This window comes from Populus euphratica, unplaced genomic scaffold, assembly GCF_000495115.2.
Source record: "Populus euphratica unplaced genomic scaffold, PopEup_1.0 scaffold22.1, whole genome shotgun sequence".
In the NCBI taxonomy this organism is placed as follows: Eukaryota; Viridiplantae; Streptophyta; class Magnoliopsida; order Malpighiales; family Salicaceae; genus Populus; species Populus euphratica.
Genome location: NW_011499863.1, coordinates 347,733 through 416,568, shown reverse-complemented (window position 1 = coordinate 416,568; position 68,836 = coordinate 347,733). Strand labels below are relative to the sequence as shown.

General features: G+C 33.2%; 9 protein-coding genes, 3 long non-coding RNA genes, 1 other non-coding gene and 1 pseudogene across 23 annotated transcripts in view; 5 read left to right on the top strand and 9 right to left on the bottom strand.

Moving 5' to 3' along the window:
• The window catches only part of LOC105125307 (uncharacterized), a 3,601-nt gene extending 834 nt beyond the window's left edge, over nt 1-2,767 (top strand). For 2 of the 5 annotated variants that reach the window (XR_842218.1, XR_842217.1), the window contains 5 exons: nt 91-218; nt 325-393; nt 1,227-1,281; nt 1,442-1,596; nt 1,942-2,593. This is a non-coding gene — a long non-coding RNA (uncharacterized LOC105125307). Of the gene's footprint in view, nt 1-90; nt 219-324; nt 394-1,226; nt 1,282-1,441; nt 1,604-1,941; nt 2,594-2,656 lie in introns of those variants that run through there. The other 3 variants (XR_842220.1, XR_842221.1, XR_842219.1) reach the window with 3 other exon arrangements.
• An 819-nt stretch (nt 2,768-3,586) lies between these two features.
• LOC105125574 (glucuronoxylan 4-O-methyltransferase-like protein (DUF579)) lies at nt 3,587-4,561 on the bottom strand. Its single transcript, XM_011026092.1, has one exon. The coding sequence runs from the start codon at nt 4,559-4,561 to the stop codon at nt 3,587-3,589; it is 975 nt and encodes a 324-aa protein (XP_011024394.1).
• A 5,951-nt stretch (nt 4,562-10,512) lies between these two features.
• LOC105125306 (uncharacterized) lies at nt 10,513-12,474 on the top strand. 2 transcript variants are annotated; one of them, XR_842216.1, is made up of 4 exons: nt 10,513-11,033; nt 11,118-11,210; nt 11,315-12,294; nt 12,331-12,474. XR_842216.1 is itself a non-coding variant. In XM_011025694.1 (3 exons), the coding sequence occupies exons 1-3, from the start codon at nt 10,986-10,988 to the stop codon at nt 12,239-12,241; spliced, it is 1,068 nt and encodes a 355-aa protein (XP_011023996.1). In that variant the 5' UTR covers nt 10,514-10,985; the 3' UTR covers nt 12,242-12,474. The 2 variants fall into 2 exon arrangements, 1 of the variants encoding a protein (XP_011023996.1); XM_011025694.1 differs by having other exon boundaries at nt 10,514-11,033; nt 11,315-12,474.
• Nucleotides 12,447-15,058, bottom strand: LOC105125573 (acetolactate synthase 1, chloroplastic-like; annotated as a pseudogene).
• Nucleotides 15,059-15,901: 843 nt separating this feature from the next.
• LOC105125305 (acetolactate synthase 1, chloroplastic-like) lies at nt 15,902-18,274 on the bottom strand. The gene has a single exon (XM_011025692.1). The coding sequence runs from the start codon at nt 18,188-18,190 to the stop codon at nt 16,247-16,249; it is 1,944 nt and encodes a 647-aa protein (XP_011023994.1). The 5' UTR covers nt 18,191-18,274; the 3' UTR covers nt 15,902-16,246.
• Nucleotides 18,275-29,623: 11,349 nt separating this feature from the next.
• Nucleotides 29,624-30,146, top strand: LOC105125303 (uncharacterized). The gene is made up of 2 exons (XR_842214.1): nt 29,624-29,727; nt 29,777-30,146. It is a non-coding gene; the product is annotated as an uncharacterized LOC105125303 (long non-coding RNA).
• Nucleotides 29,982-31,375, bottom strand: LOC105125304 (uncharacterized). Its single transcript, XR_842215.1, has 3 exons — nt 31,140-31,375; nt 30,941-31,056; nt 29,982-30,144 (listed from the first exon to the last, which is right to left on the bottom strand). It is a non-coding gene; the product is annotated as an uncharacterized LOC105125304 (long non-coding RNA).
• A 1,812-nt stretch (nt 31,376-33,187) lies between these two features.
• LOC105125302 (nuclear transcription factor Y subunit C-1-like) lies at nt 33,188-38,247 on the bottom strand. Its single transcript, XM_011025691.1, has 2 exons — nt 37,386-38,247; nt 33,188-33,479 (listed from the first exon to the last, which is right to left on the bottom strand). Exons 1-2 carry the CDS (start codon nt 38,096-38,098, stop codon nt 33,476-33,478), a joined length of 717 nt encoding a protein of 238 aa, XP_011023993.1. The 5' UTR covers nt 38,099-38,247; the 3' UTR covers nt 33,188-33,475.
• Nucleotides 38,248-41,528: 3,281 nt separating this feature from the next.
• On the bottom strand, nt 41,529-45,438 carry LOC105125300 (uncharacterized). The gene is made up of 3 exons (XM_011025690.1): nt 45,366-45,438; nt 44,543-44,578; nt 41,529-44,418 (listed from the first exon to the last, which is right to left on the bottom strand). The coding sequence occupies exons 2-3, from the start codon at nt 44,549-44,551 to the stop codon at nt 42,022-42,024; spliced, it is 2,406 nt and encodes an 801-aa protein (XP_011023992.1). The 5' UTR covers nt 44,552-44,578; nt 45,366-45,438; the 3' UTR covers nt 41,529-42,021.
• Nucleotides 45,439-49,016: 3,578 nt separating this feature from the next.
• On the bottom strand, nt 49,017-50,362 carry LOC105125299 (thylakoid lumenal 17.9 kDa protein, chloroplast). Its single transcript, XM_011025689.1, has 4 exons — nt 50,068-50,362; nt 49,810-49,924; nt 49,659-49,728; nt 49,017-49,395 (listed from the first exon to the last, which is right to left on the bottom strand). The coding sequence occupies exons 1-4, from the start codon at nt 50,346-50,348 to the stop codon at nt 49,175-49,177; spliced, it is 687 nt and encodes a 228-aa protein (XP_011023991.1). The 5' UTR covers nt 50,349-50,362; the 3' UTR covers nt 49,017-49,174.
• An 80-nt stretch (nt 50,363-50,442) lies between these two features.
• TRNAS-UGA (transfer RNA serine (anticodon UGA)) lies at nt 50,443-50,524 on the top strand. The gene has a single exon. It is a non-coding gene; the product is annotated as a tRNA-Ser (tRNA).
• A 5-nt stretch (nt 50,525-50,529) lies between these two features.
• LOC105125298 (mediator of RNA polymerase II transcription subunit 30-like) lies at nt 50,530-53,496 on the top strand. 4 transcript variants are annotated; one of them, XR_842213.1, is made up of 6 exons: nt 50,531-51,116; nt 51,740-51,820; nt 52,086-52,249; nt 52,713-52,783; nt 52,872-52,946; nt 53,029-53,496. XR_842213.1 is itself a non-coding variant. In XM_011025688.1 (4 exons), exons 1-3 carry the CDS (start codon nt 50,709-50,711, stop codon nt 52,182-52,184), a joined length of 588 nt encoding a protein of 195 aa, XP_011023990.1. In that variant the 5' UTR covers nt 50,530-50,708; the 3' UTR covers nt 52,185-52,212; nt 53,009-53,496. The 4 variants fall into 4 exon arrangements, 1 of the variants encoding a protein (XP_011023990.1); XR_842211.1 differs by having other exon boundaries at nt 52,086-52,783; nt 53,029-53,359; XR_842212.1 differs by having other exon boundaries at nt 52,086-52,783; nt 53,017-53,359.
• A 268-nt stretch (nt 53,497-53,764) lies between these two features.
• Nucleotides 53,765-56,135, bottom strand: LOC105125297 (non-specific phospholipase C6-like). Of its 2 annotated transcripts, none has more exons than XM_011025686.1 (3): nt 54,763-56,135; nt 54,417-54,593; nt 53,765-54,193 (listed from the first exon to the last, which is right to left on the bottom strand). In XM_011025686.1, exons 1-3 carry the CDS (start codon nt 55,838-55,840, stop codon nt 53,895-53,897), a joined length of 1,554 nt encoding a protein of 517 aa, XP_011023988.1. In that variant the 5' UTR covers nt 55,841-56,135; the 3' UTR covers nt 53,765-53,894. The 2 variants fall into 2 exon arrangements, with proteins under 2 accessions (XP_011023988.1, XP_011023989.1); XM_011025687.1 differs by lacking the exon at nt 53,765-54,193 and adding an exon at nt 54,293-54,317 and having other exon boundaries at nt 54,392-54,593.
• Nucleotides 56,136-59,931: 3,796 nt separating this feature from the next.
• LOC105125296 (CBS domain-containing protein CBSCBSPB5-like) lies at nt 59,932-67,367 on the bottom strand. Of its 2 annotated transcripts, none has more exons than XM_011025684.1 (14): nt 66,946-67,367; nt 65,976-66,144; nt 65,730-65,862; nt 65,472-65,642; nt 65,245-65,323; nt 65,004-65,117; nt 64,795-64,861; nt 64,359-64,464; nt 64,210-64,277; nt 62,430-62,539; nt 62,213-62,346; nt 61,832-61,917; nt 61,648-61,737; nt 59,932-60,345 (listed from the first exon to the last, which is right to left on the bottom strand). In XM_011025684.1, the coding sequence occupies exons 1-14, from the start codon at nt 67,074-67,076 to the stop codon at nt 60,169-60,171; spliced, it is 1,635 nt and encodes a 544-aa protein (XP_011023986.1). In that variant the 5' UTR covers nt 67,077-67,367; the 3' UTR covers nt 59,932-60,168. The 2 variants fall into 2 exon arrangements, with proteins under 2 accessions (XP_011023986.1, XP_011023987.1); XM_011025685.1 differs by having other exon boundaries at nt 64,219-64,277.
• Nucleotides 67,368-68,836: the final 1,469 nt, after the last annotated feature.

Genomic DNA, 68,836 nt, shown 5'->3' with positions numbered 1-68,836 from the left:
CCATGAACATATAATTAACTTTGAAAATAATAGTTTGGGTAATGTTAATTTGAATATTTCAAATGGTGTTATGCCTTTACAGTATTATACAATGGAGTATCAGATATGCAATTCAGGATTTTCTGCAGTTGCGAATGTTGGACCATCCATGTATTGTGTGGTCTCTACTTTGCCTGTGCATGCACATTCTGGTACATGCAATCCTAATGATTTAACCGGTAAGAGTAACCTGCTTATTTGATATCCATTCCTCCAATGAAGTCGTTCTGAATGGAGATATACTGATACTAGTTCTGTTGTTTGTCTCGTGTTTGAAATTTGCAGCTAACTGGAATAGCCAGCATTCTTTCCCATAACAGTATAAACTGTGCACCCAATGTCGGTAATGGACAGGTGAGTTTGGTCCTCTACACTCTTTCTCTATGAAGCTCATTTCATTTTCTCCAAAACATGGAGATTATTTTCTTCTTTTGTAACTTCTTTACCGTGTCTAATCTTTTGTAGTGATTTTTATATTATGCAACTCGGTAGTTTAATAGCAGGTGAGTTTCTCATGATTAGTTTGTAGAATATATGGTACATGGCTGGCAGTGCTTTTGAATCTATATGTTGCTGTGTCGATATTTATCTTTAAGTGCTGCATTTATTATTTTTACTTGATAGGCTAAGCATCTCTCGAGGTTGTATCATAAGGGCGTGCAGCATTTTGTCAGACATCTTTGGCTAGGTGACTGTTCTAGTCATGGTGTGAAAAGTGACTGGTTATGAAACTAGTTGTGGTTTTCCATCCCTTTCCATTGTTTAGGGGTGGCTTTGATAATTACAAAGCTATATTAAGTGGAATTTTTTCCCTCCACTTGTGAATACTATTTTCTGATCATTCCAATGAGGGTAAGATGGATACGTCAAGTGCATAAATCTATGTAGATGTGCTGTCCTTCATGTATTTAGACACTCTCCACCGGGATGATGATTTCAAAAACATTTTGTAGGAGTTATCCATTTAGTTTTAGGATGTGAAAGTTGCCGTACTGTTTTGTGTATCATCTCCTTCTTCCTTCTTTAATTGCACGCCTTTAGTAAGTACCCTTTGACTTCTAAATGCTGTCAAGGTTTGTTTTTTGCTTGATGCTCAGTGATGTCAAAGGCTCTCAGCAAGGCTTTCTTTTCTGAGTATACTTGTTTTGGAGTAAAAATATGTGTAAACTTATATTTGTTTGCTATAGCTGTGCCAGGTTTATCAGGGTGAAAGATCCGTACATGGAGTGAGCAGTTTACGGGGTATTGATTTTTTTCAACATCTCATTTCTGTTATTCTCTTATTCTAATTTAAAGCTAGTCATCTGGAAGTACATGCATAATTTGAGTAGCTTGGTGGATGGGTCCTGTTACCATGGTGTTCCATACAATGTCAATCCTCATATTGTAATTGTCCTGTCAGGTTCCCACAATATACCTCAAGTTCCTGCTATGGCTCTACAATTGGCTGGAGTCACTCTAGCACCTGCCTTGACTCCACAAATGGCTGGAGGAAATGTGCATACAGGAGCTTCTCCTTGGTTTGAAGCAACTGAAGAAAATCAGCTAAACATTCAAGTGAAATGTACATGCATAATTTCTTCTAGATCTGTTTTGTTTGCAAATAAGTCTGGGAAATCACACAAACTGAACCAAAAAAGGGTAGGGGCTGTAAGAGAGTAATAGAAAACTATTTTTAGGACCTTGCCTAATAGTTTAAGCTATTGAGTTGAATGAGTTCTTTGACATGATATTAGAGTTTTGATTACCAAACAGTCATGAGTTCAAATTTCATCACACCTATTCTAATTAATTAAAAAAAATAGGTACAAGTTAGTGTAGGGGCCTTAACTTGAGATGGGTGTTAGAGAGTAGTATAAAACTATCCTTGGGACCTCACCTAATTGAATAGTTTTATATCAGGGACTGCTTGGGCAGAAGGGAGAAAGATGGAGATGACAGGTTGTCAAGAGCGATTGTGATGCTAACTGGCTCCCCAATTTTGGCAGCATGACGGCCAAAAGGAATCTAGAAAAGAATTTGAGAATGAGAAACAAAAATTACCCAGTGTGGAGAGTCATACTGAGATGCCAGTTAGGATATAGCCTTATATCAGCAAACAAATGGTAATCTCTAAGCTCAATGTCCTTGTGTATCCTGCAGTTCTTGTTATGTCCCATCTTTTCCATTTTCAGGCTTGGCTCTTTTTGTGAGGTGATTGAAATATACATTTTATGTTTTAAACATCATTACAATACATTGTTTTCTTCTTACTTGATTGTCCATGTTAGTAGATAGTGACGCCTCATCACATATAAATTTGACTAAAGTACTTGTGAATTCTTAGATGCATTCTATTATGAATTGCTGTAAAAGGACACCAGTCTACTTCAGCGTAATGTGGTAAAAGAAAGTTGGAACTAAGCATTTGCAGGTGATCATAGCACAGTTCACCTTTATAGGTAGAAGTCTTGGCTAGTTTTAGGTGATATGCTGTGTAAAAAACTCTTTGCTTCTTAGGCTGATGACATTGTATTCAAGTCTGGCATATATTTCATTGATTTGTGGAACTTTATGTGATGATGGGCTTATGCAAAATTAGTTTCCTTGACCTAATGAATTTTTATCTTGTCCCCAGCACAGAGGAGGGGTGCACTTGAATGATGGCTGCTGTGGTGATCATGACAAGAGCTAACAATGCTTCCGGTGACAAACATCATGGGAGGTTACTTTTGTATTCTTCTGCCACCTCACAAACATCATGGGAGGTTACTTTTGTATTATTCTGCCACCTCCTTCTTAAATTTCAGATTTTAGTTCTGAATGTATATATTTTTGTCAAAGGCAACAAGGGATCATTAAAAAACTTGAGCCCAGAAATGGCAGATCACTTGTTGGGTCCGTCATGTAATCATTATACTGTTAGATGCCCTTTTCGTATACCTGAAATTACATATCGCGGATCTTATGTTAAAGATCAGATTCTTTTTCTGTAAAGTCAGATTTTACCGTTCACCAAAAGCTTTAGTCTAATTATTGTCGTCTGTCTGGTGCGGGCAACCTTGCCACCACTACTTTGTGTTCGAATATTAGAATAATAAGCTATGGAACCAAAAACATGGAAATGATTTTTTTAAGAACACGGTTAAAAGATTACATCATCTGCTAACAAGAGAGCCCTTTCTTTAATCATATAGAAACAGCTGTGGGACAATGAGTGTCGAGCAAGCCAGAAATTTTCTACAACGCTGGTTTCATTTGGCAAAAACTGTGGCGGTATTCGATTCTTGGGGCTCCTACCTTGAACTTGAATCAACTTTAAAATAATGGAACTGCCTATGGATGACCGGAAATGCTTTTCAAGTGTGTTGGATGTAAAGCTGCCTATATTCACTCTCTGTACCTTGAATCTGCCTCTGCGAGAAGACAGTGACCTTGATTGGCATGCTCTTGACTTGTACATGGATAAAAACATGTCATGACATCTGAAACAATCTTCAAGATGTGCCCGGAAAGAATGATCGTGAACTGTACAGACTAGCTCCTTTTACTGTGTGCAACAAAGCCATCACTCAATCGCAACCATGTGGTCTGAGCAAAAATCTGAAGAATTTGATTTACCTGAGATCCTAAAATTCCAGAGTTTCCCCTTTGAAGCAACCAAGTTCTCATCACACAGAAACTCCCAGGAAAACCACTTCTCAATTGTCCGATCAACATCATGTACCAGTACATCTGTTGTGTTCCCAGCTCTTGCTATCATACTAGCTGTGTAGATTGCCCCCATTCTGCCTGTTGCCTCTGGTGAGTGACCACTTGGTCCATCCACCACCACCACATTCCATTGAAGCTCATATATTACACGTGGCAGGTTTTTCAATGCAAGTTTGCAAGATGAATTCTGAAGCATTTCTGGGTTTGGTGCACAAGCTGGACTTTTCCTTGCATGCTCAAGCAGCTTGTAAGCCTTCTTTGCAGGTGTATGGTATTCAATCTTGTGGATTTGAGTGTTGTTGGTTTTTGCTCTAGCAGCGCTTATTTTGTCAGGATCATCCTCTAGAAAGATTGTGGTGCCACCTGAGTTGATGGAGGACAATCTCAGGTACTGGGGCTCTGCTCCAAAAACAAGGAGGTTGCAGGGGGCTTTGCGTTTAATGAGATCAGATAGAAGTTTAAATTCCTTTTTTGTGAGACTACGTTCATCGGCAGCGATTTTCTGTTGTCTTGTTTGGTTGCTAGTTGTATGAAATGGAGCCTTCTCACAGGCCGGAGAAGGAGTAGAACATGTGTGTTGTAGAGTAGGAGGCAAAGGGGCGGAAGGTGAGGTGGTGATAGCAATTCTAAGAAGTCGGAGGATGGAGATGCATACCAAGATGAAGACAACAGAAGGTATAAGTTTTCTTCCTGGAATTGCCATACTCTTACTTCCTTTGAAATATTTGCGGCCAACGGGTATATTGAATTGTGATTCAGGTGAGATCGGAGGTGAGGACTTCACAAGAGGAGTGGCAAGAGAACGGTAATGCGGTACTTCTGGGGGCATTTTTTCCCTCGCCTACCCCTTTCCACAGAATCCCCGCTATAATCACGTCTCCTCTTAGCAAGGCATTGAACTGCTGGTGGCGTTTTTTTCGTTTATCAAGTATGCTATTGAATACTCCTTAATTTTGCTTGAGTGTGGCAGAAGAAAATGATCTTTTGCTTCTGTTTCAAGATTTATATTATCTCCACCTAATTGCTGTGGTTAAGCGTTGCAATTCGCTAATCAAAGTTGCCCAAGTGTATATCTTTGTCAATCATCTCCATCTGGGCTCGTTTGGTGCTTTATTCGAGTGAAGTTGAAGGAGGCTAAGGTGTAATTGCTGGTTTGTTGGAGGGCTGCTTTCAATCAATTTTGACTTCATGGTACGCACCAATCATTTTATATATAGCAGGTTGCTGGTTCTTGATGTACATGGGATGTTGACTTTTTGTATGCCAAATCCCAACCAGTCAACTCAGTACTTAAGGTTGCTAACTGATCCATAACCGAGTCATTGCCCCTAATTGATTCTGCTGGCGTAGGGCTTACAACAAGGAGAAAAGGGTAGGGTTTTATTTTTGCAGGGACGAAGTCCCTTATGATCCTTACTGGTTAGCCACAGACCAGAACCCTGTTTTTTTATGGAGAGCCATCAATTTTTGGTCCAGAAAGCAGCCTAAAGGTTGCCATTCTTCAATGTTGTTTTGAAGAGACGACACCATCTAGTTGCAGACACATGGTCCCTTTTTAAGGGTGGTACAAAAAGAGAGACTGAAGTGATATCCTAGCCCAACCTTGCCCTAGGATAGCAAATTTAGGTGTATAGAAGCATCTGTGCCACTGTAATTTGATTGCCATGCCTGCCTAACCGATAGATCATCTACTACTACGCGTCTGATTAATTCCAAGTTGATTTTGATCTAGGAAAAAGAATAGGTGACACAAATGAGGTGTTTGAATGTGTTTTAGTCTTTTGAAGTATTTTTTTATTAAAATATATTAAAATAATATTTTTTATTTTTTAAAAATTATTTTTAACATCAATAAATTAAATAATTTAAAAATAAAAAAATTATTTTTTTAAAACTCTGTTTGAAACACAATTCCAACCTACCTAACTCTATAATTCATTTTTGAAAAATATTAAAAAAATAATAAATCTCTAAAGAAATTTAATAAGTCTGATAGATAAAACTATAATAACAAGATGGCCAAATCCAAATATTATGAATTAAAAACCTTTTCGGCAAAAAAAAAGAGGAAAAAACTCAAAATCTATAGTTAAAGAAACTAAAGAAATAAAGAAAACTTTTAAGGGCTACAATAGAGAGGATATAATAGAAAACTTATATTGTACAATTACAAGGAAACGCTTATATTGTTATTCAAGTAATTTAAATGAATGTATGTGGTAATGTTTTCATATTTGAAAATGAATTTTTCAAGTAATAACACTGAGAAATAACACTTTTATGGTATTATCTTCGATACATAGAAAATATCCATCTATACTGCTTAATTATAATATCTTCGGCCCTCTAGTTTCAGAAACTATAAATTAGTCTCTTGATTATTTTTTATTTTTTTAAGAACTCCATTATTCTTTTAGAAAAGGGCCAACTATCTCTAGCTTTTTATTTTTAAATTAATATATATATAGTCAAAAGAAAAATAATTGAATTGATGGTAGTTGAACACTTATTTTTTATTCAAGGACAAACGAATATCTAGATTGATTATAATAAGAACTCTAACATGATTTGTTTAGAAGGTCAAAACTAATGGAATAAAGTTAGATAAAATATGAGTGAAGCTATTATCATTTATTTGTTTTTATGTTTTAAAAGTTTTTTTAATTTTTTATTTATTTTAAATTAATATATTTTTAATATTTTCAAGTTATTTTAATGTGCTGATATCAAAAATAATTTTTTTTAAGAAATATTATTAATATATATTTTTGATGTAAAAAACTATTTGAAAAGCAACCATAACTATATTACCTTGAGTTTATTGTTTTTATTTTAGAATGTTTTTTAAAGATATTTTTAATTTGAAAAAAAATATAGAATTAATATTTTTAATGATTTTAATATGATGATATAAAAAATATAAAAAAAATATTTTACTATATTTTTAGATAATAATTTATTTTAAAAAATATCCTATATTATAATTCCAAATAATTTTAGATAAAAATTTATTTTAAAAAATATCCTATATTATAATTCCAAATAGACATTAAACCAGGTTATCACGACTCATGTGAATACAAAACTTTGTAAACTAAACGTTAGTATTTTTTATTTTGTGTTAAAAACTATTTTATAATAATTTATACATATTCTAATTTTTATCAGTGGTACATCCTTCGTTAGTTGATGTTATTAACGCTGTTAAAAAGTGACATATGACATGTGCCCTTAACATCTATAAAAGTTTTTGCTAATATATATTTTGTTCTCTATTTAAAAAATATTGTGGTCCCTATATTTTATTTTTGTTGCAAATAAGTCCTTAATTACAAGCTTTTTAGGCCTCATATTTTACTATAAATACAATTTACTTCCTCAAATGATGAAAATAAAATCTCGTAATACTTTGAATACACAGACACTCTTAATCTTTTTTATATTTTTTGGGTATAATGTACCAGAAAAATAAATTTAAAAATTAAAATAAAATAGTGAAAATAAATATATGATATCATAGGAAAAAATATATTTTAAAAGGGTATATATATTTAAATCTTGCATTTTCCATCAATCCATTTAAATAATTTGATTAATTTTCATCAAGTTTATGATTTTACATATAAATATTTAATAAAAGAAATCATTAGGTAGGGATAAAATACCAATACCAAGATATAATAAGTTGAGTGACACCTATTTAGGTTATTTCAAACTATTTATCAAAATCAATATCATCCAAGCTCATTAAAATCATAGTTAATATTTATCAATTCTTACAAACCTCTTTTATCTAGTAGAAAAATGTAGGACCCATGATTTGGCTCCTCGTACCCAAATCAAAGTCTAGCTAAAATCCAAAAACCCAATTTTAATTTATGTATCTAAAGAGAACTTTTGTCAAAGAATTTGTTTTTCCCTTCTTCTATTCTCCCTCCCCTACCCTTACATTTCTCCTGTTGATATCAAAGACTCAGCTATATCTAAACTTTAGCTTTTGGATTTTAAAAAGGGTTAAAGAAGTAAGCATTGCATTACCTTTTTTATTGCTTTAATTAGGGATTTGATAGTTAATAAATTTAAATAAGTGTTTAGGGTTGATTAGATAATTTAAGAGAATCAATTGATGTTTTAGGGTATTAATTAGCTTAAAACAAACTGATTAGATGACTACTGAAATTATAAGTCTTAAAGATAAGATCAATTATTTTTGAGATTTGTAAATTCAAATATTGACAAATTAGGATTTCAACTAGTCAATTAGTTAGTTTAAACTACCCAACCAATTGGCTTGAAGTGGAGGTTGAATGGTTGGTTATTTTGGTTGATCGGTTGACCTAATAATAAGGGTTAATCAGGTTTGTTAGATCCAATAAGTTTGGGGTATGTTCGGAATCAATTGAGTGAATCGGTTCGACTTTGTAATTACATTTTGATATCTATACTTGGAGTTTAAATCTCTTATGTTATTTGCTTTAAGTTATTGTTTAATCTTTTCTGTATTTGTTATAGGTTCTAGTGACATTTCTATTAGCGATTTTTGATAGTCTCCGTTTCTACATTTGCTTTATTTTTCGAGTAAGTCTGATAATCTTTAATATATATATATATATATATATATATATATATATATTTTGCACTCATATTCTATTGAATTAAATTATATTCGATATCATATTTATTTGTTTTAATATTCATGTGAGTATCTTTTATATCTTGATATTGATATACTTGCCAGTAACTTCATGCTAATGAAGAATAAGTAGTTTATGTGTACATGATATTTTGTATACCTAATCATGTGAGTATCTTTTATATCTTGATATTCATATACTTGCCAGTAACTTCATTCTAATGAAGAATAAGTAGTTTATGTGTATATGATATTTTGTATATCTAGCTGATGAGAGAAAAAACCAGTCTATGGTGATTGATCCTTTTACTGTGAACGAGGCCATAAATCTTGTCTGTTATCTAAGGTAACAACTTTATCTGATCTCTGACATATATTTTATTATTATATGTTATTATGCTTAATGTGTGTGTATATCTATTTTAGTTCTTATATTTATAAATAGCTAAAATATATATTAAATATTATTTTTTTTATTAATAAGTTGGTTGAACTCACCCTTTCATTTTAATAAGATATTAGATTCTTAGTTTCTATTAGAAGGTTGACATTTGATTAAGAATTACTACTATTTTATTTATTGGTATGTTTTATTTACTTTCACGAAACCATTTTTATTTTTTATGATTCAATATTTTATATGCTTTATTATTATGTTATTTTTATTCAACTTAAGATTTTTGTTTTGAAAATTAAATTTTATTTAATATAACAAGTATTTCTAATTATAAACTATTTTCTTAGTTCTAAAAAGATTTAAAAGATTATAAAATATTGCGTGAATTTTATAATATGCATGTTATAAGGTTTGGTGTAAGTTTAGTGGAGGTGAGGTCTTATGGCTCCTACGTTGCCGTACTGGGATTGGATAGTGACAAAATAATTATTTCAATTTCAAGGTGGAAAAGAAAAACAATGGATAGAAAATCAGGAGGAGAGAGTGTTGATTAAGTTTTGCAGTCCTTGTCAAGCTGAGCTTCGAGGAAAGTGGTATTCTGATTACTTTAATATCTGGGAAGAGTTGTTTAATGATTCTTTTCAATTAATGTTGGAGTATGAAATGGAGCAATGAGATTATTGTAATATTTATTGTTTCTTCAACAAAGTAGGTGGCTCACCAGAGATGGTGGGACTGCGTCTACGGCAGCACATCGCAAGCTAGCCTGGAAGCACAACATTTTCCACTAATTTCATATATAATCATGTAATTAGAGGAAATGCATCTGTATATATTATCTTAAGGTCCATTTGCATATTATTTTAAGTTTCTCTTTACTTGAGGACTTTGTCTCTATGGAGCTACTCCTTTCAGGCATCTAAGGGCGGCATTTTCTACCTCTAAACACATTGAATATACCGGATTGTAAAGCATCAAAGTACTTTTGTTGGTTTCTTCAGCTCTCCAAAACCCTACAATTTTCTAGAGCAATTGTTCATCTAATCCATGGGATGCGGCTCTGGCTAGCTGAAGGCTACTGACAACACTAACTTGGCTGATATCGATAATTGGATATGCCCATATTGCTGGTTTATGTTTAATACTGATTTAAGATCTTTTTCAACACCCACAGGGTAGTTTCCTGCCATTAAAAAACAGTACCAAGTTCTAATGAAGGTCATCAGAAACTTCTATAGAATTCAGTCACTGTCCTTTAAATGGCTTGCAAACTGCAACAGGCTTGATTTCAAGCCAAGTTTCTACGTTTAGGGTTTGGATTCACACCAAAGGACTTGTATAATTCAACACAACTCAGTCATTCTTCTCGTTAACTAAATGTTCCTAAATGGTCACTTTCCACTAAAGATTAAAGAATTTAGCGGCTGATGTTTCATCCCAATTGAATATATTATTTTTTGCAGTTTGTTACCACTCTACCATCATTTGAGAATTCATTTTTTTTTCCCTTCTGCTTGTTTATCCTTGAGTTGGATTGATAGGGGCGAAGAAGTTGAGCAAAATTAATGGTATAATCAAGGTTTATTCCAAATACTTATACTCACTAATGATCATATGACATGTATTAATCTTGCATAAGATCATACAATTACAACCATTATTAAAATACCAATTGGGAACAACTGTTGATGATGGTTTCCAGTTTTAGAACATTGCTCTTGTCATTGTCAGCATGCCCTTCATTACTCTTTTTTTTTCCTTTAATTTATTACATTAAGATCCAAGTTGGCAACAAGAAATGTTTTAGTCAGTTTGGCTTCGTCTTCTCTTCGCACCTACCTCTAATTTCTTACACCAAATCCCCTACTTGTTCTCCTATTCCTATAGTGATCGCTTTGGTTTCTTCAATACTCCTACACAGATCCTTTCTTTTCCTCTCAGAGGTTTTGACCACTTTGGTTTCTGATTCTCAGTCTCCCTTGGTCCTTTCTTTCCATGGTTTTACCTTTGTTTCGTAATTTTTCCATATTGACACATACTTTAACAGCCTTTGCAGCAATAAGTTTTTGTCGTGGCGTTTTTGAAAGACTTCTATACATATACTTCCATTTGTCTCTCAATTTATCCCCCGTCTTTCTCAGAAATTCAAGTTTTGGTGACTGGTCCTGAAACAAATCCTTTCCATGTTTAAGATAGAAATTGGTTTACATAATTGGTACTGTTATGGGTAGGAACACTGAAGGAGAGGTTCTTTACAGTGCAGGATCGAAGGTAAGTAACTTTTACTCTGTGCCAAGTTGTTTGATCATACAAAAGTTTTAGGGAATTCTGATTTGGATATTGAAAAAAAACCAGGCCATGATGGAAGGTCAACCTAAAAAATCTCTTTTTGCATCTATAACGAAACATGAAGTCGAAAATAGCAGGTCAAGCAGTATGATTGTGAAGGTATTTTCAATCTCTAAACCATCTCAAACATGTTTTTATAAGTTCTTAATACATGGCTATCTAACTAGTTTTGGTTTTTTTGATTAAATCTGGGATGAAAACAGAAAGCACATACTGTAGTTCCTGCACATATCTTGGCAGAAGCAATATCGACAATCCGTGGTCTTGACCTCAGATGGTCAGGTCCAATAACAACAACAGAAATGCAATATGTTGAGCAGTATGTCTTGGCGAAATACCCCCAATATGCTGGCTTTATCGGAGAGAAGGTAGATCTCTCTACTCTTTGTATCAACGAAGAGATCTCAGAGCCTTCACCCGACGACAAGAACAAGTCACCTAGGACTGGTCTTAGAGAGGTCTCCACACCATCCTTCGGAAGCAATCACCCTGACTTGGATAGAACCCAGTTAGAGCCATCTAGACTGCTTGATATTCTTACAGAGAAAGCCTCATTTCCAGGGAGTTTTGTATCAATACCTGAAATCCAAGCTCAGCACAAGGTTCTGACGCACTGTGGATTGCCTGATGATGAGTATCTTGTCCTGTTCACTCAAAACTACAAAGATGCAATGATGTTAGTAGGAGAGAGCTACCCTTTCTTCCGAGGGAACTTCTACATGACTGCTATCGGGGAAGAAATGGATTACGTCAAGGAATTCGCCAGTTACAAGGAATCAAAAGTGATCCCGACACCAGAGAATTGGTTGAATTTGAGGATCAAGGGATCACAGCTTAGCCAGTATTTTAGAAGGAAGTGTAAGCACAGTCCTAAGGGGTTATTTTCATACCCAGCTGATGTGAATGGAACTCGCTATTCGATGCATTGGGTATCCGAAGCCCATCGGAACTCATGGCATGTTCTGCTGGATGCAACCGCCCTGGTCGTCGGAAAGGATAGGTTGAATCTTTCACTTCACAGGCCTGACTTTGTGCTGTGCAGTCCTGACAATACCCCTGCTAATCCTTCTACAATCACATGCCTTCTTGTTAGGAAGAAATCTTTTGATACTACAACAGCTTCATCTTAGCTCAAAGATTAAGAAGAGGTGTTCGTTTGTGAATATTGAACATGTTTAGACTGGTTAATTAAGGAACATCAACACATGTCTCCGCCTTGGTATCAGAAATTAGTAGTTTGATTTGGTTAATTATAACCTGTCATCATTGAATAATCTTCCAGTCTATGAATAATCCTAGGCATCCAATAGAAACAGATAGGTGTATTATGGAAAATAAAGAAACTCGATTTTTCATTGATTTATTTCAGAGAGCACAACTCAATTTAATTCCATTCACATGATTCAAACTTATTCCAAATATGTGGTTCTCTTTGGGCAGAATTCTACTAATAAAACTTAATTCAATTCCAAACAAGCTATTAGAAGATGAATACTATTTTCTTCCATTTATATGCCAGTGTGTTTCATCAAAATACAGTTCGCTGGGAGAAGGATGAAAGATCAATACTCTGTCATTCCATATCACCCTCAGTTAATATACCATCAAAAACCCCACCACTAGGCATCATGGGGAACGCGGGCTCTTGATGAGGCACCATCACATCCAACAAGCAAGGTCCAGGAGTGTCTAGCATTTTCTGAATTGCTGCTCTAACACCATCCTTTCTTGTTACATGGGAAGCAGGAATTCCACATGCTTCTGCAAATTTCCACATATCAGACAAAATCTCAGACTCCTTCAATGGATCACCTAAAGATGGGTACGCCCTGTGAGCCTTATAAAACAGATCCTCTCATTGTGCCACCATGCCCAAATATTGATCGTTCAACATCATTATCTTGACAGTGATATTCTCAACGAAGTCACCAACTCCTGAACATTCATTAGAAGACTTCATCACTATCCATATCCACAGCAATAACATCAGAATTTGCAATAGCAGCCCCCATAGCTCCCAATTTCCCCTGATGTCAACCACTGGCATGGTTTCTTACACCTGTAAAACTGAGCAGCCCACATTTTATGCTGCCCCTGTGCTTACAACTGTAGTAACACTATGTAATTCAAGAACCTGAATTGCATACTGCAGAAGAATTTCTTCTCCAGAGGTGTTAAAAGTTAATGGATACTTCACTTTCTGCTCGTTCAACTCTTCTCTCCATGCCTTAAAAATCCGTTCCACTTTTAGTTTCCCTACTCACCAAAATCATGTTGATCCCTTGCAAGGCCAACTTTATATCTGCTCCATGCCTTAAAAATCCGTTCCACTTTTTATCTGCCAAGAACTGATAGACGAGCTGCATGTTATTCCCAATCTCAGCCGAATCCATATCAATGCGAACAATCAATTATCAGACTCACAAACGCCTTCAGCTTTCCAGTCACAATCATCAAACCTCAGTCCAAAAAAAATTATGCAGTGAAAATTCGTGATGAAATTCCCTACTCGCGAAGCTCAATCTCTATTTTCATTATTTGTTTACCTTTGCATTAGTAGCTGGTTGCATAATTGGTTCGTACCTATTGCTATCAGCCCTTGCTTGTACATCCTTTTCTGCAGTTATCGACGTGCATAATTTGAATCTTAACTATTTTTTACGTAAATATAGACCATTTCAACTCTAGATCATTAATTAATATAAATGCAACCTATTGATGTCATATCTCGTGGTTACTAATTGCATCAAGAAATCAAAATGTTGATCATAAATCTAACACCTAATCAATGACTGGATGAAATGTCAGAATCAATCTCCCAACCTGTGAGATTCTTCTTGCCGTGTCCTTTTCGCAGTCAAACTCTCTCCTAGTAAATTTTAAGCCCCAGGATGTTTGGAGGATATTCTTACCAGAGTGAGGACAGATACAAATGGTAATAAACTAACAAATAAGAATTTGAAATTCATACATGATCCTCCCTTACCTCACTCCCCCTCTCCCCCTATATTGTTGATCACGTTTTCTAAAATTCATAATCTTGCAACAAAGCAAATGTTTCGTTATTTTTCTCCTAAAAATAAACTCAAAGAAATCAAATGCAAACAGAAAGAGACTGCATTCATACCAATCTTGGTGCTGGAATGCCCTTCTACAATTTCCAACATGGACCCTTGATAATCCCGTTTTCAGGAAATATGATTTTTTAAAATGGAAAATAGTTTAGATTTTCTTGAAGAAAATTGTTCCTCTTTGAGCGTTAAGAATTATCATGGCCTATTCAGATGCAAATACGAGCATTTCACACTCACATGATCTTGCAAGTGAGCTGCATCTTTCCCTTCCAGGATTGAATTTATGTCAGGTATTTTGTTAAAAGTGTAACTCTGCCATCCTTCCTTCAGGTTCTCTCCTTTCAATCCTAGCTGAAAAATGAGCCTTCTGCCAATCAACTTCTTCAACTAGGAATGTCATAGATGTTACCATTCAATCTGCTTAAAAAACTCATATCTGTCAGCTCAATCACCATCCCAGCCTCTCTATCCAACATTATGAGTAGTGCAGAGTGCAGAACCATTCGCATCGCTTATTTGACTTCTATCTTGAACTTTCGATCACAATTGTGTCTGTCCTGCAACCCTCCATGAAAAATAGCGTCAACCAAAGAAATTTTCAGAAGGACCGAGGGTCAGTTTGGCTATCTTCCGTGTTCATTTGAGCCCTCTGAAACACAGAAGATCATCAAACTCCGTATCCATTTGGAAAACCCAATTAATCATCAAACAATAGCCCAAAGAAATACCATCTTGAGAATCAAACCGACCTGTCTTGCCAATAGCATCATCAAATGCTGCTAAAGAACTAACCCCACTCCCAAGCTCAGAAATCAGTGCAGACATATATGGACTGCTATGCAACGGGACACTCAGAAACAGTCCTTGTGCCATCACGGCCACTCCTGCCTTTCCTGGTAACAATTGTCCGATAAATCAGCCAGTGCAGAGCCACCACACCAGCACTCCACCCCTGGTACTTTTTCCCTATTTCTAACATTGCAGTTGGCAGGTTATCTAAACTCATCAAAGTTGTAGCACATTAAAATTCAAGCCCGTCATCTTGCTAAGCGTGGATTTTGTTGGCTTATTTCCATCATCAATTTTTTTTTTCTATCAAATTGAGTTAGACAGTTCAATTGACATGAATGCCTTTAATAAGAATTATAGAATTTAGCCAGCATAAAAAGCATACTCACTCTGATATAACAAAATACTGGAGTTCAAATATCTGGACCCTTTCAAAGAATATTATTGACCCGCATGAACACACATGAAACATAGAAGTCCCGATATAAGCAGAGCATAGAAGGTCAAAGCAAGTACACCCCTGCCTCGGAAAACAAATCCTATTTTCTGTCAGCTCCCTGTCCATTTTTACTATCGAGAGTTAAACAAAAAAACATTATGTTAAGCTTCTCTAGCCATTTTTTCTTTCTATTGTATAGATAATATATTCTATAAAGCTTGTATCAAATACCCTGAAAAGGTAGAATCCGTTTTTTCTCTGGCTCACAACCTTCAACACAGGGTTTATACACTTGATAAGATGGAAAGCCTGGTCAAATGACATAAAAGCCCTGCCACCTTTGCTTGATGAACTTGCTAGTGATGACAGTTACAGTGAAGCAAAATAAATTAGTTTTAACTTGACAAGAATCATCTCACTCGATTCAGGAAATCGATCACTGCATAAGAGTTTCATCCAGCGATCACCAAACCTACGTAAGCGCAACCTGACTGAAAAGTGCCACTTTATTGAAGAACAAAATTTTCAATACAGAAAGTTTCAAAGTCGAAACTCATTCTCAGTGTCATTATCTAAAAGCATATGCAAGATTCAAATAGAACAAAAACAAAAGATTTAATGACATTGGCAATACTAATACAAAACAGTAGATGAGTACATTTTAGTCCCCACACATCAAACAACACTACATCAGCACGCCACTAGAACCAACTCCTGGACAGTAAAAATGAAAAACCCTGCCACAACTTGAACATAGAAGTCCACATAACATACACATAGCATGGAATACCACAGAACATACATACAACTACTACATCTTCTGCAGAGGAAGATCAGTATTTTCTTCTTCCATCACCCTCAGTTATCACATCTTTAAAAGCCCCTCCACTTGGGATCATAGGCAAGACATGTTCTTGGTGGGGCACAATCACATCCAATAAGTATGGCCCCGGAGTGTTCAACATTTTTTGAATTGCTGCTCTAAGATCATCCTTTCTCGTGATGCGGGCAGCAGGTATTCCACAAGCTTCTGCAAACTTCAACATATTGGGGAAAATCTCAGACTCGTTTGATGGATCCCCCAAATATGTGTGAGCCCGGTTAGCCTTGTAGAATCGATCCTCCCACTGTACCACCATGCCTAAATGCTGATTGTTCAGAAGCATTATCTTGATAGGGAGATTCTCCACACGAATAGTTGCTAACTCCTGGACGTTCATGATGAAGCTTCCATCACCATCAATATCCACAACAATTGCATCAGGATTTGCAACAGCAGCTCCAATAGCAGCAGGCAATCCAAAACCCATCGCCCCCAAACCCCCTGATGTCAACCACTGCCTTGGTCTTTTATACTTGTAAAACTGAGCAGCCCACATTTGATGCTGTCCAACCCCAGTACTCACAATGGCATTCCCGTCAGTCAACTCATCAAGAACCTGAATAGCATACTGAGGAGGAATTGCTTCTCCAAAAGTCTTAAAACTCAGCGGATTATTCATTTTCTGTTCATTCAACTCTTCTCTCCATGCCCTAAAGTCCATTTTCCCTTTAGCACCTCTGCTCTCCAAAATCTTGTTAATCCCTTGTAATGCCACCTTGACATCCCCACAGACGGACACATGAGGCTGCTTATTCTTCCCAATCTCAGCTGAATCAATATCAATATGCACAATCTTTGCTCTGCTCGCAAAAGCCTCGAGCTTTCCCGTAACACGATCATCAAACCTCACACCAAAAGCAAGCAACAAATCACTCTTATCCACAGCATAATTCGCATAAACCGTCCCATGCATACCAAGCATTTGCAAAGACAGCTCATCCCCTACAGGGAATGCACCGAGACCCATCAAAGTACTCGCGACAGGAATCCCCGTCAACTCAACAAACCTCCTCAACTCTTCACTTGAATTCAAACACCCTCCACCCACATACAAAACTGGTTTCTTACTCTCCGAAATCAATCTCACAATCTGCTCTAAATGCAACTCGTTCGGATTCTTAGGCAATCTCGACAAATAACCAGGCAATTTCATAGGCACATCCCAATTAGGAACAGCCAGCTGCTGCTGTATATCCTTGGGAATATCAATCAAAACAGGTCCAGGCCGCCCAGAAGTAGCCAAAAAGAAAGCTTCTCTAACAATCCTAGGAATATCATCAACATCAAGAACCAAATAATTATGCTTCGTAATAGACCTTGTTACCTCAACAATCGGTGTTTCTTGAAACGCATCAGTACCAATCATTCGCCGCGGAACCTGACCTGTAATGGCCACTATTGGGACGCTATCTAGCAGCGCGTCTGCCAATCCACTCACAAGATTTGTGGCGCCAGGACCTGACGTTGCAATACAAACGCCAGGCAAGCCTGACGCACGGGCGTAGCCTTCAGCAGCAAAGACACCACCTTGCTCGTGGCGCGGTAAGACATTTCGGATGATGTTAGAGCGCGTGAGTGCTTGATGAATCTCCATTGAAGCGCCGCCAGGATAAGCGAAAACATCTTTCACACCTTCACGTTCGAGTGCTTCTACAAGGATGTCGGCGCCTTTTCGGGGTTGATCGGGGGCAAATCTTGAAAACAAGAATTTCTCAGTTGTGGCAGGGGACGCTGTGGTGGTGGAGGCGGGTTTGGAGAGGGAGTTGGAGATGTGGAGAGAGCAGGGTTTCTTGGGGTTAAAGGAAAAGGGAAGGGTAAATTTGGAAATGGGTAATGGGGATATGGAGGAGGGTTTGCGAATGGGTGTGGTGGAGGCCCCCCCCCCCGCCGCCATATTGAACGTGCAAGGAGAGAGAGAGAAGTAGGAGAGAGTTTGTGGCAGGAGTTGAAAGACCGTTTTTGGACGACTGATTTAAAGGAGTTTCAAGTTTGAAGCGGGTGTGGACTTGGATGTGGAATTTACCCACGTGGCAGATTTCAATATAAAATTAAAAATCTTTTTATTCAATAATAATAATAATAAATTAGTGTGGCGATAGACTCAATACCTATTTATTGTGATAAGAATCATAAGATGTCCGCGGCGCCAAAAAAAAAAAAAAAAAAACTTTTGATTTCTTTTGTTACCGGATTAGTTTGGTTTTCTACACGGTGTATTAATTATTATTGATGTATTTAAAATATTTTATTGATTTTTTTATGCATGTAAAATAATAAAAATATTTCTAGAATTAAAAAACAAAATATTGATGGAGAATGATGTTTTAGAATTTTTTAATTATACAGTACAATTACATATATGTGCTTAGTGTCATAAAAATTAAAATATTTAAATGAGTTATTGACATTTTTTTCTTAAGATTTTTTTTATGACCAGGTTGATCAATAATTATAACTTAATTTAATATTTAATAAATATTTTTTAATTGAAAACGTTATTGACATGTGTAAGGTGTCGCTAACTTTGAGTGATATGTGTAGCGCCTTCAAGTGACGAAAAATATCTATTTATTATTTTATTTTATTTTTTATTGTATTCTTTTTCTTTATGGATGGTGCATGTTATTTAATAATGATCAGTTTATCACTAATATTTTTTTTTTTGTTTTCCCTTTTATTTTTCTATCATACATGGAGAAATGCACTCATGTATTTATTTGTATTGTTTTTATTATTCAGTCTTTTTAGTTTTGAATTTTTAGTTTTGTTCTTTTTTCTTTTATTAAGGTTTTATTTTTTTATTTTTTTATTTAATCCTTTAATTTTAATTTGTATATATAATATAATTTTTATTTGGTCCTTCTGCTTTTGATTTTCTGATTTTGTTTGTATTCCTTTTCATCAAAGTTTTTATGACTTTCTATTTTATCCTTCAAGTCAATTAAATGATTTTTTTCAATAATAATAATAATTTCAATTTGATCTTTTTTCTTTTGATTTCTTTGTCAATAATAATAATAATTTCAATTTGATCTCTTTTTTTTATTTCTTTTTGTTTTTTACTTGGTTTTTTTATCAAAGTTTTTATGGTTTTTAATTTTATTTTTCAAATTAAATTTATGATTTTTGTTTTTTTAATAATAATGGTGGTGGTGGTGGTGGTAGTAGTAATAAATAAATAATAATAATAGTATAGTATAGTATAGTATAGTAATATTATTAATAATAATAATGATACTTAGTAATAATGCTACTAATAATGATAATAATAATAGTAATAATAATAGTTTTTTCTACTGTAATAGTGCTAATGATAATAATACTTGTTATAGTAATATTAATAATTATGTTAAAAAAATAATAGTAATGATAATAGTAATAATGATGATGATAGAAATAATAGTAACAATAATATTAATAATTTTATTTTTCAAATCATAAACATCAAGTTTATGATTTTTGTTATGGCAGTAGTAATAATGTTCATGATAATACTATTACTATTAATAATAGTAGTAATAATAATAGTAGTAATAGTTTATTATGATAATACTAATAATGATGATTATAATTTTACTAATAATGATAACAATAATGATAATGATGATGATTATTATATTACTTATTACTATTAGTAATAATGATAACGGTGATAATGAAAATAGTAATAATAATGATAATTTATTATTCATTACTTTATTTATTAGGGATTGAGTTTCATCATTTTTCATGTATGATATTTTCAATTTAATAACCTAGATTACATGTTTGAAAAGTTAATATAAACCGAAATCCTCTCTTATTTGTTTTCTTATTATTTTTTTTCCTAATTACATTGTTCAACATTCATTTTATAACATAAAAAAGACTTTATGGTTTTTTTAAATTTCTTTTTTATTAGGTTAATCCGATCTCATAACCCGGGGCACATGTTTTGCGGGTTAACGCAAGTTGACTCTCGTTTTATTACCCTACTTACTTCTAATGTTTTTTTTCCAAGTTAGCATGGGTTTTTTTATCTATTTTTTATCCAATTATATACTTTCAATTTTTTTTTCAAGTTATCATGTTTTTTAATTTAATTTTATTTATTTACTATTGTTGTCATTTTTTTATATTATTTTATTAAAATAAAACCAAGAGCTATAATTCAAGTAACTTATTTTTCTTATTGATTTAAAACACGCTTGTTGTTTCTAGACATTATTTTTTTCACAGAGAAAAATACAAACTGAAAGTGTAGTTTGGGCCTATATCTAATCAATAATTATTCCTATTCATGCCTTCACAAAAGTATATAAATTTGGAAGTTGTTTGATCAAATTTTGTTACTTTTTTTCTTTTTTTTTTAAGAAAATTTGATTTGATTGATTTTAGAAAACATGATATATCATAAATTAAAATTAAAGAATAAAATTAAAAACAAACAAAATATTTATAAAGACAGAACAAATATTAAAAATCTAAAAATTAAAAACAAAATCTAAAATATCAATAATTAAAGAACAACTAAAAAATCTTGAATGCTCAACATGTTTTTCGAGGAAAGAAGAAGAGAAAAGATGAAAAAAAAGAAAACCCCACCAAAAACAATTTATCTTGTCATCATTGTTTGTCTAAGACAAAAACATCACAATAATTCCAACGACCTGAAGAAATAATTTTTTTTTAACCACTAGAAAACATCATAGGCATTGTTGAAAGGTTACGAGAACCTCGCACACTTTATTATGCACGCTAGCAAGTTTTTTAATTTTAATAATATGTTATGTTTGTTAAATAACTAAATTATCCTTGATGAACTTAAAAATATGTTATGTTTGTTAAATAACTAAATTACCTTTGATACTTAAAAATAAGAAAAAGAATTAAATAAAAAATAAAAAAATCCCTTGAATACAACTATTAAAAATCTTGATATGGAAGGAAGTTGAGTCATTTTACATCCTTTTTTTTTGTTTTTTTTTTTTTTTATGGAAGGAAGTTGAGTCATTTTATTATGTAAATGAGTGAAAAGACTAATTGTTTCTAGATGCTAGAATTAAAAATTTTGTTTTAAAGGGTAAATTAATAATTTTATTGTGTATTTAAAAATTAAAAAAACTATCATATCCTTTATCAATCTGACGATGACTAAGGCCATTTTTTTTTTTAAATAGGAAAATCAATAATTATATTGTACCAATGAATCTATTCTATATGTATAGTAAAACTTTTATTTTAACGTTTTGTTATAGTCATATGTATTAAGAAAATAAATAAGATTTCTTTTAGTTTTAAAGTATAACTCTGTTATAAGTAGAGATTGGATAGTTAAATTTATTTTATAAATTTTATAATATATTTATATACATTAGCAAAATAAGATAAAAAAACCAATAAAAATATTGAATATGAGTGGTGAGGTGGATGGACCATTCATCATTTCCTTGCCCCTGTACACATCATGATAAAACTAGATTAGACCTTAACCCAATCTTGTTTATCTATAATTATTTTTTATAAAAATCTAACCCAATTATAATGAGTGATTACAAAACATATTTAAAATGCATGAAGATTTAATTGTACACCTAAACACATATTATTATTTATTGTAATAGTATAATTATTATTTTTCCATTTCAAAAAAATCAATATCCTCGGTGTTAGGGGTATAATAGTTTTTCTCAAGGGTCAATTAGTCATTAGAAGATTAATCGAGAAAAATTCAATATTTTTATCTTTAAAATACACAATATAATAACCATGTTGCATTAAAAAGAATTAAAAAAATATTAAACAAGGGAAATTTGATCTTTTTATGTTATAAAAGCAAGATGTAAAGACTATAAAAATTATTTTGTTTTATTGTATGTTATAAAAGCAAGATGTAAAGACTATATTACCTTTAAAATAAAAAAATATTAAACTTATATTAAGTGACTTTTTATCTTTTCATATTACTTTTTTGTTTTTGTAATAAATAAGTTGACAAAGGAGCAATTTGATCTTTTGATTAATATAAATATTATTAAAAAAAAGTTATTAACTTATGTGAGGCTTGTGCCAACAAGCAGTCGGCATATGCAACGTTATCCCACCTCTAATTAAAGACCATATCCCAAGGTGACATTTCAAGTGCCTACCTGTCTTCTTTCTCTTAGTGTTAGGCGTGTGTATTATGATGGAGTAGTTGGCATCTGATGAATTTTTTTTCTTCTTTATCCTCTTTACTCTTTCTTCCCCTTGTAAAAATAAAAAAGATGTTATTTATTTATTTCTTAATTTTTAATTTAGTTCTTATTTTTTTTATTATTTATTTATATATATATATATATTGATTGATTTTTTTGTTTAGTTTTGTCCCTCGTCATTTGGTTTTTTTTAATACTTTTCTGGATTAATTTTTTTTGCAATTACATTCTCAAAATTTGATTTCAAATTATTTTTATATCAAATTTCATGTCTATTCTTTTAATTATTATTTCTTTTGTTCTAGATTCTTTTTCATTGTATTTGTTTTTCAATTTCATCCTTTGATATTTTAATGATTTGGGATTTTGCTTTGTTATTTTGTAGGGTTTGTCTTCTATGGGGTTAGTCTCGGGCTCATGATCAGAGTTATAGATTTTAAAGACTAATACAAGTTGGCTTTGATCCTTTTTTAAAAGTTGATTTTTTTTTTAATATTATCCTTCAACATTTGATTTATTAGAAACCAGTCTTTGTGCTTCTTCTTCTTCTTCTTCTTTTCATTTTATTTTTAGAGAGTTATCTCAATCATGTGCCCATGGTTGCGGGGTTAGCGGGTTAACTTGAGTTGACGCGATTATTTTTAATGAGTTTTTTGCATTGCTTTTTTTGATGAATTTTTTTTATAATTCCACCCTTTAACATTGTGTTGTTTGATAAATTGAGTTTCATAGTTTTATTCAGTTTGTTTTTAACAGGGTTACCTTGTTATCATAATCAATTTATAAATTTTGCATGCTAGCCATGAATGGGCTCAAGTTATTTTATTATTATTATTGATTTTTTTATCAATTTATTTATTCTCATTGCATTTTTTTATCATTTTATTTAAAGAAATCAAGCTTATTAAATATAATCAAGTAAATAACTTCTTTTTTTTTTAACATTTACGTCTTCTTAGTTTTTTTTTTCCAACGAAAAATATTTGGTGGGATACCCGAATCTATTTGATATGTAGGTTAACGGTGTCATCTCTAAGTGTGTGTTTAGTATTGCGGTTGCTGTTGTGGTTGTTATTTGAAAAAAGTTATTTTATAAAAAGTACTTTTAGTTGAGGTTAGTTTGAAAAAATATATATTTGGTTAAAACTGTGATTAAAATTAAGGTTGAACAAAAAGTAGTTTAATGTGTGTGGTTAAAAAAATGTTTTTCACATTGAGGTTATAAAATAATGATACAATATTATATTAATATTAATAATTTTTAATTTAAATATTATAGTTTTAACTACTATTATTACATCATGAAATAAATAATATTGATATCAAATATTTTTTATTATTCCATTAAACTATATGCAATGTCATTACATACAAAATCTATCCAACAATTAAATACTAGTTTTTGGAGTAAAATATAATTTTTTTAAAAAATTTACAATTTCATTACGCACAAAAGTCATTCGACAAGAACTACAGTTTTCATGATTTTTTGAGCATGCAATAAAATTAGATAAAATATTATCAGGAATAGAACTAAGATTATGGTACGAGTAAATATAATTCACCTTAAAATAATTTTAAAGAAAACAAAAAAAAATATTGTTCATGATTAACTACACTGGTTTTTCGGAGGGAAAAAACTAAACTTTTCTCACTGGTTTTTCAGAAAAAAAAACTGAACAGTACGACAGTGAAGCATGGTTCCACTATTCCTTAAAACTACCCACGAGAAGCAGCAAAATGCTACCTCTCCAATCCTACGGTTGGGCAACAAAAATTAACGTGTCCTACCAAACAAAATTAGTTTTGCTTGCTTTACTAAACACAAATATGTGTGGCTGCGGGTGAACCTCACCCACAACCACATTATCAAACAGCATCTAAGTCTAGCTCTTACAACCATACGTTCCCGACCTAGCTAGACACAATGATTAATAGTGATATTAGCAATACTATAAAAGACATGAGGAAAGTACTAAAACTTTCCCAATGCTTTTTATTTTCGTTGTATTAATTTTTTTTTGTTTTTTTACATGTTTGTTTTTTTTTCAATGATGTACTTTTTCTTTAAAAAAAATTATATGATTTTGTCAAAATTATTTATGTTTTTTTCTAATATTAAACTGGTTGAGAATTTAACTTTGTCATTTAAAAAAACATTATGAATAGTTACAATATTTTTCTATATAATTTTTTTTCTTTCTTTTTATGATTTTCTTTCCAAAATGGTCCTTTTCAGTTTCTTTTTTCATATTAAGCTGCTTAATAATTTAGTTTTGTAGTTTCTTTTATAAAAAACATCATAGATTACTATAGTATTTCCCATACATGGTTTTTATTTTGCTCCAATATTTCTTCAAACTCTCTTTGTTGAATTTTTTATTTTATAATATTGAGTTGATTGAGAATTTAGCTTTAACTTTCTCCACATGTTTTTTTTCTTATTTTTTATTTTCTTTTTTCTTTTTTTCCAAAATTATCTTTTTTTTTGTTATTTTTTTTTAATACTGAGCTAGTTAAAATTTTAGTTTTATAGTTTTTTTATTTAAAACACTGTTGATTGCTACAATGTTTTTCTATTTTTTTGGTCTTTTTGGTGAATTTTCTTTGTTAATTTTAGTTTTTTTCATATTGAGCTGATTGATAATTTAGCTTTATAGTTTTTTTATTTAAAACACTGTTGATTGCTACAATGTTTTTCTATTTTTTTGGTCTTTTTGGTGAATTTTCTTTGTTAATTTTAGTTTTTTTCATATTGAGCTGATTGATAATTTAGCTTTATAGTTTTTTTAAAAAAACATTATGGATTGCCACAATATTTTCCCACGATTTTTTCTTGTTACATTGTTTCCCTACATGTTTTTTTATTAATTTTTTAAAATTATCTTTATCAAATTTGTTTTTTTCATATTGAGCTGGTTGAAAATTTAGCTTTATAGATTTTTTCTTTAAAACACCGTTGATTGCTAGTGTTTCCCCACATGATTTTTTTTGCTATAATTTTTTTCAAAATTATCTTTATTAATTTTATTATTTTTAATATTAAGCTGGTTAAAAATTACTAGTGTAAATTTTCTCATGAAACACTATAGATTGCTATAGTGTTTTCTTGCATAGTTTTTTTCCTTTCATTTTTATATGATTTTTTTTAAAATTATCTTTATTAATTTTATTTTTTTAATATTAATTTTATTAAAAATTATAATTTTATATTTTCTCACAAAATATTATAGATTGTTGCAGTGTTTATTTATATGATTGTTTTCTCTTATTTTTTTTTGTTTTTTTAAATTATCTTTGTATATTTTATTTTTTTAATATTAATCTGGTTAAGAATTTAGTTTTATAATTTAATTTTTTAAAAACATATTATGAATTACAATAATATTTTTCTATATAATTTTAAAAATTTCTTTTATAAATACATGACAACGCATAAACAGGCCACGAGGGCATGGCAGCTAGTTTTTAGTTAAAGTCCGTACTACCTGTACTAAACCATAACAGAGCATAAAGCTGAGTTAGTAGTGATATTTTCGGATTTGGTTCCTTTTAAGTTAGAGTAAAATGATCTATGTGTAACTATAAATTTTGAAATCAATGATTTTGATTTCATAACTACTAATTTAAGACTATTATAACCGCTACTGTCTTGGTGGAAGTGAATCTAATTGATGAAATTCACTAGCATGATAGATCATGCTTCTTCTATTTTTATTTTGCGAGGAACTAACCCAATCCGATATTCTTATATTTATTTTTTTATTTCAAATTTACATATCATTTGGGATTTATTTCGGCATTTGTATTATATGGCACTATGTATTCTTGCACTTATATCATTACAAGAGACGTAAAAGATTTGTTGAATTCATTGCAGCTTCCTCACATAACAATGTTCTCTTCTTTTTCTTTTTTTTGTGGCCCTCTGATTATTTTTTTAGTTTTTAGCTTTTTATTTCTGAATTTGATCCTTTAAGATTATATATATATATATATATATATATATATATGATCTTTGTAATTTATTCTTACACGAAAAAATCTTCACAAAATATCCTGTTATTGGGTTGCTTCTTGATTTTACAAAAAAATATTTTGTTTTATTAATTGAGATTGAAAGTTAAGGGGCTAAGATTAAATGGGTAGAAAAAATGAAGCCCTCTTGTGAAAACACTTTTGGTCCCTTCGCTCTTTTGATAAATTTTGCCTAAAAGTTTTGTCAAGGTTCCTTTTTGGTCCTTTAAGTTTGGAAATGAAATATTTTAGTTTAAGACTTTATTTTCTTTTTATTTTGGTCCTTGATCTGAGAAATAAGAAAGAAAGTTACTAGGAAATAATGGAGAAAAAAAATTATCAGTTAACTATTATCCTATCCATAAAAAAAGTTGTTTTTATTGTCAATAAGTTCTTTTTTACTGGAGGAGCTCTGTTGAGGTGTTCATTGGTCCCCATCTTATGTAAAAAAATAGATTAGCTCTCGGAAAGTTTTTTAAATTTACTTGATTTTGCATTTAGAGATAGATTTTTTCCAAATTTAGTAACACAAATGAGTTTTTTAAGGCTTTTTGGAGTGTTTTTAGTTTATTTTAATAAAAAAAAATGGCTAGAAAATGGTTTTTTAGGATCTAAAAGGTATAACTTGAATCTCTAGCTATCATAAGTGGTGGTTAGAATTTTGGTTCTTTGAATTAAATGTTATATGACCTTTTACAATACGTTATTCATTATTTACCTTTCACCAAAAAAAAAAAAAAAACTCAGCACGCTAGTCGGGTGCCTAGGTTTTAAAGCCTAAACGTGTCTGGGCTTTGGTTTCTTGCGTACAAGCCAGGCAAAACATGTCTAGCAACACTTGGCTTCTGTTCTTTTTTCTTCTTTTTTTAAAATTTTTATTCAAACCCTCCTTTTTAAATGGATTTTTGGTTTGTTTTAAATTGTTTTATTTAAATTTTGATTAAGACCCTTCATTTTATTTTAATCGTTTAGTTAAATAAAAAAAAGGTTATTAAAGATAAAAATTGTGGTGTGAGAAATAAGTTTTAAAGCATTCTTTTTTATAAAAAAAAGATAAACAAGTACATTGAGAAAAGAAAAAACACTTGAAATGCATCATCAAGAAAGCTAAATGATAATACACTTGAAGTTGTTTCGTTACATGTATATTTATTGTTGATAGCGAAAGAAAAAAAAAAAAGGAAATCATGTTTGGCAGGAATGATGTTTTAATGAAACAATATCTTTCTTATCTAGCACTTGCATATTCTAATGTTATTTTATGTAATGAAATGAAAATTATAGGGATGGAGTCTCTCCCTTTTGCTGGATAAAGGGTGACTTGGGAACTAAGAAATATGAGAGAGGTAAAGGCAAAGCATCTACGCACGGAATAGAACGTGTGCTTGTATGCATGGTTTGAAAGAGATAATCATGTTTTTAGGTTCAGGGCATCAAATTATTGTAGACTGTTACTGAAAGTTTGGTCACTCATGAGACTGGTTTTTGTAGATGCATATTTTTAATCTAAATAACTAAGGTATTTGATTTTAAGGCAAATACTTTGTTTTTCTTGCCTTCCTATCCTAGTGAGCTTGTTCATTTCTTGGTTCCCAGAAAGTGAAAGCACGTTATTTGATTGCAACATGTCAATTCCGATGCCTTGTTCTTGCTTTAGGTGCTGTTTTGGGCAGGAGATGAGCTTTGTTATGAATAACAAGCAAGCATTGGCATGATGAGGTTTAGTGGCATGAAAGATGACTACATATCCTCTTCCAATCCTTAAGCAGTCCTGTTCTGCGTAGTAACTCGTTTGCAAGTATACAAAAACCTGCAAGAAAGTCCTGAAGTAATGGAGTTGAATTGAACAGAATTCTTCTTGGCCAAATTCTAATGTTTATTGACATTTTGCTGATGGGTTGGAATTCTATGCTCAAGGAAATTGAAAAATGGCAGATTGCGATTAGTATATTGAAAAACTTATTTCCACATATAGACTCTTTGCCTCTCTTTGCCCCTCATCTCTATATATTTGCAGCTTCTTCCTTTTCTTTTCATCTTTCTCTGAATTAGAAATCGAAAGTGACAAAAATGAGCAGCTGCTGCAAAGGAGGAGTCACAGCATCAGGAGGTCTGCTGCTCTCTATCAAGAACTGTAATTTTTTATTTTTTTTACTTCTGTGGCCCTGATGAATAATATACTGTGGAAGCAAAGTGGATGCTCGTAAATCATCGACTTTCTTTGTAAGACTAAAAAAAGTGAATTCTCCAATCCAAATATTTTCTTCGCGATCTTTTTTTTCGTATCAATAATATCTTCTCATATTTTTACGAGTTCAATTGTCAAATGATATTCTTTCAGCATTCTATGTTGTCACCTATATTCATTTGGCTTCAGCGCAAAAGAGAGTGCAAATTATTAGTTTTTTTTTCTTCAATGTTACTTCTGATTCTGGTAAAATTTTCCATCAAGTTTCCAATCTGAAACATGATTAAACACATAAAAGCGTGATAAAACACAAGGCTAGTATTGGATTCTCAATGTTCAATCCAGACTTTTAGAGCTGTAAGCCTGGGATTCTGGAGAATATACTTGTTTTGATTTGCATAGGTTTGGTCTGTATCAATTTCTCAAAAAAGAAAGCGAACACCACGTGTGTTCGTGATGTGGCTCATGGTTCTTGACCATCATGAACATTTTTCATTTCCTAACAGTTTGATCAGCAAATGGAACATTCTTGTGGCCCTTTTGGGCTTTATTAGGAACCTCAGGGCCTGAATTTCTTTCTTTTCTTTTGCCGAAGCCCAAACTGATCGATTCCATCTAATGTAGAGCGGTGCTTAGCCAAGGAAATCCCAGATCATCTTCAGTATATTTTGGTGTCAAGAATAAAAGCATTCTTTACACTACGATGTAACTTCTATATGGTGAGTAATTTGGCAACCATAACAAGCAAGGCGCGACTGTGTATAGCTGCTCTCTTTTGATCATAAATTGGTTTAAGTCCAGAATCATTAGCCAGTCTTGTGAATTTCCCGAAGATCCTTGCTCATTTGCACCTGAACCTCTTATGAATTTCTCTAGGATCCTTGCTCATTTACACTCAAACCTTTCCATCAAGACTTTTAACTCCCAAGATTTTAACAAATCCCCCCATTAAAACACGGAATACCAGTCCCATCTACTTGGTTAGAACTTTTTGGCTCCGCATTTGCTAGTCCCACACTGTAAGTTTCAAGTGATATCGATAAACAAGGCATTAAAGTACAAAGATGACGACAAGAGCATGATGCTGCTCTCCAGACACACTAAAGTACAAAGATGACGACAATAATAGGAAAAAAAAAATGACCATGATTGTGCTGTAATTCTTTCCTAACTACTTAAACAAGAGCATGATGCTGCTCTCCAGACACAGGAAAAGAAGATAGCCAACCAACCCATCAAGTAGTACATCAACAAGGAAAAGCATAAGATCACACAATAGGTCGAACATTAAATAGAGACCAAGGTTAACAAAAATTATAAAGTTTTTTATATTGTGATTACCTGGTCTATGGAGTATTGCAAACATATCAAAAAGGAAATTAAGCAAGTTAAAAGCTAAGCTTCTCATTAAAAACAAATTTCCAAGCAGACTGCCTTCATATTCTAATTGTTGATGATCCATACAGCCTGCAACTGCAGAGGGAAAATATAATCAGCCTCGATCAATTTCATTCCAAAAACAATTCAGAAACAGTTTAAACAAAAGCTTAATAGGACCACATGACCATTTTCAATAACCAGAAGGTAAAACAAACATGGAAAATCAAGGGAATGTTAAGTTTTTACACATCTAGGCATGACGCATGTCACAAATTCTGCAGAGACAAAAGGACCAAAACATCTTGCATCATCTTTGGTGTACTATAATAAATTAATCATAACTAGTATGGTTCTAATTATGTTGTCTGGGTGCCATTTTTACACATAATAGAACATGATGGAGATGGCAAACCTAACACTAGAAAAGTAGATGGACTGGTAACTACATTGGTAAAATGCTAAAATAATCCAAACCATTATCAAATCATGAGAATAATTAAAGGAAATGCACTAGTACATCCAAATCATAGCAAATCCAATTTGTGTGCGCAAACAATGCATACATAACTTATAGTAATTTTCAAACCAATATTGTCAAATGACTTTCATACAGAAACCGATGTGTATAACACAAACAGGTATAAAACTAAATTCAATTCTTAATTATCAAACAAGCCACAACTTATCAATCCAACCACTTCCTAATCACCACCATTAAATGATTAATCCGTGTATCAACTTCATATTTACCCCAATAGCATTCCTAATTGAGAAAATAAAAACAATCGATCCTCCATGTATCACACATTAACAAATCTCTTAACCAAATAATCAATTATCATCAATAAAAAACAAAAACTTGATACTGAAATCAACACATTACCTAAGAAGCCCCAACAATGATATTATTAATTGGGATAAAAATCAACTTCACGAAGAATCCAACAAATCCCATAACCACGAATCCAATTGCAGTACGAGACGCCACCTTTGTGAATTCTACAAAAAAAAAATCAAGCTTTTAAAAATCCCTGATTTTTTTACTATAATATTCCAATCAAAAAATTGAAAAGAAAAAAAACCTTTTTGATCGGGTTTGTGGCAGCGTTTGACGAGTCGGACGCTGTCTTTAGCGAATTCTCTGAGAGGATCGACGACGGAATCTATGGCGTCCATTTTTGTTGAGGATTGAATGGGAGATCGAGAAACCCTAGGTCGATTGAATTAGGATTTTTTTCTTTCTTTTTTTTGACACACAGCGTTTATTACAAGAGTAGCTGACGGTTAAGACACGTTTTTATGACAAGTGTAACGGAAAAAAGGAGACTTTTCCTAGGTCAAAGTTGGAAAGTAAATTTTATTTTTATTTTTATTCATTTATTTTATTGGACTGAAGCAAACCTTGAATAATGGGACAATATCATTCTTTTTTCTAGGGTTGCTTGTGGAGTATCAGAAAGAATTTAGTTTTATCTAATTATATTTTTGACAAAAATATTGATGGGACAATATCATTCTTTTTTTCTAGGGTTGCTTGTGGAGTATAGAAAGAATTTAGTTTTATCTAATTATATAAGTTGACACTCAATTATATAATTATTTATTATTATTATTATATCATCAAATAAAAAATAATTTTAAAAAATAAAATTATTAAATTCATTAGATTTTATAATTCATGTCATGAATTTAAAAAATTAAGATGTTAAGTTCAAATTAATCTAATATATTATTATCTTAATATTAAAAAAATATTATTTATAAAATTATTATAAATATTTTTTAACTCATTAAAATTAAATCAACTAGATTATATCATGACAACTTTTTTAATTTAATTTTAAAATAGAGCTAAGAAAAAAGATAGGTTAGGAACATTCAAGATTAACTCTTAAATCAAGTTTTATTAGATGTAGAGAATTCAAGTTTGATCCCCTTTAAGCCTAAATATTTTATTTTTTTTAAGTTCATACTTTTTTATTTATTTATTAACCCATAACATAGAGCAAGAAAAAAACTACTAAAACAAAAAATTAATACTTAATACTATATATATTGAATAGAAAACCCAAATAATATCGAATAAAAAATAAAATTGAAAAACCTAATAATATTAATTAGAAAAAAAATTTCTTAAATGAAGAAGAAAAATAATTGTATTTTCTTATTAAAAAAACTTATTCATTAATCTTCTCAAATTAAAAAGAACTCATCCTCAAATACAAGTTATTCTTACATCAATCTTTTAGATGTTTAGTTAAAACTCTCCATCTGTTTTTTGTTTTTTTTTTTTTTTTTGCTTAAAGTATATAACAATTAGAAATATTAGTTTCAATACCTTCATGTTAATTTTTGTATAAAAACATTAATTATCAAATTATTTCTCTTTTATTGTCTTGATGAATTGCAAACATCAAACTTGCTTCATCAACACATGTGCAATCATCAACACATGTTATATATGTATAACTATTAAATAGATTTATATTTATAATAATAGTAAACTTGTAAACAAAAGCATATCAAGGCGTAAATCAATATTATTATTTTTTTGGAGCTCCATTCAAGTTCTTTTTTTGGCCCTTAAATTCTAGCTAGTCATGAAATTTTATCATTATTATTATTACTATCATTTTTACACCATAATTAATCATCTTCATGAAGTCGATTGATGAATTCTCCAAGTTAGTCCATCCATGATATCCTTTTCTTTTCTTTTCTTTTCTTTCTTTTCTCCATTTTTCCTTGCTTGAATTATAACCCAAGGAACACCAGGGAGAGATAAAAGCACAGATTTTTCCAATAGTATGACCCCCCGTCTATCTAGTTGCTTAAGAAAATAGCAAAAGCAACGGCTCACTAGAAATAACATTTCTTCCCCTAATACAGTGAGCTTGGAACTGCAACTCTGATGTTGAGTTGCTTAGTAAGAGTCGGAGATCCCAACCATCCACGTTAAAGGTGTTGAGTTGCTTAGTCGGAGATCCCAACCATCCACGTTAAAAGTAAACCAAGTGCTTGAGAAATCCAACTGGATAGAAAACTATGGGCGACTTTTCAAGTCCCTTTATCTCATATAAAAGCAAAATCAAATTAAAAGTAAAAATCTCAGCAAAGATCTTCCAGGAGAGACATTCAAATTCAAATGGTAGCAGATGACGCACTAGAACCATTCGAATCAGTAACAAATAGATCATAAATTAATAAACTGCACATCAGAAAAAGTTAGCATGTTATAGCAGCAATTGTAGAGCTGCCATACACTAAAGTTAAAAATTTTATGAAGTCTACAGCTACGGACAACTTTCCAAGAAACAATAGCAAGCAAGCACATTTAGATATCATATGCACTCAAATTTCCCAGTAATATTAGCCAAGGCCCCTGTTAGCCTCTGTCGCACCTCTGCATCCGAGAAGCTTAACTGCAGTGAAAAAACAAGGACAAATGGTTGGACAATCATAGGGAAAGCAATGGTAAGACATCATATGGTATTGAATGGGAAGAATAACAAAGCATAGCCATTTCTCTTTCTTTTATTGACTTGATCAATAGTCACAGCAACAGCCAGAAGAAGTTAAAAGAAGCAGATCCTGAATTTGACAGCACAAGAATCACCTGTATGATTTCACAAACTCATGCCACTGAAATAAAAGTCAGAAAAAAAAAGCATAAACAAAACAAATATATATTGTTGATGTGACAATTTTGACATGTCAATGAATAAAAGAAGGTACAGTTGTCGTTTTGATTCTCATAAGCAAAAGACACAATTAATCACATTGAGTTTAGAAATCCCATAACATTCCCTCTCTTTTTCTTAGTCTTTGGGATAATATGAGACGAGTTGAGATAGCATGAACACATCCATGAAGACAACAAAACAGACTGTCCCTTTATATGCAAAATAAATCCTTGTAACAGAATAAAGCAAATCATAAGGAGTTGAAAACTAACATATTATAAGAACTTAGGAATTTTTCATGGATTGGAAATGTCTGCAAACTGAAACTTTAAGTAGAGTTTAACATTGAAGTTGAAAGGACCTTTAACGATAAATAGAAGCATCCTAAGATTCACATTTCATTTTGCCTAAAAAGTAGATAATTTGGAGCCTTTACATCCCCATTGATTGACCAAAAATACTCAGCACTTGGTGCTTATATGAGAAGGGTTAATGAAGAGGAATCTAAAAAACATAAGTCTAGTTTGATAGGAGAGAGAAATCATCAAAGCTTCAGCACACATTGCCCACAAGGCATCCACTTTAACAATATACCGAGTTACTGACAACCATAAAGATGGCTTGGTATAGTGGCACATGAATACACAAATAACTGTCCAAAGGAAAGAAATACACATATAGAAACATAATACATTTATTGGGTGGTAGCATGGAGAAAACAGAACAGCTCAGAGATAATACGACAAAATCAAAAGGTTTTACGTGAAATACAATTTTATGACAAACACCAACAGCAAGAAAGGAAACAGTTGGAAAAAAAATATTGAGAAATTTCCTTATTGAGTTCTTCCAACAGGTATGATCTATGCTATGGTCCGAGAAGATCCAAGAATTTTATAAACTAAAGACAATCAAGATTTTCTCAGGAAAATAAGACTTGTACCCAACCATCACCCAAGAAGAAAGGGAACTAGTAACAAAAATCAGGCATTTCCACGGTATGTTGCTACTCGGTCTGCCAGGTAGCAAAAGACAGCCTGCTGTTTATTCCAATTTTAACAGAATCTAAATACAAAAAACCTGGAAGTGAAATAGCATCGTCCCACACAGCACACCTCACATATATAGAATAAAGAACAAAAATTAACCGCTTAAATTACTCATCAAGTTCAGAACACAAATAAAAATCAATAGATTGTAACATCATTCCACACATATTATGCATAGACTTTACACCAGCATTTAAAGAAAAACTCCCTCGAGTGAAATCCCATCAAGTAAAGTTGATATCAAAGACTATCAGAACAAAACTGTCTCTAGGTCTAGATAAAGCCTTTATTTGACAAAGGACAATCCTCATTCTCTAATCCTTCCTCTAAGAGAGACATTCTAATAAAAAAGATTTACATTGCACCCATGTAGAAATCAAACAATTTGAGCTCTTATAAACAACCATTTGATGACTGTATGACACGTCTCCATTTTTCTTGACCTCAAATACTTCCCATGGAAACCATCAATGTATACAGGCTACTTCAGTTGCAGGTAGTGTCCATTTGCTGTAGCCTAGAAAGAATTTAGATGGTAATAACACAATAATGACAGTCTATTTTATAATTTCCAGTCCTGGTCCCAGAGGCAAAAAGGAAAGAAATACACATGCCACGGCATTAAAAAAAAAAAGCATGTGAAAGTAAAAGGAAGTTCATAAACTGATCACAGTTACTAATACTACAATTTCTTTGGGTGATCTATGATGGGTAGAAAATAGAACTATTTAAAGATAGGGCAAGATTGAAGACTGTCAACAAAATACAATTTCAGGCAAGCACCAATAGCAAGAGAGGCAACAGTTTAAGACAAAATTGAGAAATTTTCTTATTAAGTTCTTCGTACATGCACAGGGTGACCCATGGTAAGAAGGCAATGGAACTGATTGTCCCGGGAAATCATATTAGGACAACATTGAAGATTTTATGAACCAAAAAAGATTTGAAAAAATCATTGATGATTTTCTCAGCAAAAAATAATTTTCATTCAACCACCAAACAAAAAGATAGACAAAAATCAGGCATTATTTCCTTAATTTACTCACGCGAGCTGCTACACAGACTCATGTGCCAAATAACAAAAGACAGCCTAATATTTATTCCCTTGACAGAAATTCCAAATACTAAAATTCTACAACCGAAACAACATGGTCCCACAAGGAGCACCGTACATATAGCATATACGACAAAGATTAACCTCACCAATTTTAGAAAATGTACCTATACTTGTCAAATTCTAAGAGTACAAATGAAAAATTATTAGACGGTAAAGTTATTCCCACATTTTAGCATACACTAAACACCACCCTTTTTAAGAGAATCACTTTTGATGGAAATGTCCTTAAGCAGTGTGATCAAATTAATGACAATCTGAACAAGCTTGTCTCTTGTTATAGAAAAGTATTTTTTTACAATGGACAGAATCTTTGTTCTTTGGCCCTCTCCTCAGACATCCATGGTGATCAAAATGATTGACATCATAACCTCATTGATAATCAAACAACTCAAGCTTTCAAACAAGCTTGTCTCTTGTTATAAAAAAGTACTTTTTTTACAATGGACAGAATCTTCATGCTTTGACCCTCTCCTCAGACATCCATGGTGATCAAAATGATTGACATCATAACCTCATTGATAATCAAACAACTCAAGCTTTCAAACAAGCTTGTCTCTTGTTATAAAAAAGTACTTTTTTTACAATGGACAGAATCTTCATGCTTTGACCCTCTCCTCAAACATCCATGGTGATCAAAGTGACTGAAATCATACCTTCATTGATAATCAAACAACTCAAGCTTTCATTGACATCCATCCTATGATTCGCCCTCCATTCTTTTCTTAAACTTAAACAATTCCTTGTGGAGACCATCAATGCGAATAGAATACTTAACACAAACAATATCCATTTGTTGTGGACTACAAGGGATTTAGGAGATAACAACACAAATATGACTGCTACTATATAACTTTTTCTGGCTCTAAATGTTAACCTATATTTATTTGAAACAATCCATCAAAAGTTCTTCATTGTTGCGTGCTTGAACCAACCAACATAAGCATACAAAACCCACCAAGGTGCCAACAAGCAGCTAACACCTTTAAGCATGGGCATGCAAAAGAAATCCTCTACACAAAGATAATGAAAATGCATAAAGCCAGACTGTTTTGAGCAAAACTCAGCTGCATTCAACTCAAATAGGCGAAAAGACTGCTTCTTTACATAAAAGTGATATCTAACAGCCATTAAACCACTGCAGACTCAAATCTATCATATTCTAACTAGGAGGAACCACCAAACCACTAAAAAATTGCTTCTTTTCCAGGTTTCATTTATCTCCGATACAAAAAAATAACCTAAAACAAGCCAAGACATAAATTTCAAACAACAGAATTTATTACCCCATAAAAGATTTCCCCCAAATGACTCCAAAGCATCCCCTTTGAACAAAACCCAGAAATCATCTCAAACAATCACCTCATTACGACAAAACCCACGTTCCAAATCCACACAAAAAAAGTACACAAAAATGAGAAACCAGAGTCCAAAACATGAAAAATGCAAAAACACTAAACATAAAAAAAATAAAAAACATACTCTTGTCCATCAAGATTCCCTTGTCCACCACTCGCACCACCACTCCCATAAGAACCATCTTCGGTGGCAGCTGTCTGCCAAACGGACTGCCAAGCCTGAGAAGGTGGTTGAACATACACCCCAGTGGCAGGATCCATGGCTGGCCTTCCGATCATCATCCCTCCAGTGGCAGCGGCAGGCTGTCCCATCGGAGGGTAATAATAAGGTACCCCACTAGCCGTAGCGCCGACAATTCCACCAAGACCAGCAGCTTCCTCTTTGATCTCATCTCTAGGTACAATATCAACCAAGAAATCAAAAATGTCAGTTCTTGTAATAGCAGCAGCAATGTCATTCTTCTGTAAAGTCCTTCTCTTGTTTTCCTCAGCGTGAAGCCAAGAACGAATTGTCAGTTCTAAAATGAAAAGCTCACATGCTTTAGCAAAAAGAATAGGTGCTTCAGCAGAGATCATGCGCACATCCTCGTCAGCTTTCATGATTTTCTTGATTCTTGCTAAAGGGAGTTGATGGTTCTTGAAATCATTAACTTGTTCAATTTCTTGACGTTGGTAAGACCAAAACATTTGAAGTTGTTGCTGTTGCTGTTGGAGGAGGTGGTGGAATGGGGTTGAAGATGGTGCTCCACCTGCTGGAGGTAGTGGTGGAGTGGTGGTGATGGATTGCGTTGGGTATGCCGTGGGCTGAGGCTGGTGATTGGTGGTGGTGTTGTCCATTGTTTGAAACAGAAGTTGTTTTCGTGTTTTGTTTTGTTTATTTATTTATTTATTTTGAGGGTTGGAGATGCGATGAATGGGGGGGATGAAGAGATAAGGTGGAGGGTTTCAGTGCTTCCTGTCCCTGTGATTTGCTGATTTGTTCATTGAATGGAATGACTTTTTCTGTTCCTCTTGTTTGGCTTCTTTCGTGTCATTTATGTAATTTTCTTTTAACAACTAGGATATCATAATATTTATAATGTGGGGCCCGATCTTTTTTTTTACATAAAAAAATTCAAGACTCGAGTAATATATTTAAATAGCTCAGCTAATTCGATTAACACTAATAAAAAAAATACAATAATAATAAATATACTAAAAATAATAATATTTAAACGAGGTTAAGCATTTTGAATGAAACAAGAAAAATATAAGATGTAGATTAGTGATTTAATTAGGTTAAATAAATTTTATTAATTTAATAATATAATTAAAAAATATATTGATAGTAAATAAATAAAAATAATTGGCTATAAAAATAAATTGTAATATAATAATTTGAATGCAAAAAAAAAATTCATTAAAAACTTATCATCGATATATTGCGTGCTATATTGTCAAAAGAAGCAACGATATTGAAAAAGATCATAAGTGTTACGAGAGCAATAACTTAAAAAATAAACTAAATAAAATATTATGATATAAGTATTTTACCTTTATATTTAATTAATTAATTTAGTTCAATAAAAAATCTCTCTAAAAAAATTTAAATTTAATAAAGAATAACAAGTAAAAAGGCTTAAAATAATTTAAGTAATTTTTAAATTAATGAAAAATCCTATATATATATAATTAAGTAGATTTTGAATGATAAAACTAAAGAAAGTGAGTTTATGAGTTTAAAAAAAGAGGAGATCAAATAAATACAAATAAATTTTCTAAATTTGTGTTAATCAATCACATTCTTCTAGACTCAGGTTTAATCAAAAACATCAATTCCCAAACAATTTACTATCAAAGGATAAAAATAAAAAAATAATATCAATATAAAAAATTTATTAAATTAAAAAAAATCAATCAAAAAAAATAATCAAATCTAATAGGAAAACAAACTAAAAAAAGGCTGAAATCATAAAAAAAAATTAATTTTAAAATTAATTTTAAATAAAATAAATAGTAATAAAAAAAATAAGGATTAAATATAAATTTTTTTTATAAAAGAATGAAATTATAAAAAATTCTAAATCTATAAATTATTTTAAATAAAATAAATAATAATAATAAAGAATAGACTAAATCCAAAAAAAAATGAAAGATTGCTTAAAATATTAGAAGGGTTAGCGCCTTGAGGAGAGGAGAAAGAAGGGGAAAAAAGTCACATCAAAGGTTAGTTATCCACGTATACCGCCCAAGGATGTAGAGGTTGTAGAAAATATTTGAACACTGCCTTGAAATTCATTATTTGACCATCAAATATCATCGCATGTGATATCTAAATTATATAAAAATGACTCATGTATTACACCTGCAATGCACACATTAATTATTTTTTTATTAATATTTATTTATATAAAATAATTAAAGTAGCCCCAAGTTAAATTAATTAATAATAATATAAAAAATAATTTTAAAAATATAAAAAAAGCTCTCGTACACCGCTTAAAGAATTTGAGTATATCAATCATTTTATACAAAAAAAATGAAAAGACAAATAATCCCCTATAAGCTAATTTAATTAAAAAAATTACTTTTAAGAGTTTTTTAATTATTTATTGTACAAAAAAATATAAAAAAATTAATTTATCCTAATTAATTTGATAATGAACAAATAAATAATGTAAAAATAACTGAATTCCTTCCAATTGCCGGTTCAAAGTTTTTGTAGCGCAAGGAAAGATTCATCATTACCGTGGTTCAATGAATAATAACATGTGAATGTGCACAATAACTTTGTTAAGAGATTTATTTACTTTTTATTCAATAAATAAGAATGTGGAAGATACGCTTTTAATATCATTAAAAAAAAAAACAGTTTGTAAATTGATTCGAAGAAACCTCATTGAAGCACACAAAAATCTCAAGAATGTCTTTAATCTACTTTTTGGCATGGAATTTACTTTATCAATACAAAATGTTGGAGTTGATTATGGTTTCTTCTTCTTCTTTTTTTGTTCTAATTGAAATTCTTTGGTAGAATACAAGTTCAAAGAAATCCAGATTTTTTATTTGAAAATACAAGTTAATCTGAAGAAATAGCCAAGAAGCAAGTATTGATTCCAAAAAAAAAAAAACAACTGAGGAAATGGATTAATTTTACAGAATTTGTGATTTCAGAGAATGAAAGAATATTAAAGATTTATTTGTTTTTGTGTTTTAAAAATATTTTTTTAAAAAATTAAATTATTTATTTATTTATTTTGAATTAATATATTTTAAATATTTTTAAATTATTTTAATATACTGATATTAATTTTTTTTGCTATTTTTTAAATGAAATTCAAGCTATGTCAAAATAATTTGTTTCCAATAAATAAGAGTAATGGAAATATCGTTATTTTTAATTTTTTTTTAAAATATATTGAAATAATTTTTATAATATATTTAAAAAAATATAAAAAAAATAATTTTAAAAAATATTCAATTTTATATGGAACACGGTTTCCTCCATACAACCACCCGGAAATGAAACCATACCTGCGAAGCAATCAAGTTTGGTCAAATAAAACGTCAATTTTCAAGTGTCTCGGCTGGTCAAAAAAAAAAAAAAAAAAAAGTTTGGTCAAATAAAACGTCAATTTTCAAGTGTCTCGGCTGGCAACATTTCTTTGACATATGGCAACGCTGCTGCCGCTACGGCCTATCAACTCTAAAATATTAATTATTCATATTTGCACGTGCAGATGGGAAATGCCATTCTATCTTCGCTCCAAAAAATAATTATAATCCTCTTTAACTTCTCCCTTTGAGATGCCCCTTCCCTATCACACGAGAGAACACACTGAGGAGCAGGGTGATGCTAGGTTACAGGAGATGCACCTGTTCATTAGCCTGTACAATTTATTAAATACCAGGAGCGCACGCATGCACTTTTTTGTGTTCTACACACCTTGCAGTAATGTATCAGTGGGGTGCTCGACGTTGAGCAATCTGCAGTGAGGGTAGAGCAAGAGAAACTCACCGGTAGTTCAAAAGATATCTGAGGGACACCAGCACTAGTTTAGCTTCTGCAACCATACCAGTAATGACTAGAGAAATAAAATGGTATGCTGCCAATCTTTCCATGAGAGAATATGTAAATCATAAACGATTAAAAACAAACCCCTGGTTAGCGTGCAGTTAGAATGCAAGATTGGAGTCGTAAGCTAAATGAGAAGTAATTAAAAGATGAGGGTGGGATTTTGTGTATGTTCTGCGTATCAAAGAAGTAACAGATTCTGGAGCCTTCTTCTGGTGTAAAAGAATTAAAAGGTGCAGTTCCTATAACACAAAATTGACTAGCTGTCAAAAAAATTATTCTTTTGGAGGGTATCCATAAAACAGTGTTACGAGCATCAGTGAGCAGCAGTAAATGAGCTTAGCCTATTGGATGTCAAGCTATAAACTCTGCTTACCAGTGTGTAAATTCAGCCCTCCAAACTGTCTTCAAGCAACAAACAACGATAAGATAAAGCCTTGAGGGCATACTGTAACTTCAAACAAAATTGCAGTCCAGCCAACGTATAGAAAAGGAAGGAATTGCTGAATCAATTTCTGTATGATGACTCCCCATTATAATTCGAGGGAATTCTAAAAAGGAAGTCTTCTGACAACATGGCTTGAGTGATCTCTAACTTCAATTTCTTCTAACACTACTTCAACTACTTGGAAAAAACTGTCAAGTGCTTCAGTTTTTAAGTACCTAACAGAGAAACTTCTAGTCTCTTTTTTTCCCATTTCTTTCATCACCTCCGTTTATACACCATTACCTTGTCTTTATTTGTTTCCTTCCTCTTATTCTTCCTAGCATTAGCTACATCTCCTCTAGCAGCCTTTCCCACCACACCTTTTTCCTCGACTGTGTTGACATGTTCAACAAACTCTTCATTAAATTTTGTCATATCACGACATAAATATTTTTCCTTATCTTTTTCAGCAGTCTCCATCATGCCATCCAGCTGAACTTCTGATAATACCTGAAGTAGCTCCAAAGGAGTAGAAGCAGGATCAAGTTCCCAGCAACCCTTGGGAGCATTTTGATCTTCTTGACCTGTGAGCAGAACTGACGGAACCTGGTGAGAAAACCTAAACATCTCTTCCCTTGGGATTGTCCTGGTTTTGCTCGAGTCAGGATGCTGGCGAAACACTGTCTTGAAACCAGCAACTTTAACAAGAGGAGCAACAGCAACTCCTCTCTCCTCTTTGTAGTCCTCAAGCACTTCCATCATGTCATATTTGTGTATGACTTCATCAGGGGTACGCTCATTCCAATTGGGAGACCAGTTTTTATAAACAGCCCAAATATCACCCTTTCCAGGATAGATTTGAATAGTCCCTCTTGAACCCTTCACCCACTTCACCCTGTGAGAGAAAGAATTAAGAGACTTGTTGATTTTATGCTTCCCTATCCAGAAGTCTCCACTGGTCTTGTAAAATCCGGAACCAATCCAGTTTAGTGGGCCCAATTCACGGTTGCTTTTGGCGTTAAGCCAACTAATCCGCATTTTGAAAGGCTTCCGTGACATCACACTGTGAATCATGGCATAATACCGAGGCATCCCATCATCATCATCATATGCAGCCCAAACCTGGTTATCACCAAATGAACTCTCTGTGCGATCCTTGTCAAAATCATGAAAATCTGGATCTGGAACGCTCATGACTGGCCAATCATTGATGTTTGTATCTGGATCATCATTAGCATTGATTGGTGAAGGCTCAGTGGTGTGAGCTCCGCTCTTAGTATCCAGAAACTCTGGACATTCTTTTGAATCAGCTTTTGTGCCACCGTTCTGTTTTCCTCCCTCCTTCTTGATATCCTTTTCTGAAGTCTTTAGAGCAGTAGCCACACTGCTCCATTCCTTCACCTTCTTGGAAATATCGTTCTTAGCCCTCTCCACCAACATCTTTCGAATTTCTATTTGTGACAACTCACTTGTGCTATTAACTTTATGGTTGCCAGAAATGTTCCTCCTTCCTGCTTCTAAACTACTCTTTTGAGAACCAGATTCACCAACTCTTCCATTTCTGTTAGCCACCTGTTTTGCTGTCTCTCTTCCATTACTGTTTGCCCTTTGCTCATCAATGCACCTTCTCTTCTGCAGCTTGTCTCCTTTCAGTACAGAACTGGAACCATAACTACTGAATCCAGAAGCTCCACCAGCAACTGTTTTTGTTTTCCGGTAAAGGAATTCCTCTTCATGCTTTCTTTTCAATTTCTTAGATTGAGCACCTGACAATGCTGACGGTGCACTTGCAAAACCGCCATCTTTAGAAAATGCTCCTGACTGAAACTTAGGTCCCATATTTGTGGAATTTTCAGTCCTTACATGCCAAGTAGAATTATGTTCTTGGCTGTAAGAAGTCCATATAGGGGATGGGCCATTTCCATCCATGGATGGGGGAGGCGTCTCAACACCCATGAAGGACCGATGACAGTTCTGACAAAGAAGGCTGTGGTTGAGATAAGTTCTAAGGTACTCAAATTGTGTTTTACATGCATTGCAGATTGTCCAAAAGGTATTGGGTTTGGAAAACAGCGGAGGGGGTACAGGCTTCGGGTGCATAGCATTCTTCTGGCTCCGTGCATTGGAATTGTTATCATGACCAGTTGGCAATGATGATTTCCAATGTGGAACTTTTTGATCCATATCTGTTACATTCCGCTTCTGGTCATAGACGATTCTCTTGGCTTTATCGGACAACAGATTCCAGGCTTCAGATATAATATTAAACGCCCCATGTGCTCCAACTGCTTTATTTTTATCAGGATGCAGAATGAGAGCCAGTTTCCTGTAATGTCTACGGATTGTGTCCTCACTTGCTGACGGTTCAACATCAAGGACTCTGTACCAATCTACATCTCCATTTGTTCTGTTATCAGCAGCCATGTGCACATCAAGAGTTGCTACAAGTTGTGGAAGACCATCAAGTGCAGGATAAAGTTTTTGAGCCTTCAGTGCAAATCTTCTTGCCCCCGCAATGTCCCTCTCTGTAAACTTCTTCTCTGCAATTTCTTTAACTCTAAATGCCTCCTCTTTATTGCATTCCATTTTCAACCGGTCACACTGTTGGCTGTCCTTTGTAAGTACAAGCCAATGCAATGTTGTTGATATCTTAATCACAAATATCAAATCCAAAACCTGAAGTTCCTACATGCATCATCAAGAAACTGCCTTCAATTTGGCAACAATGATACAAAAAAAAAAGAAAGAAGGAAGGAAACTATCCCTGTAAAGAAGGAAAAAAAAAGTCTGAATTCCCCACATGCATCATCAGGGTGCTGCCTTCAAATGGCAAGTCCTGATGCATCAATAATGAATCCAAAACAAGGAATCTATATGAAAAGAAGAAAAATAATGACCGAGATTCATGCCGAACAACATGGCCATGATTAATAAAGATCACAATGACAAAAACAGAATAACAAATGATTGCTTCTTGTGATCCATCAATTACATTAATTTAACATCTGTTGATCTTAACTTCTATAAATGATCCCATGGAATTACCGGAAAACATCACCGGACTTCCAAGATAAGCAAAACGGATTCGAAAACACATCATTCCAAAAATGTATAATCACAACGCCATGAACGATTCTCAATTATGGTAGGACCATGAAACAAATCAACAGTGGGAGATCAAAAAAAAAATACCAACAATCTGCTTGATCTCTAAGAAACAACAAGAAATGAGAGAACAAAACTCAAAGGTGTCAACAAGTATCCCATTCAAACAACTCTCTCAGAAAGTCAAGTTTCTTCAAAACAACACAAACCTCAATCCATAACTGAACACAAACACAAGTATTCAACTAAAATCAAGGCAAGCAAAAACTATTCGCTTCACAGATTGACATGAATTTACCAAAAACAAAACATACCCAATATTTAACACACAATGAGGTACGTAAATTCTAACAACAAGAAGTAACTCACTTTCAAAGTTAAATTCTCACTAGAAACCCACATATTATTAAAACACGTTATAAACTAGCAAAGCAATCCCAAATAAAGCATAATGTAAGTGCAAATAAGCAAAACATGTAAAAAAAAAAAAATCAAAAGCAGAGAAAAATAAAAATTACCCGTTATCAGAAACTTGAATCAAAGAGACCCCATTGACGACTTAGCTACAAAATTGTTGATTTTGGCCCCTGGATCAAATAAAACTAAAAGGAGGGTTTTTTGTTTTTTTTGGGGGAAGCTATGAGAATTTAGAATTCTCAAATAAAATGAAATTCTACTAATGTATATTAATATTTTTTTTTTATGAAAAGGTAGAGTGGATTTTCTATTATTTATATGCAAAAAAAATGGAATGTTTTGTGCATGGTTAAACCCTGACCATGGTTTGTTTTTAACTCTGGTAAACAGTATTGACAGTTAGCTAAATATGGAAAACAAATTATTCTAGTGTCCATGACAGAAAACAAAAAAAAAAAAGAAAAAAGAATGGTGTAAATTTTACGAGTAACATTTTTCTTTTTTATATTACATGTCTATTTTCAATTTCATTTTTTGCTTTTTTTAAAAAAAAATTGTTTGGCTAACATGATATCTGCCTAGTTCAGAAATTTGAAGAAGGCATTATTTACATGCAGAGTTATTGAATTTCTTTAATTAAATTTAACAATGGAGCTTTCTTTTTTTCATCCTCGATTTATAATTTATTGTACCAAATCCAAGAACATCAAAATGCTCAGTGAGTGATATCCGAGGTAATAAATTTAGCATAGATTTGCTTAACCATATGAGCATTTTCGATTCACCAACTACTCATCCGAACATGGTAGCTATGCTTTGCTTAAATGACAAGTTTCAAAGATCCCAGTCTCAGATTTTCTTGTTAATGTTCGCGTTGTAATTTCCTTCATATTGGGAATTTCATGTGTTCAAGCACAATGTGATAGATGGATTGGCTTGGTAATTTTGCGTTCAAGGCTTGTATTTATCCATCATTTCATTGCTAACATAGATAAGATTTTGCTAAACAATGAGAATCCAATCCTAGATATGACTGTAAAGGTCTGGAATGAAGGATAATGCTGCTAGTTTAGCACTTGGTTGGACTTACCTTGTGGGGGTGAGAAGAGTCGCGAGGTTCAACCTGTATATCACAAGTGCCTTGCTATTTTTCTCATATTCGTTTAGGAAATTACAATCCAGCAAGTTTTGGCATTTTCTATGTTAGTCCTTGGGCAAAACAAGAAATACATGAAAGATCAGGTGCAGTTTACTCGGTCACAGATTAGAGGCTTTGCATTTCACGAGAAGAGAATTCCATTGGGGAGTGGTATCTTTACAACTTTTTATGGTACGAAAAAGCCAATTTATACTCAATCAGAGCTGTCTTCTTCTGTTTTCTACTGCTTGACAAAGTGATTGAGCTTATTGAGAAGATATTATTTGCTGCTGAGATCAGACACGTTGTTCTTCAAGCAAGTCCAGCATGAAAGGAATCAGAAATTAAACCCCACAAAAAAAAAGACGTGAGGATGATAATTTGATGTGATGTTAGCCATAATCAGGCACAAGGGAAAGCAGCTTTTAATACTAATCTTCATCAACCATGGTTTTCTTCCCATCAAGGAAGCTATAGAGGTTGTGGGGGCAACTAGAAAGAGATACAAGAGAGTGCATAGTTGTTTTTTGATGGAATGGTTCATTCGTTCACCATTGAAGATCTGAACAGTTACTCCACTTCCCTAACTTGAAAGACAAAACACTGGGTACTTACATCCAATTCACATAATGTGTATAGAAACATATAATTTGGAACATGAGGCTAAACAGTAATGGATTTTAATGCAAAACCTTCATGCAAAGGTGACAGTAGATCTCTGTCATGAAACTTGCGAGCTTATTTTCAGAATTTGGAATTATTAACGAGTGAAGAGAGCAGATCTTCCTGTCCTGATAAGCAAGTTTTTGCAGAAAAAAATGTTTTTCCTTCTGTCTGATAAATTCTGTCGAGTTGGCCCACCAACATTATAAATTTTTGCTCATATTTGGTTGGTTTGACAAGCATGAACGCCTTGGAATTTGCAGTTTACAAGTCCATTTTTTAACCTCCGAGAAAAGGTTTTGCAGGCATTGCCTTCAGCTTGTTTTACAACAAATTTCATCAATTTTTTAACCTCCAACGCACAGGCCATACAAGTCCTTATAATCATTGAACAAATAATTTCCCACTTTCTTTCAGCAAATTTCATCACCTGCTAGACAGTTAGATAAGTGAAGATACAAGCGCATAACCATATATCCATCACTTTCCATGAAATTATCAAGCATTGACCACTTTGCAGTCCTGAAAAGATTTTTGCCATTGAGAATGATGCGCAAGATATTTATAAGATGTTTGGTCAAGCGCGGATATTTGATAACCAGATTTTAGGTATATAACGTGTTCATACTGCATATAAGCCTCACTATCATTGAACATGAGAAAATCCAAAGGTGACGGTGACAATTGTCCTCTTGCACATAGGAAGAAAACAAGAGCTTGTGACTCAGAAAAGAGTAGTTATATGATAATGAAGTTCACTTCTAATGGTGACCCAGTTGAGCTCTTAGGCTCATGCTTTCAAAAAATATAGCCATTCGCAACTTCTCACATATATCGAAGCAATACTGTAGAAATTTTCCTGATGTTCATTTCCCTCATTTCCTCATCCTTCTAAATGTAGACATGATAGTAATTAATCAGTAATTCAAAAAAATAAAACCAATAAATTGGTGATTAATCATGTCTAGTTTCTCCACCCTAGTCATTTCTACCTAAAACAAAACATGGACAATAAACTCAGAAGAAAGTTGGAACTTCCAAATCAAGTTAATAATATACTCTGTAACAAATGCAACAGCAAACTCATTGCTAAGCCAAGCCATTATTAGAAAATCAACCTTCATAGAACGAACATAACAAATAATGATAATATTGAGTCTGAAACACAAGGATGTCGTAAAACCTCACACAAGCTTCAAGCAAAATATCTTTGTAACTTACACAGGACAATGGATATGCTTTACAGCACTCAAGCAAGAAATGATCTTTACCAAGTTTGCCTGAACTTTAGTTGTGGCACGTGTAGTTTCTAGTAAGAAATGATCTTACCATTTTCATATCCTTTCTGAACATGTTATCTCACCTACATTCTGCATAATGGATTGCAAGTGCAACTGCATACCAAATGATCTTTCATCTATTTCACCCTCATCATGAACTTTTTCTTTCACCTATATAAGTTCAAATCTTATTTCTAATCAAAGCTACATGGAGGTGCTTTTGATTTGTCACTCATTCTGAAATGGAGTTCTAACAACACTTGAAAGTGGGTTTTCGCTTCTTCTTTTCCCCCTTTCAGCTAGAAATGAGCGGCAAGATGGTTGCATGTTATGAATGTATGATACATCACCTTAGATGCCTTCCCCACTTACATGGTCATCTTGTCTTGCATCTAATCTAAATTATGAATTTGAGAAGGTATTATTACGAGTTACGCAAATGTTGGCCCAAAATGTTTTCCATCATCATGGTCTTCAAGATAGTTTAAGACAGTAATTTTTATCATCAGAACAAACTCTCCATACAAAAATTTCTAAAATCAAGTGCTTAAACAAGTCTGAAAGTTGATGGACTCAAATCCTTATGTTGTTCTAGTAGCTAACAATTCGTCAGAGCAAGCGAAAACCAATAGATGAAGGTTTTCACTGATATCCCTGACAACATCCACAAATTGATGAAGCACACTCAAAACTGCAGTTTCTACTGGCCGAGACTTGTGTCTTTTGCAATAAAATATCAGGTCAATAACAACAAAACATCTGAATGAATATTGTGCAATTAAAATGGCTAAATTTAATTATGCTGTTTCACAGAAAATATAACATAAATCTAATCCATGGAATCAAAATTTGGAGCATACCAGCCTAATTCGTTCAAGATTTTCTTCATTCTTTCTTCTTGTCCTTTTGAATCCCCAAATGCTGTTGTGAAAGGGTAGACATAGGTTACTTTTGTGGCCATGGTCCTATACGCAACTACATCTCCTCTTACCAAAAACTCGAGGACATCCGGATCAAACCCTCCATCAACCTCAGCTTGTAAATATTTCCCTGAAAGGACCAAAGAAATGACTCGTAGAAACTAAAATGAACATCAATCAATGCATCTATTATCACAATCACATCTAAAATGCACAACGAAGAATATTAAAGTCCTAAACTTGTTTTTGTATCTCTTGTGTCTTCTTCTTCTTCCAAATAATCCATAGGTAATAGTGTTCAGTGTCTTTCAGAAGTTGTTACATGGTATGGCTGCATATATATGGTGTAGACTGTAGATTTACCAGTTTACAAATTCAGTTTAGTCGAAATACCATTTGGGGTATCTTCAATGACTTGAATCTTGGCATTTCTCTGCGTTTTCAGGATTGCTTCCTCTAACTTCTGCAATAGTAAATTGTAAACCAAATTAGGGATAATTTAGCACAATGGAAGATAAGTAAACATGTATTTCAACTTTAAAACCTGAATTGCATTCTCTTTATCATTCTCAGGAATCCTCCATGGGAATGAAAATGATGAAGATTGCGGATTCGTTGAAACACAACCTGGGTTTGTTGACGGGCAAGGCCTAATTTTCCTGCAACAACAGAAAATTGCAGAGAGTCAAAAGTTTCGATTCAAAACAACAAAGCCATACAAACCAAACCACCCACATTTAATCCCAGAAAGTGGGAACCAAAAAGAACCCTTTGAAGAACACATGAAGTCTGATTAACATACCCATTCTCTAGCCCAATCTGCAAGTTCTTGGACTGAGAAAATGGGGTTGTAGGAGAGAGAAGGGGAGGCTGAGAGTTAAGAGAAGGGATAGCCAAGGAAGGCAATGGAGAATTTAAGGTAACAGTGAGGGCTAAGGAGAAGAGATTGGTGAAGAGAATGGGTTTTGGAGTAACATTTTGTGAAGTGAAGTTAGTGATTTTGGAGGTTGAAAGATGTGGAGGAAGAACATGCCCAATCAAGCTCATACTCGTTACGTTTGTTATCCTATCCTTTTTCAGCATTTCATGCTGTCCTCTTGACACAAAAGACGAAGAGGAAATTTTGCATGGATGGACTCTTATATATTATAACATTCCCGCAACATGAATATCAATCGTCGATATGTCCGAGTGGTTAAGGAGACAGACTTGAAATCTGTTGGGCTTCGCCCGCGCAGGTTCGAACCCTGCTGTCGACGTTTTTCCAATTTTCTTTCTGACAAAATAGAAAGCAGAGAGAGAGAGAGAGATGATGTTTTTTCTTGTATAGGGTTTTGTTCCAAAAAGATTTTAATCTCTCAAACCCCATGTTTGGTTTCTAAGAAAAAACGATAGACAAAAAGAAAAAAGATCTCTCTTTTTTTTTCCTCGAACAAGCGGAAAATGGAATATAATTCAAATCCCATTTCACCATCACCAGCAACACCACAACACTCAAAAACAACACAAGAACTAGCTATAGAAGGCCAAAAGCATCTAGAAGAAACAATCCAAGCTGGTTACCAAATCCTTTCTTCTATGAACGATGAGCTTTGCAACCCCACTTTATGGTCCACCAGCTCCACTGTTACGACTGCTGTGACTTCACCCATTACTTCTAACAATGCCCAAAACGGTGTCGTCGTCATTACCGTCAATGGTGATGCTAATGGTGCTGTACCTGATTCCACTCATGAGTTGAGTGGTGGTGGTGGTGTGGGTAATGGAGCTCTTGATGAAGCTCGGTTTCGGTATAAGAATTCGGTTGCTGCTCTTCGTGATGTTCTTGCGGCAATTCCTAATTCTCACAAGGTTTATTTTCTTAGAAACCCTAACCCTAGCTTTCTTTTTTTGGTGATTTTCTTGCTTAGATAGTGCTTGATTAAAAGGGGCATTTCTTTTCTAACATTTGAAGGGTTTTTTTTTTGTGTTTGTTTTGATTAAATGTTGCTCTAATTAGCCGCAAAATTTTATTATGATGTTTTAAGATAGAATTTGGGGGAATACTGGATGGTTATTGATTAAAAAGGAACAATTTTTACTCTGTTTTCCTTGTGTGTGTGTGTTTTGATTAAATGTTGCTCTAATTAGCTGCAAAATTTTATTATGATGTATTAAGATAGAATTTGGGGGAATACTGGATAGTAATTGATTAAAAAGGAACAATTTTTACTCTAAAATTTTGAGACATTTTTGTGTTTTGATTGGAATTTTGTTATTTAGTCTCAAATTGTCAATCTGATGTATATAATAATTTGGGAGTCAAGTGGAACTTGCTGTTAGAAATGCTTAAGCTTCAATACTTGATAAGTTAGTGATCTAAACTATGATTTTTTTGGGTTAACTGGAAATGTTTATGGCTTCAAATTGGGAAAAATTGTCTTTGTGATTTGGTTATCAAGCTAATAGTGTGGTTCTTTCATCTTCCAAAATAGGCAAAACCTTTTGAAACGAGTTCTCCAGCAGATGAAGCTGAGATTAAGAAGTTGGAAGAGCGAGCCTCCAGCCTAAGAAAGGTAATTTGCCGTGAATTGTGAAGTCATATGGGGTAATAGTTTTGTTGAGGTTATGCAGTTACCATTCTCTGTCCTATAATGGCTCCAATAGTATGGCTCCAACAGTAATGCTGTATGGCACTGGGCTGATTCTTTGGATTACTAAACAACGCAGTTTATCTCATATAGTTATAATAGTTTCTGAGCTTCTTTGAAGTTTTGTGTGCGTGTTTTCCCCCTAATATCTGCACGAATTAGCTCTGAACTTGAATTGTTTTCATCACAGGAACTTGCAAAGAAGAACACATATGTCAAGCTACTCATAGATCAATTACGAGAGATCATTACTGACATATCTACATGGCAGACTCCTTGTTCTGTCTGAAGTTAGTTCAGAAATCATCATTTTGAAAGGGGATGCCTGAGAATAGAGGACTGAGTCTTTGTGAGGTGATGGTGTCTATCTTGACATTTTCTTTCTTTGCGACACTGATATACATTAACTGTAGATCTCTAGAGCTAGATAGTAGGAAGGCGATTCTGGGTTAGCAGAAATTAGTAAACCAAAGAGATTTTGAACAAGAGAGCATGGGTTGTATATCTTGACGGAAATTTCTGGTACAAGCAACTTTGATTTTTTTTTCATACGCAATGACATTCCCTGTTTGATCACTACGTGAAGTGATTTCAGACATTGTTACTTTTAATTTGTAATGTCTGATTTTTGTTCGCTTTGAACCCCTTGGGAAATTGTAGCTGCATCTCATGAAATAAACAATTCAACTCCTTCACATGGTAGCCTTACAATATAAATAAAATACTATCCGCAGCGTGTTTTAAATCAGATTGCCAAGAAGTTAATTTGAAGTTGCTTTATTTGGAAGCACACTCTAGCTGTAATGCTTTGCTGCAGACGCAAGGGTCTCCTATGTATATGCTTGTGGTAGCCTGCTCTCTCCTTACCCAAAGATTTACCTTTTGGAGGTAATTTAATGTTAGATTTCTTACCTATAGTTTTACCCTTTGGAGGTCATTTAATGTTAGGTTTCTCATCCAACTAAGTCTGTAACAGAGCCATGATACGTAATCAGGTCAAACATTGTATCAAGGCAAGGTGACCTTCCTAGAAACTGGAGGGCATGTACAGGTAAATTTAAATTCTCTGTAAAAGCCTGCTTATTGCACTGTTTGAGCAAACACCTTACAAGTGGTTCAAGTTTCTTTGGCAGCGTCATTGATGGCATATTTAAAGAGAAATCGTTGATGGACCTTTTGAGCAGAAAATGTTGATTCTCTTATAAGCAACTGATGTTGAAGAACATCACCACATGTCCTGCGTGTAGGACAGGGAGGCCCTGTATTGTGGCCTTGCAATCCTTTTTCTCGCAGAAAATTATTCGTCAAATTTGCCTATCCTTGTCTGCTAGCTACCTTCAGCACAGACCAAACAGAATGAGGTCCCTTCTGCATTTAAATGTGGGACTGATTTTTGCATCTGTATTGATATTGAATGCCAACCAAATTTTGGGTGTAAAATTAAGGAGGTCGTGTTTGGTTAAAGATTGCGCTCAGGCTGCAAGATGAGTTGACATTCATCGCGTATATTTATTTTCCATTTACTACTGCGCTCATCCCATGGCGATGATTCATTATATATGGAAGAAAAAAAGAAGGGTTTTCCTCTGTTTGTGAGATCACTTTAATGGGTTCGTGAGTTGATGTGATTTTTGGAATAAATTTATGACGGTATCTACCTGCCGGAACTAATGAAAGAATGGAAGAATGTCATTTTGAGAGTTTAATGAACACCACAAATTGCGTGCTTCTGTATCTGAAAGTCTTTTTCATAGGTTAGTTTCACTGGAGGAGTGCTTATTTATGAACACAAGTAGCCTGTCTGGCCATTCATGACGAATGACTCGAGGCTTGTGCTTCGCCAGACTGTTTGCTTCAAACGATCCAAGGTAAACAAAATCGTCCTGCAGGAGAACTTTCCTTCTGCTTTATTGCACTCTACTTTCACCAATTGAATGACAAATGAAGCTACACCGTTTTGAACGGATAAATAGAGGGAAACCCCATAGAGGATTAACAACTAATTATGAACTGAAGATCTAGTAGTGAGCGATGATCTCATATCTACAATAGCAGATTCATCTGCTCCTAAATTGATAGCCTCTTTGCTTGCTCTAATGAACCTTGTAACAGAACCTTCAACATAATCTAGAGCTTCTTTTACATTCATTTTCTTGCTTATCTCATCTGGGAAGCTGCTCAAGAAGTGGTCACCGTTAAGAACAGCAGCTAGTTGAACCACCTCGCTCTGGAATTCGGATAATGAACTATCTTCTCTTGCTTCCGCTGTTCTCAGAGGTGCTACATCTGGCATGGTCACTGCAATGAATTTGGAAAGGAGAACTTAAAAAAGAAAACAATCTATCTCCACCTTATGATTTATCAGTACACAAAAGTAAAGAAATTATCAATCTATCACTAATGAAATCTGAGTCATTTATGCCTACTTGTGCATTGATAAGAACAAAAGTAAAGAAATTATCAATCTATCACTAATGAAATCTGAGTCATTTATGCCTAATTGTGCATTGATAAGACTTACCTGGGCAGTCAGTTCTGGGAGAGGTTAACTCCCCAACAACTCCTTCAAATGTGCCGGCCCATGCATCTCTGTGTGTCAAGAAGTTTGAGGAGAGGTTGAACATTTTCTTTATGGTTGCAGGAATTGAAGAGTGCTCGAACTCTGAGCTTGGAGCAGGCCCATTTGGGCTACTTATCACTGAAAAAGAAACAAATAATGATATCAACACAGCAGAAAATGAAAGAGGGAGCGTGAACAACAGAACATAACGTCAATGCTTCAAAAGTCAAAAGTGTTCAAGAACAAAGTGGCTAATGACATGAAGTACCAGCCAAACTTCACATGAAAGATTAAAAATTAAGCTTACCGGTGCCTTTCTTGATCCAAGGAGAGACCATAATTGTCGGCACACGAACTCCAAGCCTATCAAACTTGAAAAAAGATGGGGCAGGGCCGGTGTTCCCATCTGGGCTGGGAACATTGACATAAGGAGTCTCGACATGGTCATAAAACCCCCCATGTTCATCGTATGTAATGACCAAAAGGGTCTCATTCCACTGGGGACTAGCTCTCAACGTCTCATAAACCTCCTTAACGAGCTTTTGACCATTAGCAACATCATGAGATGGGTGATCATCATTTGCAGGCAATCCTTTAAGATCAAAATACCTTGGTTCAATCACAGTTAAGCTTGGCAGCTTCCCATCTCTAGCGTCTTTCTTGAACTTGAAATCAAACAGATGAAACTTAAAAATATACTTCAATTTCCTCATGTTCCTAAAGAACAAAGTTGTTGGAATGTTTTGGAAGTAAATTCCAAAGTCCTTACCGTTCTCATGAAGTGAATCAAAAATTGTCTTCTGAGGATATCCTATAGCCAATTGCTTCTTACCATGGCTTGTTGGGCCATGAGAAGTAGCAGAATACACAAACAGCCTATTGGGTTGTGTTGGACCAGGGATTGAAGAAAACCACCTATCAAAGACTGCAAATTCTCTGACAAGTGTGGCATAAACTGGCACAGATTCAGGCCTAAAGCCCTTCATGACAGTTTCAGAGAGGTTTTGTGACACGGAGAGAGCTTGTTCAACAAAGCCACTCATTGAAGGAAAAGAGCTATCGCCAAATACCTGTTGCTCCACAGCTTCAAAAGAGTGTCCAGGATCTGGATCCACAAACTCAGCATCATCTGAGAAACAAATGGATTGTGGGCCTGGATTCTTGGTTGATACAGGATTGCATTCTGTTCCAGAGACACCATTGATTGCTGGATTAATAGATTTCTTCATCCAACCAATCATATGATCAAAAGATCTGTTTTCCATCACCAAAACCACAATGGTCTTGATGGGGCTTTGTTGTTGGGTCGTAGAAACACATGAAAGTGTAAGAAACAGCAAGAAAATGGAGGGAAACGAAGGTGGCTTAGTTCTGAATCTTCCCATTCTTGTTTTTTTTTCTCTTGCCAGGAGATAACCCTCTTGGCAAAAGTGCGTTTGCTATAGTTTTGGCCTGTAAGCTTATCTGCTTTCTTGTCGTTATAATCAAATAAAAGAACTCAAACAGGAACCTCTATTGTCTATTGATTGCCAGAGTGAAGTAAATTAGATTTGGTATCTTATACAGTTATTGCTTGAGTGGATATTGTACTGTCAGAATGAGATGGAGGAGTTTTCACTGTACTAGTTTTGGCCACAGAGAGAATAAAGAAGCTTCTCTGCTTCTTTTTTTTTTTTTTTTGTTCTTCCTACGCTTTTGATTTTTATAACGCTCATAATTTCAGTAAACAAGGTCAAACGTACCCAGATCTTTAGCAGATTCAGTTTTCGGTGATTTGATTATATCTTGCTAGATAAATAAATTATTTACCCTCATTCCGCATGTAGAATTTTATGTTTTTTACTGTAGTAATTATTTTTTAAAATATTTTTTATTAAATAATATATAAAAATAATATTTTTAAAATTTATTTTTATTATCAACATATCAAAATAATTTAAAAATATAAAAAAATTAATTTTAAACAAAAATATTTTTTAATCAATCTCTATTTAAACTACAATTCTCCAAATGAACTGAGGATTAGTTTTGAGTTACCAAATTTATTAAAAGATTGTTTGTCATTGTATTTCTAATTATATTTAAATGTGTTTTAAAAATGTACTTGAATTTAAAAAAATTAAATTGATAGTTTTTTAATGTTTTTGTATAGTTTTAATTTATTAATGTAAAAAACTAAAAAAATATATTTTAAAAATTATTTTAATATATTTTCAAATAAAAAATATTTTATAACATAATATTAAATATAGAATAAACCTAATCATCTTTAAAAAAACAATTATATTTTAATTGAGTTATGAATTAACCAATTAGATCGCTTAGGTTTAATTAAATAGACTCCCATTTAATTTTTGAAAAAACAAATTGAATTATCAGGCAAAAATAAATTTAATAACATTTTTTATTTAAGATAATAAAGAAAGTAAATGACTAGAAAACAGAGATTTTTAAAACTATTTTTTAAAATAATAATTTAGGTTAATATATGTTAGTATAAAAATGTCCCTTATTATCAAATAAAAAAAACAAAGATGTTTAATCTCACATATCCATTAAGTGAATGGGAAATACATGAAATTATAAACTGAAAGAATGTCAACAAGAAGGTATCTTTAATTTATTTATTTGTTTGTTTGTTTTTTTCTGAGAGCACATAGTTTTATTTGTGCTGGCCGCGTGAACTCCAGAATTGACAGGTTGCATATTACCCCGTGATGGAATTAGAGAATGACAAATAAAATCTCAAATATGCTTAATTAGCTGGCACTCGATAAAAAAGCCTTCCAAATCATATATATATATTGGCATTATGTTATATAAAAAATTAAATTAAAAAATAATATTATATTAACTAATTTTTCTGTAAAATATTTAAGAAATTTCATGACAAGTGAATTAAGTTTAAAGGCTTAGTTTTTATTAATCAATTTTTTAATAAAATGTTTTTTTTTTAAACGAAACAGATGGAAGCTATGCACGTGTTGCCACTGCATGTGATCTCAAGCGTGGCAACTTTAGGGGCCTCCACTAGTGAGTGACACGTCATGAAATGGGAAAAGAATTGAAGAAGACACATGGAAGGGTATGAGGGGTCAAAAACATGAAGATTAGTGCTTTGTCTGTTCCTGCCCGGAACTTCAATTTCTAAGGACAATTTACTGTCTCTGTCTGCTGAATTAGCGCTCCACTTCAAATATTTTTTAACTTTCTTCTAACAAACTAATTCTAATTAATTTATAATACCATTCTCATTATTGTTATATTTCAGGAATATGGGTCAATCGAGTATATCATAGTGATTTAGAAGGTTGTTTTTTAAATTATTTCTTATTTAAAAATACATTAAAAAATATCTTTTATTTTAAAAAATATTTTTAATATTAACAAATTAAACTAATCTAAAAACTTTTTAAAAAAATTATTTTAAAAAAACTCACAATATCACAGCATAAATAAACAATGTATGTTATTTTTATTTGTTTTTTATTTTAAAAGTATTTTTAAAAAATTAATTTTTTTATTTTTTTAAATTAATATTTTTTTCTGATATTTTTAAAATATTTTAATGTATCAATGTTAAAAATAATTTTACAAAAATAAAAAAATTATTTTCAAATCACCCGTGAGTGAAATAGGAAGAAAAGAAGGAAAAGGGACTGGACCGAGAGGTGCCTGGGTCCACAGGCGACAGAGGAGCGCTGGACCCCCGGGATCAGGCGTGGGGCCCTAAACCCACGGGTACTAATAGAAAATTGAAGAACATCTCCGTTCCTGCTTTACCGAATATGAAGCACTTGATCCTTAAAATCTACTATCCACCTTTCCAAATTTGTTTCGAAGCTCTTGTGAATAGTTTAATTGGGGTTTGTCGTCCAGAGTCTCTATTCCACACAGAAGGCAGGGGTTTCAACAAGGATTTTATCAGATTTCTCTTTTCCCTAACTTCTGCCTAACAAATTAGGTCGCTGCCCGGAAACTGTAAGATGAAATGCACAGTTTAGACAATTCCTCGGCCTTGATGATATGACATTAATTTGATGTTTCCTCTGTAGGAAAGTTACCCAGCATAGAATGGAGAACAGATATATTCCAAAATGGTTACACCATCCTGTAAGAGACTAATACATGTGAGGTATGCAGAACCACATTGAAGCGAAATGTAGCCATTTTCCAAACTAGCGAGGGTTTGATTCAGCCATGTTTAATCTACTAGCAGGACTTTAAGCATTAAAATCACCAAAATGGGATGATAAAAACAAAAAAAAAATGAGAAGTAGGAAATTAGCATAGAGAAAATCAATGAAGGAACATCGACCATTCAATCTTTAGAATCATCTTCCTTTGACTCCTTTCTTCTTCAATATCTCCACAGTAACCAGTCATTGTCAGCTCCTCTCTTCAAAAGTCTCCAGCTGATCAGCCATCCCCTCTATCTTCTCCTTCCTCGGGTCCATAGAGGTCACCATACTTCTTGGAAAAATCTATCTTTTTTCTTACTTGAAGATTGGTTGTTTGATGTTGAGTAGAAAGTGCCAAGCTTTTAAACCTACCTTAAAGCTGATCACTGAATTCTTGAGCAGAGTCAATCTTTGGGCTTATTCCTTCAAGATTGTGTCTTTCATGTTGACTAGAACGTGCCACTTTCTTTACAGTATCTTGGTTGCCTTTTCTGATTGCGTTGTATGGACTCAACTGTGAAGTTGGAGAGTGCTACTCAGAATCATCTATCCTTGACTCTTATGTATCTTCTTCTTTGTTGATTAATTCATCAATCTGATCTATAATATTCTTTGTGGTTTGAGCTTCAAGATTGGCTGTTTGGGGAGAGGGAGAAAGATCATTTGTAGTTTGATCTTTGTCAGCCATTGTTGATACCTTCTTCGGGCTTCCTTCAAGATTGAGAGAGAGAGAGAGAGAATTTGTGTGATGAGAAGAGTTTTTGAGGAAATGGCGCCAAAATGTGGGTTTTTAAAGAAACGGTTATTTCTGTTATGGATAGTTGATTGTTTCACAAGCGGGGGATATATAAATATATTTTATTTATTTATTTAGGTTTTGAGGAGGTTTGTAATTAATTTGTTACTTTAATAACCATTGAAAATATATTATGAATAAAAAAATATTAAACATGTATATTTATTTCCATTACATGTAAAATAAGTTCTTTTAAATGGGGTTTTATTTAACATATCATATAAAATCAGTTATACATATTTTTTGTCCTTGTTTTCTTTCCTACAAACGCTTGGCTTGAGAACAGCAACAATGGGGTTGGAAAACTTGCCTATGTCATTTGTATTTTCAAGTAAATTCTAATTCGAGGGCGGAGTGAAGGTTTATTCCAAAGATTATTTATGAGGATTATAAAAATCAAGAATAAGCAGCAGCTATTGTTCTTGCAATTCCTGTGTTTAAATTTGAAAGGCAATCAGAGTTGATAACCAGCGAATTTCAAGAAAGCAAAGCATAGAATAAAGCTGGATAATCGCTGTATTTTCTGCACACAAAAATCTTCATGAAAGAATACACAGAAGTGGCAGTTAAACAGGCGAAATTACACGATAATCAGAACCAGGAATGTGATTTTCTTGTATACTTGTATAGTTCTACAAAACATCAATCAAAGGAAAATCCCGTTGCAATCAATGCCTGTTTGGCCTTTTAGAGCAGAAGATGATAAGGATGAATGAGCTCGTAACTTTCAGAAGCATCAGTAACCAGACCTCTTCAGGTATGCTAACACGCCTACCCCAGCAACTAGAGCAGCACCTGCGGCAAGAGTTCTGTATGCAGATGCCCGTGCATCTGCTTCACCATAATCGAAACCTTCTGACCTAGAACCCTTCCTTCCACGTTTTCCTGGGTAATCTAAGTGCAACCTCAGACTCTGCAGAGTTCATCAAAGAAATTAAGAATGCTGAGCTTGACATATCCTTTCAGAAATAATAATTGCTACAGCTAAACGGAAAATCATCATGAATCCCGAGGGCTGTTTCCATTATAGTTAGGGTTTATGTTTTATATTGTTAACAAACGGAATAACACCTTTACAGCGAACATTCAAGGCTCTTTGTAAAAAAAAGATCCAAAATCTGGGAAAGATCAAAGCTTCTAAAAGGGATAAACATGAACATTCAATTTAAACATGCAGATCAAAATCAGGATAAACCTTTCTTAATTATAAGGATAAAAGGGAATGGAATGTGGTTTTACTAGCACTACATAAAATTTTATATTATTACCGAAAAATGTGGAACCCGAAACAAAACGAAACTTAGCTTTCATAGGATTAAAAAGGGGCAAACTTATTCTTATTGCAAGTTAGGAATACATATAAGTTATCAAATAGGTTGTGTTTGGTATGAAAGGAAGAGAGATGAAAAGTTACCCTTGTAAGTTTTCAATCCCCCTTCCCCCTTGTTTGGTACGCAAAATTTTGAAGGGTAAGGGTTACCTTCCAAGTTGGGAAGTTGTTTGAGGGGGAAAACTTTTGGTTTCTCTTCTTTCCCTCTGATTTTTTTAACTTAGCATCAAAAGTTTCCCTATTTATCTTACTCCGAGCATTCAGGACCTATCAATTTATGCATATTTATTTTTCTAATAAAATTTAATTCAAGGTATAACACTCATACCAAACACATACCAAATTCCTTTAACATTTCACTCATCAACAAATTTTTTACATCCTTAACGCTTCACTCTCAAATCTTACCCCCTTAACATTTTCTCTTCAAATTTTTAACGCTTCACTCTTAAACCTAAGAAGAAAAGACATTAATGAAGGCAGCCTAGTAGCTGTGTGGGGAGAGAGCGTGTGCATCCACTGGCCCAAAAAATCCCTTCCTCTTTTTCATCTAGGGTCCAATATAAGCATATCCAAAATAATATAATATTCTACTGCAAGGTGAGAAGGTGACTGCTGCATTTGGTTTTGTAAGTGTTATTCGGGTTGCACCTTCTTCTTTTTTTTGATATACAATGTTTGTATAGAACTTAGATCGGAAAATAGCAACTTCAAAGAGTCTATCATGTCAAGAGGATGATCCACAGAGAACTAATCTCAAAGTTTATAGATATCAGTGTCACTGCCACCGATAGCCCATTCTCCCGGTAATTTTCTCCCTTAATTTAACTAATTTACCCACTTTTCTATAGAAAAACATCAATGACAAGCAGCATCTGAAAATACCTTCAAACCAGCTGATCTGGCATGCTCTACAGCTGTGATGAGATCACTATCTGATGCCAGAACAACTTTGTCATGGTCTTCATCTTCATACTTTAGAATGCAACCCACAAGTTAGTATGAAATCAAGAGAAGGAAAATAATTAATTCAGGCTATTGATCATAGTATGAAGTCCATAAAACATACCAGAATTTGAGGTAAGTTGTTACAGTTAATGTCATCCCCTAGCCTCTGAAGGATTGAAGTTATTATATCAGTCAGACTCCGGGTCTCTACCTCAAAAGAAAGCCACAAACAAAGTCAGCTACCTTTTATATGTGAACTGTATTTTCGTTAAGCGAGCCCAGCATTTCACAGCATTCAGCCATTCACATCTCCTAAGCCATAGAAGCCTAACTTCACGAGTATAACAAATATATGTTTGTACTCTCTAAAGAAAGTCACATGGCAGTAACTTGCAATGAAATGCAAATTCTATAAGCTACGTGCATGCCTGATGCAGTGGGGAAAACCAAATTCATGACCATCTTAAAAAGCCGAGTATAAAAAGCAAAATAAATATCCTACCACATGTAAATCTGTGCATTCGCCCCCTTTTGTCTTCAATTTTAAAAGAAAATACATTTGGATACACTGATGATGGATAGAGAAGCGATCTCCCAGCCTCTGTTCCTTCAGAAGCCAATTTCAAGGAACCTTCACTGCCATGTCATCAACTACATGTAAGTAAACCAAATAGATGAAATCGAAATGCTAGCATAATATTAACACCATAACATCTAACCTCCACGCCTCCTCCTCATCATCATTAGGACTCAAAGCCATGGCAGAGTCCCAAAACTTCTGCATCATTGTGTTTGCAGTCTCATTGTTTGCTGCAGCAGCACTCCCGACCTGATTAATGAAGGGCACATGAATGCTTTTGTTCTTTTCAGAAATAACCACAGCATCATATATTCTCCTCAAGAACAACCAACAATATAAATTTACGCTCTATGGGGAAAATAAAATAGCACATGTATGCCACCTAATTATTTAAACACAGCATACATCGAATACAAGCTGGAAACAGATATATGAGGAATTTTTAAGAATACTTGTTTTTTAAATCTAACATATTACAGCTATTACTAATCTATTGGCCTGCATTCTGCCACAGGTTGGATAAAAAAAAAATCAGCCAAAAAAAAGTGTAGCCATTAGCAACATATTTTATGTAGCAGCAAGAAATTTTTTTTATTGTGAACCAAGATTTTTTTATTGTGAGTCAAAATCATTGTGAAGAGTTGCAAAAACAATCGCCCACTAATGTTATAAAAATAATGTTGTAAAATTTCATGGGAAAAAAAAATATCAAACAATAAACAAAAAAAATATAGCGATCAAATTAAATCTAAAAAAATCATGAATGAAGGTGAAAAAAAAACACTCGTTAATATTATTAAAAAAAAAAACTATGATTTTATAAAAAAAATAGAATTTCAATGGCATCCAATAAAAAAACTTCAAATCATTATTTATCAATCTCTTTGAATGGAATAAAGATTAAAATGTAGGGGGAAAAAACATGTCAGGCACACGTGTGGGCCCACGCGCCTAGTCCATTCAAAAGAGATTTAGTCCACGAGTCAGGCCTCTTATTTTTTTATATTAAAAGGTGGATGACATGTCATCCATCATTTAATTAAAAAAAAAACCAGCAACGTAGAAGACACATCGCTACTAGTCTAGAATCCGACGATTGGAGGGTCCATGAATAGCCGGGCCATGAATATTTCATGCTCAAAAATTTATTTTTCAACCTATTTTTTACTCAAATCATCTAAAAAACACCCTAGAGACCTTGATAAAGTCATGCATGGCCTCAAATAATCTAAAAACTAGTCAAAAAAACATATAAAAATCTCAAAATCAACCTGCATTAAAAGATTTCCCAAGGTCAAATCTATCATCTCAAGTTAGGGAAATGACAAATAACACTTACGTAAAACTCCCCCTATCAAATATAACTCATTAACACCAAGATCAATCTTTTTCATGGTCATGGTCGGAATCTATGTCAACCAAGACTTTCTCACTCTTCAATTGAAATATGGCAATTCTATCTCTCTTCTCTCAAAACAAAGACTGAAAAATAAAATAAAAATTAAGTTTTGAAGCAAAATTGAATTTCCAAAAACTAAAAGGACAGAAAGTTCAGAAATTGGAACATAAGACCAAACTAAACTTTTCGCACAAACTTTTAAATTGCCACTTATTTTCCCTTTGTCTCTCTGTCTTTCAATCTTACCCTTTTTTAACAAATCATAAGCAATCAGCCATTAATTTGGCCACAAAAAGATTCAATCGAGGATAAAAAAATTTTGATGACCAAGACAAAAAAGAAACTTCACTGCAGCAATCCATAGTAAATTGTGAGAGGGGCTTATAGTAGCGTGATGTACAGTAAAAACACCGTGTCGTTTAGTGTTTTTTAATCCAAAGAATTAAGAACTCGTTCCAAGTCAATAAAACTTGCAAAGGGAACATTGTAAAGCACTACACAGTCCAAGAAAGAAACAGACTTGGCTTACTGTGGCCACTGCAGCGTGAGTGATACGAATTACATCAATGACAGCAACTATGTTCCCATCTGCATCCAACCATCCAAGGTCATCAGAAACCAAAATGACTGGCTAAAAAGCATTTCACTCTTTATCTACAAGGATGGCACCTCTGTCTAGCACAGGAAGGTGCAAAAATTTCCCATCATGCATGGTGTGCAGAGCATCAACAATTGGTGTATCAATCGTTGCACATTCCGGATTGGGAGTCATGACCTGTAGAAAAATTCAAAGATGGCTGACTCAACCACTTTCTTCCATTTATCAGAGAGAAATATTCTTCTATGTTAAGGGTCCAAGTCTAAGTTTTGCGACTCACTGCTTCATTTAAAATATGCTAAACAGGTAATATCTTTCCTAAATTCTCACTATGAGATCAACTTGAAAACATAATTGGATAATGGCTTTCTTAGAGGGTAGATATACACATTCTCCTTGGTGTTAGCAGATTCTACATCATTGCAAATAGGAGGATACAGGACATGTAAAATTTTCTTTTGATGAATCCCTCAAAAGCATGCTACGCTCTCTGAAGGAGAAAGATACCTTCTCCACAAGTGTTGAATTTGGAGAAAGATTTTGTGTTATTACTCGCATCAGGATATCCTTTGAACTGAGAATAAAAAAAAAAGGTGTATTAATAATAACAGCATAACAAAAACTTCCCGCTATAAGATTTAGATGCAAACGCAGATAACCAATGCAGTTTTAACTCTATTCACTTGCTTGTTAGATGCAATTTAAAATAAACTCACGTAAAAATTCCCCGGGCTTTTTCATCTACCATCACTACCGCACAGCTTGATGGAGATTCGAGCATCTTTTTCGTAACTTCCAAAACAGTTTCTGTCGGTGATACAGTTACAATCCTGAAAGATGCAACAACATATCAAATTAAACAACTTGCAGTCCATTTTGTCTACAAATCCTCTAAGCAAACAGTGGTAGAAGTATAATATCCAGGATAAACACTCAAGAAGACAAATTATTACCTACTTTGAATTCTCTGGAATTATCGTAGATATAGCAGGCCTAAAGATCCGCTCTCGAAGTGTCTCAACGAACGTATTGGTTCCTGCGTGTGAGCCAAAAAAATTAAAATAAAATAAAATAAAAGCATGAAGAAAAGTCAGGACTTAATTCCACACTGCATTATGTAGTAACAAAGTAGCCAGAAGGACAAGAAGTCACAAAGGTTATTCAAAAGAACACTTTCCACTAACCAGATATGGATGTCCCCCAATTTTTTTCAACACCTTCAACAGCTGCAGCAATGGCTTTTCCTTTTTCTGCTGCCCTTTCCATACGAACTATGGCATCATATAAACACTTTGCTATATCCAGTAAGGCAATAACCTCTCCATTCTCAACAACAGGTAAATGTCTGAATTTTCCTGTTGATTATTAATATCAGGACCATATCCAAATGGTAAGATGTAACAGGGTTGCAGGGTTGACATGCAGCTCAATTTATTACAAACCTTGAACCATCTTTTGGAGAGCTTCCACAGCAAGAGTTTCAGAAAGAACAAAAACAGGGTTCCTGGTCATAACTTCAGAAACGGGTGTTTCCTCAAGATTAAGTTCACAAGCAATTACTCTTGAAACTAAATCCTACAGAAAGAGGAAATAAAACAAAAAGAGGTCCACATTATGTTAAAGGCAGCAAGAGGAAAATTCCTTCCACTAGTTTCTTTTGTCCTGACAACATAAAATTTTAGTCATACCTTATCTGTAAGGATTCCACAAAGTAACGAATTAGAGTCAGTTAGCAATAAGGCATCAACTCTATGAGCAGCCATCCGACAGCAAGCTTGATAAATGCTTGTGCTTTCTGGTACTGTCAGGGCCTTTGACAGACGCAAACGTTTTACTGTGCGCTCTCCAGTTAGTCCCCTGTTTCAGATGCAGTTATAAATGGAAGGTTAAATTAATGGTGATGTAACAATCATTGTTGCCGGACCTTCCAGTGAATATAGATATTTTCATGTGAGCAGCATGCCAATCTATCTATCTGCATAATCTGATATCACTATTATGTCTCCTAAAATGCATCCACTGATGAAGTAGCCCGGGAGACTGATTACCTAAACATGAGGCCAAAGCCACCCCCAGAGTTTCGTGATTTACTAAGCTCAAGCATCTCATTACTGCATTCGGGAGAAGTGGGAGAAGCATGAATAATAATGATAGGATACAAAAGAATTCCTCATGATCAAATTCTGCAACTCAATCAATCTATTCACTGTCACTGATTCACAAATTTTCCTTTTCCTTTTTATTTGCTAAGAAAAGAATAGATCCATTACCAAACACGGCAACAAGAACGAACCTACAATCCAAATTCATCGTACTAGGACTCTCCTCTCTACCCTTAAACACAGATTGTTTTCCTCGTTAACTAAACTACTATTCATTGAATCATTTCAGTAGCTCACAATTGCAAGCAACAGCCAGAACACAATTCAAAGCTCTTCTCTTCGTATCCCACAATTTATTATGGTCAAATAATCTCTACAAAAAAGCCGTAAATTACATGTAACAACTACAAAAAGGCAAAACCGATGTTCAAAATACTCCAAACTCATTGGTTTTTTGCTTCATTGCTCTAATTATTAAATTAAGAAACAGAAATAAAAGTGGTTTTCAGAATCAAACATACAAATAAATAAAAACAAGAACTCAGAGCAAACATACATAAAGCGGGAAGAGGTGAGAGATCTCCTAGAACCATCAAGACCTCCTCCTCCACTCTCATTAGCCTTTTTCCTTCCCTGGAACGACGAAGACGACATACTTTTCCTCGACGAACTTCCTTGACTTGCCATCTTCACCACCAATAATAACAGTATTCAGAATCAAAATCCGGATATATTTTGATAATTCAGGGAATAATCACGATAAGAGGAAATTAGTTTTCTTTCTTTATATTTTCCAGTAAAGTTCTCGAGAGGTCGGGATTTCCCGGGAAAAATAGACCAGCCGGCGAGGCGAGGCGAGGCGAGGGAAAAGGAATGCCTTGAGAATTGGAAATGGAGAGAGAATTGCTAGAGAACAAGGAGAAAGGCCACCGATAATTTTGAACGTTACTGAATTGGCCCCATTTTTTTTAGGATCTTACCTTTTCCTTGCTATAAAGGGGTAAAGGTATGATTTTATTTTAGTTTGGGTAAAACTTGAAAAAAAAACAAAAACAATGTCAAATTGAGTGTTTGGTATAATGATTCTTTTTTCTTTTTTTTATTTAGATTATTTTTATATATTAATATTAAAAATAATTTTTTAAAACAATAATATTTAATTTAAATTGACTTTGTGGATTCAAGATAGCGCCTTAATATTTAAAAATAAACATGAAGTCTTGAAATTTTGTTTTAGATTAAAATAAATATTGAGCAATCATCAAATTTATTTTAAATTAAATATTTATATTTATATTTGATTCTCATCTTTACAACAACTGGCACTAGAATCTCTTTTTACATTTAATCACTCATATAATCCTCAAACTATATTTTACTAAATATATAAATTAGATTTTGAGTGCAAAATTAAAAAAATTTCCACGTCCAGAAGAGCACATTGACAAAGTTAAGACAAATAAAAATTTCTTCATCGCAACATAATGTGGGACACTAATCCAATTGACAAATATAATGATTTTGTGTAAAATATATATTAGATTGATAAAGAAATTATTTGGAAATATAGTGTAAATTGTGGTTTTAAATAATTTAATTTTTTTTGTTAAAAATAAATAGTTTTTATATGTTTTGTATTGTTTTGCTGTATTAATTTTAAAAATATTTTTTAATAAATAAAAAAATTATTCTAATATATTTTAGTATAAAAAATACTTTAAAAAACAACCATAATTATATTTTCAATCATAACTTTAAAAAGCATGGTTTTCTAAAATAAAAAATAGAGACAAAATCTCTTCACTAAAGTTTCTTAAAAAATCATGAGTTTGTTTTTATATTTTAAAAATTTTTTTAAGAATTTTTTTTTTTTAAAATTAATATTTTTAAATTATTTTGATATATTGATATAAAAAATAATTTTAAAAAATTAAAAAATATTTTTTTAATATTTTTTAAAATAAAATATATTTTTAAAAAGATTAATTAACATCATAGTCGCTGGATTTAGTTTGGTTTAGGGTTTGGATTTTTCTATGAATTCAGATCTAATGTTTTATTTATAAAAAACTTTGTTTTGACTTGATTCACGGATCAACCACCTCGTCGCTCATATTTATATGGAAGAATGTAAAAAAAGATCTGAAATAAAATCGAATGCACAGTAAAAAAAATACTCTCCTTCTTAGTTGATTCATATTTTCATTTAGATGGATTGATTATAAAAATAAAAATTATTTTTATCAATAACCATGATTGCATAAAAAAATTAACTTATGCAACCCGCACACCAAATCCGAGCATATTCAGCTGCATTAGTTATGTTTGGTGATGCCACCGTGATTGATGATGGTTTTTTGTGTCGGAGAGAGACTGTTTTGAATTCGTTTGTTTATGTAGGTGCTATTGGCCCCTACATTGTTTCAGGTGGTTGGCCACTAAATAAA

Excerpts from the sequence above, each read along its gene's own strand:
- LOC105125302 (XM_011025691.1), bottom strand. The coding sequence starts at position 38,098 with ATGGACAACACCACCACCAATCACCAGCCTCAGCCCACGGCATACCCA.
- LOC105125296 (XM_011025684.1), bottom strand. The coding sequence starts at position 67,076 with ATGGCAAGTCAAGGAAGTTCGTCGAGGAAAAGTATGTCGTCTTCGTCG. Across the intron at positions 64,465-64,794 it reads ATTCAACACTTGTGGAGAAG|GTCATGACTCCCAATCCGGA; the intron begins GTATCTTTCTCC and ends ATTTTTCTACAG. Across the intron at positions 61,738-61,831 it reads ACAACTTACCTCAAATTCTG|TATGAAGATGAAGACCATGA; the intron begins GTATGTTTTATG and ends TGCATTCTAAAG.
- LOC105125305 (XM_011025692.1), bottom strand. The coding sequence starts at position 18,190 with ATGGCGGCGGGGGGGGGGGCCTCCACCACACCCATTCGCAAACCCTCC.
- LOC105125299 (XM_011025689.1), bottom strand. The coding sequence starts at position 50,348 with ATGCTGAAAAAGGATAGGATAACAAACGTAACGAGTATGAGCTTGATT. Across the intron at positions 49,729-49,809 it reads ATAAAGAGAATGCAATTCAG|AAGTTAGAGGAAGCAATCCT; the intron begins GTTTTAAAGTTG and ends TTACTATTGCAG. Across the intron at positions 49,396-49,658 it reads CATTGAAGATACCCCAAATG|GGAAATATTTACAAGCTGAG; the intron begins GTATTTCGACTA and ends TGGTCCTTTCAG.
- LOC105125574 (XM_011026092.1), bottom strand. The coding sequence starts at position 4,561 with ATGCCCCCAGAAGTACCGCATTACCGTTCTCTTGCCACTCCTCTTGTG.
- LOC105125297 (XM_011025686.1), bottom strand. The coding sequence starts at position 55,840 with ATGGGAAGATTCAGAACTAAGCCACCTTCGTTTCCCTCCATTTTCTTG. Across the intron at positions 54,594-54,762 it reads TTGGATCAAGAAAGGCACCG|TGATAAGTAGCCCAAATGGG; the intron begins GTAAGCTTAATT and ends TTTCTTTTTCAG. Across the intron at positions 54,194-54,416 it reads TCCCAGAACTGACTGCCCAG|TGACCATGCCAGATGTAGCA; the intron begins GTAAGTCTTATC and ends AATTCATTGCAG.
- LOC105125306 (XM_011025694.1), top strand. The coding sequence starts at position 10,986 with ATGGGTAGGAACACTGAAGGAGAGGTTCTTTACAGTGCAGGATCGAAG. Across the intron at positions 11,034-11,117 it reads TTTACAGTGCAGGATCGAAG|GCCATGATGGAAGGTCAACC; the intron begins GTAAGTAACTTT and ends AAAAAAAACCAG. Across the intron at positions 11,211-11,314 it reads CAAGCAGTATGATTGTGAAG|AAAGCACATACTGTAGTTCC; the intron begins GTATTTTCAATC and ends GGATGAAAACAG.
- LOC105125298 (XM_011025688.1), top strand. The coding sequence starts at position 50,709 with ATGGAATATAATTCAAATCCCATTTCACCATCACCAGCAACACCACAA. Across the intron at positions 51,117-51,739 it reads CAATTCCTAATTCTCACAAG|GCAAAACCTTTTGAAACGAG; the intron begins GTTTATTTTCTT and ends CTTCCAAAATAG. Across the intron at positions 51,821-52,085 it reads GAGCCTCCAGCCTAAGAAAG|GAACTTGCAAAGAAGAACAC; the intron begins GTAATTTGCCGT and ends TTTTCATCACAG.